Source organism: Antechinus flavipes, chromosome 3 (genome assembly GCF_016432865.1).
Source record: "Antechinus flavipes isolate AdamAnt ecotype Samford, QLD, Australia chromosome 3, AdamAnt_v2, whole genome shotgun sequence".
Taxonomy (NCBI): domain Eukaryota; kingdom Metazoa; phylum Chordata; class Mammalia; order Dasyuromorphia; family Dasyuridae; genus Antechinus; species Antechinus flavipes.
This window is the reverse complement of record NC_067400.1, coordinates 226,258,000-226,330,088: the sequence shown is the minus strand read 5'-3', so window position 1 is coordinate 226,330,088 and position 72,089 is coordinate 226,258,000. Positions and strand designations below refer to the sequence as shown.

General features: G+C 34.3%; 1 protein-coding gene across 1 annotated transcript; it reads left to right on the top strand.

Annotated features, from left to right (window-relative positions):
- Positions 1-39,663: 39,663 nt before the first annotated feature.
- Positions 39,664-67,029, top strand: LOC127553695 (granulocyte-macrophage colony-stimulating factor receptor subunit alpha-like). Its single transcript, XM_051984607.1, has 11 exons — positions 39,664-39,755; positions 42,729-42,865; positions 43,464-43,524; positions 43,716-43,842; positions 43,929-44,107; positions 46,102-46,235; positions 48,787-48,813; positions 50,173-50,305; positions 56,566-56,665; positions 59,554-59,635; positions 63,514-67,029. The coding sequence occupies exons 1-11, from the start codon at positions 39,668-39,670 to the stop codon at positions 63,583-63,585; spliced, it is 1,140 nt and encodes a 379-aa protein (XP_051840567.1). The 5' UTR covers positions 39,664-39,667; the 3' UTR covers positions 63,586-67,029.
- The last annotated feature ends 5,060 nt before the right edge of the window (positions 67,030-72,089 follow it).

Here is a 72,089-nt window from a genome sequence, read left to right as displayed (position 1 = left end):
TCTTTTTCTTCAAGCAATAAAAATGGTGTCAACAATTTCTACCCATTGCTTCTTATTCTGTCCTCTGGGGCAAATTCCCATTTTCCTTCCCTTAATCATCATAATGCATGGATTCTAACCCTCATTTCACCCTTTCTAGTCACTGTTCTTTTTTTTAATACCCTTTCTAAATTGTGGCACCCAGAAAAGAGCATAATTGCATCTCTTATTAGGACCACAAGTGTTTCTTATTTGTTTCTTCATTTATATACCCTAATACATATGTATTCCCTACTTCCATATATGTGCTCTGGATACATATGTTCTATATATATATACACACATATGCCTTCATCAGCACAGAGAAAAGCATTCTGAACACTATGCTTCTATTACTGGTATTTTAGATTATGCAATTATTTGTTAAAGCAAGTACAATCATTAAAATTGATCCCTAGTAAATTTAAAATTAATTTCATACAAAAAAACATTTTAAGCATCTAGTATACATTAGGCACTGAGCTAGAGTCTACTAAAAGAAAGGCTAAAAAGAAAACAGTCCTTACCCTCAAAAATTTTATATTCTGTTGTGTGAGAGACTATTTTTATCTTATTTGATTTTACCCATCCTTCTAACCTGTCAAGTTATTCAATGGGCTTTCATTTTGCAATCCAATATCTTAGCCAACCTACTCAGCTTTGAATCATATGCATCATATACATAGATCTCCCCATCTCATCCAAGCTGAAAGTATAAGAATTATTCATAGACTTGATCCCTTTGCTGACTTAGCACAGAAACTTTTGACTTCCTTTTGCCTGGATTAATTTATTCTTCCTTATAGACAACCTAGGAGTTCCCATTTTCAGGAGCTCACCCTATTAATGCTAAATGTGGTATGAACGCCTAATCATCGCAACCCAATGCAGGTCAGAACTCCCAAATTCAAGAGGACTACCAGCCTCAGCCTTTCTAATAAATGTGATTACAGGTCTAGAGCAACATGCCCAAGCATATCCGGATTTGATAAATATCTATACTTACATTTACATCAATAATAAAAATATCAAATACCAAAATACCAACAGTAGCACCATAGAGCACTTTATACAGAGTGCTCTCTAGTTTAAATTGATCTGTTATTATCTGTTATTAATCACTACTTTTTAGGTCCTTTTATGAAAATTATTATCATTTCATCTGATTCTAGCATCACTGGAGCTGTATCTCTGAATCAAAAACTTTAAAAAAAAAAAAAAGGACTTTGTGAAATCCAGACATTGTGGACATTTCTCTAATTTATCTGACTAGCAATCTATCAAAAATATAAATGATTTTTGTCTGACATGCCCATCCCCCTATCCTTTTTTTTTAATAAACCTACAGGAAAGAAGGAAGAAAGGAAATCAACAGTTACAAAGTACCTTATTATGTGTCAGGCACTGCATTAAAAGCTTTACTAATATTATCTGATTCAATCCTCACAAAGATCCTTGGAGGTAGGTGCTATTACCATCCTCAATTTAAAGTTGAGGAAACTAAAGGAGACAGAAGTGAAATCTTTTGCCCAAGGTGATATAATTAGAGTTAGGGTCAGTAGTGTTTAATGAACACCATTTCCCTTTCTAACCAGTCAGTTTAATAAAGCATTCTAGAATTTTGTCAGAAACTAAAGGCAAAATTAGTGGTCTTTGATTTGAAGAATCTGTAGTCTTCCTCTCTAAAAGTCTTGAAGCACTTCTGTTTTCTGTTATTTTTCAAAGAATAGTAAGAAAAGTCCTATAATCACATCTGTAAATTAACAGATTTTATTATTGTATTATATTGTATTATCTGTCTTATTGAGGTCTGCTAACGTGAATTTCTTAAAGGGGATGTATGTGTGTAAGTGTGTATGAGAGAAAGAAACAGAAACACAGAGAGACAAAGAGACAGAGAAATAGAATCAGAGACACAGAGACAGAAGTACAGAGAGAAACAGAGAAAGAGATTTTAGTGTAGAGGGCCAGAACTCTGGAAAAGTATACTTGAAACAAAGATACTTACAACAGGGTGTTTACTCAGTGTGATTGATGAGATAATGGTTCTCTAGTTTACATATACTTAGTACTTAGTATGGTGATGTAATGGTTCTACAGTTGATTCATGCTCAGTGTGCTGTAGTGATGTAATTGTAGTAAGGTATATCAGGGCTGAAAGGACTGGAAATGACCCATTCCATCTTTGACCATCATCCTGGTGACTCTCCTGCCTTCTTCACTCCTCCACCAAGATCCTCTAGAGAGCTACCTGGGACACACTACCTTTTAGGATTACAGAATTATAAAATGACAAATTTAGAGTTAAAAGGACTCTTAAAGATCATCAAGGGATTAACCCTTCATTTTACAGATGAAGAAACTGAGGAATATATTAATGATTTACCTAGGATCACATAGCTAGCAAGTATCCAAGATAGGCTTTGAGCCCACGTATTCCAGACTCCAAGTTCAGTGTCCTCTCTATTCTGACATGTGCATACGCACATGATTGTCTATGCAACAGTATACCTGGAGTCCTTTGTTCAAAATGACTTCCTGAATAGTTACAGGCTCTTCACCTACTTTAAACTTACTCCAACAAAAACTTAAAATTTGTATCGGAGCAAATCATGATCAAGAAATTCAATGAGAAACTACAGAATTACATCAAGTAGCTTTTTCCATCCCATAACTTCCCCAAATATCAATCTGAAGCCCCCAGCAATAAAAAAAAAAAAAAGAGTCCAAACAAAGGTTTAAAAAAAAAAAAAAGCCCTAATACTCCCAGTGCAACTAGAAAAGAACTAAAGACACATGTAGCCTGCAGGTCTCTTCTAAAATGCAATGAAACAGGAGGGCTTTCTGAGAAAGCTCCAGGATTACTCTAAACACAAAATTGTTCTCTTGAAAGTTCTAAGGAGCAACAACATCCAGTGAGAGCACAATAGCTTAATAGAACACCCCTGTGCTCCCTATTTCCTTATCCTGAGATGCAATAGAAAGCCCTAAAGTTTGAGTACTCTTCATTTCAAAGATCAAGAGGGCCAATTTCTATGAAAAGGTCATTGTGGGAATTTAGGAGATATAGTGTGAGATCAACATAATCAATGATTTACCTAAGCAACAGAGTGGAACCTGATCTTGGCAAAAATTCCCAATTAAGGAACTAAAACTGAAAACATAAATATTCCAATGAATACACTGATCAGTATTCAAATATTATATCTTTCATTTGAGGGGAGCCCCTTCTTTTAAAGACTTACAACATAACAAATATAAACACTCAAAGGAAAAAATGCACTTTCCACTAGGACTACTTGGATATATAGAAGACATGAAACAAACAAGGTTAAATGAAAACTATGGAGGAAAGAATTTGAAAAAGAATAAGCATATAAGAAAAGGTGATAGATTTTCCTCAAAGAATGGACTACCTGAAAAATAGAATAGACAAAATAAAAATCATTGGCTCCATCAGACTCCAGAAAATATAAGAAAATAATCAAAAAATTTTTGAAGAAAAATTAAGATAATTTGGTGTCAAAAGACAGTTGATCTGAAAAACAAGCCAAGAAGAAATAATTTAAGTATCAATAGACCACCTGAAAACCATGATTTTTTAAAAATCTGTATACAGTATTTCAAGAAATTGTAAATGAAAACTGCCCAGATTTATTAGAACCAAAGGGAAATGTGAAAATATAAAGAATCTACTGATCACTTCTGAAAAAACCCCAAAAGGAAAAGTCCCAGAAATATCATAAGCAAAATCTAAAGCTCCCACATCAAAGAAAAAAGTTGTGTAAGAATCCAGTATCAAGGACCAAAGGACTACAAACAGAATTATAAATGCTTCTACTCAAAACTAAAATACATCTTGAAATACAAAATTTCAATAAACAAAAACAAACAAAAAAATAAAAAGACCTACTCTAATAATAATTTAACCTGAAAAACATAATGTAACTTTGTTTACATTATAATCTTAAGGAATAGGGAGTAGGGAGAGTAATATACCTTAAACTGAATAGAAACCTTTCAAGCATTTCTACTAAAAAGACCAGATATATGTAAAAATTGTGAAATGTAAATACAAGAATCAAAAGAAATATAAAAAAGTAAATTCATTTGATCAACTTGAAAAGGATATATGATGTTGCATACAATAACTCTACCTTTTATTCAATTAAAATAACTATTTAGGATAGGAGAGAACATATAGGACTGGAGAACAAATATCTAGATTTTCATAAAAAACAAAAGAATGATGCCTACACCTATAGGTCAATGGCTTTTATTTCAATTCCTAATAAAATTCTAGAACATTTTCTCAAAGGCATGGTTATAGAAATATAGAAATTTTAGCTTTCAGAGCTATACTATTGCTTCAACAAATATAGATCACACTATGCTAACCTATTTTTTAAAACAGTTATCAAAATGGTAGAACAGGGAAATGTGACTAGTTTACCTAAATTTACCAAAATATTTCATAAAGTTATTCTCACTGGTTTTATAAAAAAAAAGATATAAACTAGACAGTAATACTAAAAAAAAAAAAAATGCTTTTAAACATTTTTCATCAGTGATTGGAATAAAGTTTTAACAAGCATGAGTTTCCAATTTGCATGAAACAAAAGGTAAGAGGAATAGCTAACAGGCTGATTGAGTGAGATTTTGACAGATTAAAATGCTGATGAAATTTGAATAAGATGAAATTTAAGGGTTTTTATTTATAATTTATATACTTATAAATATACTTATTATAATAAATATATTTTAAAGAATTATAGCATGGTGGGAAGAAATAAGACTAATTTAAGAATCTGAAAGATCAAGGTTAAAAGCTTATTTCTTGCACACAGTAGCAGTGTGATTATGGGATAGTCATTTAAATTCCGAATGCCCCTAATACAACTAAGACAATAAGTTACAGAAGTCTAGTACTAGTGAAGAGAATTTCACACAAGTTTCCTACACTAATGAAATTACAATATTGGGAAGAAAAACAGAATAAAATCAAAATCTGAGTTTTTAAAAAATAAATTTCATGAGTGCACAATAAAGTACACATAGCTAGTTAAATATTTGCCTGAAAAAGTAGCTAGAGGGTTTTGTGAATTACAAGCTCAATATGATTCAATAGTTCATAAGGTAGTCATATGTGTGTGTGCATGTAAGTATACATTTACATAAACACATGTATATGTACATAGAGATACATACTTACCCATAAACATGTGTGTGTGCACATAATTATATAATATATATGTATATAAAATAGAATACCACCTAGACCAAGGGAGGTTAAGTACATTCTACCCTGATTAAACTATAGCTCAGATATTATGTTCAGTTCTCAATTTCATATCTTAGGAAGGACTTTGAAAAGCTAAAGACTGTCCAGAGGAGGGTAACCAGAATGAAGAAGGATCTCAAATTTGTTGACTAGCTAAAAGAACCAGAGGTGCTTATCCTAGAGAAAAAGCTTAGAGTACATCATAGCTATTTTCAAATATTTAAAGAGTTATAAAATAAGAGAATAATTAAGTATCTTCTGCTTGGCCCCAGAGGGTTAAAATGGAAACAGTAAGTAGAACATGTAAATCAGCAAGTTGAGGTTTAATATGAGGAAAAACTTTCCAACAATATCAATCACCTAAGAATGGAATTATTGGTGTTGCCAGTCCTCCCTCATTGAAGATTTATGAGCAAAGACTTCACGAGCATTGGTCAAGAATGCCAAAAAGGGGATTCTTGTTCAAGTGCAGTTTGGATCAGATGATCTTGGAAGACCTTCTAACTTTGAGATGCTGTGTGCAGATTCTGGGTAAAAGGCTTATCTAATGAACATTTAACCAACATTAATAAATGAAGCCAGCTTTTGAAGTCTGAATTTTACCATCCTTACATTTCATTTACACTAAAGAATCAAGTCAATTTCTAAGTCAGGAAAGGGGGTGGTGGGGAGAAAGGGGAAAAAAGGAAAAAAAATTACATGAGAACATTATGATGTATTTAAAAGGACTAGCAAGTGGTACATAATAGATTTGCAGTTTTCATATTTTTTATTCTACTGTTATGAAAATGCTTGTTTTATTTCACATTAAAAATAAATAAAAATTATAATTATATTTAAATACCATAATTATATTTATATTTATTTAATTATATTGATAAATATATTTAATTATATTTTAAACGAATCAAGTCAGTCAATACTTTCATAAGGCAACACCTCCAAGATGCATAAGGGATCTGCATGTAAATGCATATAAAAGCCAGACCTTAACTAATTAATCATTGAAATTGAAGGATAAACAGAAGAATCATTTATGAGTTTGCTCATCGTTTTCCACTGATATTGATCATAATAACAAAGGCTGCCATCTAGTTTGTAATGTGTGTGTGTACAGAGAGAGAAAGAGAGAGAGAGAGAGAGAGAGAGAGAGAGAGAGAGAGAGAGAGAGAGAGAGAGAGAGAGAGAATTTGAGCAGAAAATAAATATATTGTCCCCATCTTACAGATGAGGAAACTAGGAAATTGAGGCTTAGAGAATTGAAGAGACAATCAAGATCAGATTACCAGTAAGGACAGAAAGGGGATTTAAATCCAAGTCTGCTATGTTCATTTCTCTGTTTCTTATCTTTGGCACCATTTGTAATGCTGTTGTCAACTGATAGCTGGATTTGACATAGCACCTTAATTTATTGATATAATATAGTGACTTACCTAGATTATTTCACCATCTTTCTTATCTTTAAGAATCATAAGTAGTACTATTTCCTTTTCCATGAAAAGAGATTCTTGGAAGAAATATAACCGTCATTAAAAGTCACTCATTTCCTTCAAGACTCTTTTGATTTCATTAACACTAAACAATAATAATTTCCTCAATCACAAAACCAAATGCACGCATATGTGCACTTTCTCTCTCTCTCTCTCTCTCTCTCTCACACACACACACACACACACACACACACAGAGGATATAGAGAGAGGAACTTTTTCGCCAAGAGAATTTTTGGGCCTTTCCTGACCCTATACTTTGTCAATGATTGCCTAAGGAATAGAGCCTCTTGGCATCAGTGATTACTGCCAGGAAAGAGAGAGCAACAGAGAATGAGAGGGATAAACAGAAATACAAAATAGGAACACGAAGAAACAAAAAGACAGAGAGAGGGGGAGGGAAGGGAAGAAGGAGGAGAGGAAAGAGAATGAGAGAAAGAGACAGAGACAAAGAGCCAGAAACCAAGAGAGAGAGAGAAAGAGAGAGGCAGAGACAAAGAGAGAGACAGAGAGAGACAAAGAGAGACAGAGAGGGAAGGAGGGAGGGAGAGAGGGAGGGAGAGAAGGAGGGAGGAGAGAGAGAGAGAGAGAGAGAGAGAGCCATCAATGTGGTGCAGGAGAGGAAAGAGGAAATTGAATCATTTTAACTCCTGCTATTTTGAAACTTTCTCTCTATGTGCTTCTGTTTTAGAAAAAAAACAGTTAAATACTCGCCTGAGATGCCTAGACCAACCCTACTCCCAAAAAAGATTTCACTTTCTTTCTTCTTGAACTACTGTTGTGGGACATCTTCCATCTCAGGAGAACTTTGAAAGAAAAAGACTTTCCATTCCTTTCTTTTCCTGGCAGAAAGATAATCTAAAGAAATGGGTAAGTGTAAATAATTACAAGGAAAAAGCATATTGTCGGCTTCTTGGGTTTGGCAAAAGGGGTAGTCAAAAGGCCATCTTATAAGTGCAGACTATTTCAATGAAACAACATGAAAAATTAAGCGATACAGGAGGAACATTGAGATTCTTAATTGGAAAAATCTAAATAACACCAAATGAAGCAGTTTAGTTCTATAGAAAGAAAATATTCCCAACAACAAAAGCATCATTATTTGGAATCTGATACTGATTTTTCCACTTCTTGGCTGTGTGACTGTAGACAAAATGTTTCCCTTTCCTATGCCTTAATTTCCAAATTTGTAAAATGAGACATTAAAACTCTATAACTCTAAGATCCTTTTCACATCCAAATCCATAGTTATGATAAGGCAAAGTAGCCTCAAAGATAGTACAATAGAATAAGCACTGGGACTTGGAGTCAGAGGACTTGGATTCAAATCCAGAACTTGGATTTATTTTTTCACTCAGTCCTGTGACTCCTTGTGACCCCCTGAATTACATTGTCCTTAAGATTTTCTTAACAAGAATGTTAGAATGGTTTGCCTTCCTTCTCCCATGGATTAAGGGCAAAAGAGATAAGTCCCTTGCTACTGGTCACACAGCTAGTGAGGCTGTATTTGAACTCAGTCCTTCCTGATTCTGGTCTAGCACTCTATCTACTGAATCACCTAGTTGCATTCAATATGTGATTCTATGAATATTATTATGTATTATTTTTTTTTACTACTGATGACAACATTGCTAAATGTGTTAATAGGTGGGATTATGCCTTTTTTATTTACAAATCCATTGGAAGAGCTTGGCTATTCCTAGAGAAGGCTGGGAATATCACCGATGGATTATTATTATTATTTGTATTGTATTGTACTATTTGTATTTGTATAGTATTTTATTATATTATGTATTGTATTGTATTAACTGGATAACTGCATTAACTGGAAGGAAGCTCAGAGACTTCTGCACAGCAGTGTAGTATTTCAAAATGCAGCTTCACCCACTGTCTAGAAGGACCTGGCAGAATTTTGGATGGTGCCTTGGCAATCTCTATAAAGACTGATAACTTTCACTTGAGTTCCTGAAAGAAGCCCTCCAAAACTGTCTAAGACATGTTTATTCTCTGTGAGATAGTATTTTAGAGCCAGCAGCTGGCTTCAGTATCATTATAAGTGGCTAAGATCTGATGACCCTAGCCCTGGAGGTGTATGAATACTAGATAGTATCAGGAACTGAGATCCTCTGACAGGTGAAATAACCTAGATGAGTCACTATATTATATCAATAAACTAAGGTGCTAACTATGTCAAACCAGCGCTAGCTGACCACAGCATTACAAATGGTGCAAAATCTCCTTAAAGTTCTATTGCAATTGTTGTGATGTTGAGGTCTCTGGAACGCAGGCTGTGGAGTTTGTAAGACAGCAAGTGACCTGATAGTTTGCCATCTGAGCTTTGGACATAGGGAAAAGAAATTGAAGAAAGAAAAGAAAAGGAGAAAGGGGGAAGAAAGGAAGGAAGAAAAGAAGTAAAGAAAGGAAAGAAAGGGGGGAAAAGGAAAAAGAAAAAAGAAAAAAAGGCTATATTTGGAATAAAAACTGAAAGTATAAAGTATAAACCACAGACCAGATCAAGACCCAGAGTTTCTCAGAAGGAACAAATTCTAAAAAGCTTCAACAGAGGAAGAAGCCATGAGCAAAACAGAGATTCAAACTGGGGAGTCTTAAAGAAAATGATATATTCAAGCAATGATGGAAATCACCAAAATTATAATTGTGTATGTTCAATCTTTTTCTTGAATAGAGATGATTTTTTCCCAGCCTTCTTTTATGCATTGATGTAATAAAATAGTCATCCAGTGATATCACAGGATCAGTGAGTAGGTGGAAGTCTCAAGAAGAGGAAATCCGGGGCAGTGAGGTTTGTGGGTTTGCAGTAGGAAACCAGTACAGGACATTTGACTAGGACTGTGACAGGCATTCTAAAGAAATGAAAGCAAGGCTAGGAAGGAGGCAGAGAGAAAACTGATTTCATAATTTTGTATAGATTGACTAAATTCTACATATCTGGGATTACCAAAGGATTAGCTCTCAAAGCATTGAATGGGGATATCAGCTCCCTAAAGAATAATGAATGTAACAGTGATTACCTTGGTCCCCATAACGTATGCTACATTTTATCCCTTCCCTCCTATGCTTAAAGAAGTTTGGGGGTGTCTATTCTCTCTGTCATCAGCTCCAGTTTCAACCAATGTTCTCCAAATTGTAGGGGTCTCTGTACCTAGTTTCATTTAACTGTTTAACATATTAGCTTTTTCAAAGACTATTTATTTCAAAGTATCGCAAGAAGAAACATACTGCCCAACTCCTGGAAAGAATGGGAGGGATGCATAATTGCCTCCCTATAACACTTTAGTCTCTAGAAAGGGATCCAAAGCTTAGTTCATTTCCTATATAGCACATTCCCACCAAATTCTAAGTTCAAATCCTTTTTGGACTCAATCTCAGATATCTTAGCTTCTTTTGGGCTAATTTACTAACCTACAGCAACATGCCTCTTAGAATCCAGCTTCCAAGGTCATCACATCTTGGTCCTAAGTTTAAGGATTCTACTGCCTATGCCTAAAACTGAAAATCAGAAACAAAATAAAAGGGAAAAAACCTTCCAAGCCTGTTTCTCATGGCCTAAAAAGAAGAGAATAGACAACCCACCCTTTTGCAACCAGGTTGTGCATGGAATCTGTGATGCAGATGAATTGTGCTCTTCAGGCTTTCTAGATGCCAAAGGACAAAGAGAGCTATTGTCCCAAAATCATCATTTTTAAAATGCAATCTGTTCCAGCTATGCAGTCAATAAAAAGAGGCTACTCCCACCTAGATGGTAGGAGGATATAAAATGTATTCCAAAAGCAGGTCTTGGTTTCTCCTGTGTTACTGCCTCCATGTCAGGTGGTGTGGGCATTCTCCAAAAACATGTTACACTAATGTTAGATATACAATTCCTAATTTTGTGGGGGGCACCACCTTAACAACTACCACTTCTGCACCAATTTTTGTTGCAAAGAATAAAGAAATAAGGGCAGCTAAAGGGCAAAGTAGATAGAGCACTGGCCCCTCGGGAGGATCTGAGTTCCATTCTGGTCACAGAAATTTAATACTTACTCGCTGTATGATCTTGGGCAAGTCACTTAACCCTAATTACATCCCTCTCTCCCCTCCCCCAAGAGTGTTATTAAAAAGAATAAAAAAATAGAAAATTTCTGCTATGACAGTTGAATGTAGGTCACTGTCTAGGAGCTACAGGAACAATAGTTCCCTAGTCTGACTGGTATCCTCTTTTTAGCAATTTTTTTTTCAGAAAAAAGGTTTATCTCTTCATTCATTCATTTGATAATCAACAGGGGATGTAATATGAACTTTATCCATCAGGTGACACTATTCTCAATCCACCAACAATTATTTTTTTGTAGATTATCAAGTAGACATTTGAGTGCTTTCTCACAGGATCTCTACTGTGATCTATAATCCAATCTACAAACACTTAAACTACTCCTACTATTACTATGGACAAGACTGAGCTACTTTAATTACTTTCATTGATTGTTTTTGAAACTTCGCCTAGGAGATATGAAATGGAATAATATTCAAATATAGAATTATGGTAAAATCTCAATGGCTTTTCACTCTACATTTGGGAAATCTACTACTATCAGTTACTTATATGATTTAGATGTCTGAGTTTTCAGTGGCCACATATGGAGACATATAGGAAATGTGAAGAAATTGCTCCTCTATCCTTTCCCCCTCAATCACATCATCTCCATTTCACCACTACCACCCACTCTTATCCTAAATCTATAGATTAGCTCTGAAAACAGGAAACAGGGGACAGAATGTTAAGATCTGTCTCTCTTTTAACACATATGCTCCCTGGATCTGATTGCCACTGAAACATCTTAAAATTTCTGAGTCCATTACTCAGTTGTTTCCTGTATCTAAGGGGAATGTATTTAAATACCAAATAGCATTTAAAGATTCCTGTCCAGAAAATGATTCCAAATCCAAGAATGAATATTCAAGCTCTTGCTTTCAGAAAGCAGATAACCTTCTATCCCTTAATTCTCCCTTTCCAGGAAAGGCAGTACCAATTCTTAGTGAAAGAATTATGTGAACTCGTGGAAATAGTCAGAAACAAGCAGTTTTAAGCTCAAGCCCATTGGAAAACTCCCTCCTGTTATGGTTCATTGGTCCATAGATGTATGATCTTTACATAATAAAATAAAATTTCTATTTGTTGTTGTTGTTCTGTCATTCAGTGATGTCCAACTCTTTGTAACTTCATGGACCATAGCATTCCAATGCTGCCCATGGGGTTTTCTTGGAAAAGATGCTGGAGTGGTTTGGCATTTTTTTCTTGAATGAAATTCAGTGAATCTTCATAGAAGAAGCTAAATATGCTTAGATACTACATACAGTTGTCTTTATCCAGAGCAAGACTGATAATCAAATATGCAATATTTACTGAGTTTAAAACATGCTGATCTCCTCAATTTCATAAGTTTCTAATTCCAAATGCAATTTCTGGTCATAACATATTAGCTTTGCAGGTTTCCTTCCTTCCTTCCTTCCTTTCTTTCTTTCTTTTTTTTAGTGAAGGTGGGGGTGTTAAGTAGGAAATAGAAAATAATTGATAATGATTTTAAAAATTTTAAACAAATTCCTAGAATATAAAAACAAAAGAAATCAATAAAGATAAAATTTCAATTAAAAAAAAAAAACTCTGTGCGTGATGATCAAATATGAAAGCCTTGGTCCTTCTCAGAGGTTCAGGGATGCAAAGCAATCCCAATAGACTTTGCACAAAAAATGCCATCTGCATCCACACAAAGAACCTAAGGAGACTGAATGTAAATCAACACATGTTATAGTCTCTACTTTTTTCTTTTTTTTTTTTTTTAATCTTTTCAATGGTTTTGCATTTTAGCTCTGATTTTTCACTCCCTAGAACATTCATAAAGCAATGTGTATTAAGAATTAATAAATTTGTTAGTGAAATAAAGAGAAAAAAATTTTTTAAAAATTCTAGAAGTATCCAAAGGTTCAAGATGAACTAGATGTTCTAAGAAATAAGCCTTTTAAGTTCTCTTTTGAGTGTGTAAAAGAATATGAACAATACAGTTTTCACAGAATTGACTTGTACTTCCAACAATGCTAATCCTCAGATGCCCAGTGCAGGAACTGGATCTGGAATTCATAGAACAGGAAATGAACTTGAGATCTCCATGGATTTAAGAGAAGACAAAAGCTTTTCTCAATCTGGACTATCCTCTGGCTGTCAGCCTTGATCTTTTCAAGTTGCTCATTGTTCATTGCTCATGCAGAAGGATGGGAAAACCTAATTTGACATGATGTACCATGTGACCATTTTTTCTTTCTCCCATTCCTATGGAATCAAAGTGAAAGGTACCACTCCCACTCCCCTAATTAATCACTATTAGAATGTAAACTAGTTATAAGGGGGGAAAAAATGTCCATTTATACATGAATTAATCAGTTCCTATTTTTAAAAAACTGAATAAAGAAAAAAATATTGATTCTAGCTTCCTGTTCAATTGTCACTATATTATTTAAAGTTTCCCCTCACATGAAGCTTATTGGGCTCTCCACCAATAAGCATAACACATAGCACTATAAATTTATAAACCAATATAGAGATCAGTAGTTAGAAGCAGCACATGGCTACCAAGTTTTGTCCTAAGATGTTGACATGAGGGAGGGGGCAAAAGAGCAGAAAGGAGCATAATTGCTCCCATGGCAGTTGGATAGAATGGCCTCAGACCAAGGAAGAACATTTTCCTCCACCATGATTTTCCTCTATCTGCAATTCAATCACCACTGTTCCAGTACAATGACACCCTATCAGGGAAGTCTGCTTCTCTCCCTCTTGGACTAAAAACCTATATCACACTGAATCTCTGAATCAGCAGCAGGATCATCAAGGAAGGATGCATATGCTGGCTTCTTGGTGCCTGGATCTCTCCTCATCTGATCCTTTCAAGTCAGTTTGTCCCTGAACTGGGGAGAATAAAGAGTTGAGGTCAAGGTGGCATAAATATACTATTAGAAACAGTTTGGTTTGTTTTTTCTCTGTAAGGAATGGAAGTAGGGAGTTCATATCTTTGATTTCACTGGTATAGGGAGTACCCAGAAAGGGGAATGAAACTAATTCCCATCTATACCTGTTCTGCAACTTATTGACTGAGATTAGAGAGCTGCACAGGAGGTATTGAAGTGTTAAGTAACTGCTCAGTGATCAAATAAGCAATTTGAATCCAAGGTGAGACTGGAAGCCAGGTTTTATTGTCTTGCCAGGCTGAACCTCTATCTGCCAAACTAAAACTGAGCAATTAATCATCAATAATGTTTCACATGTATAAATGTGGTAGAACTCTAATATTTCCAAAGTCTGTAGATATATAAGTTATTGTGGATAGGGATACTTTTGCTATTTCTTTGTCTTCTCGGCACACTGCATACAGTCTAGTACACAATAAAGACAGAGATGGGGCTTGTGACTTCATTGGTGTATATGGAATTGCCAAGTGAAGAGAGGTCCTTCACCAATGCAAGTCAGTACTTTCTCTGTTCATCAATCAATTTTTGATTAATTGATTAAGTGTTGAACAAATATCCTCACTTTACAGATGAGGATACAAAAATTTAAATGTCAAATTACTTCTCCAGTATTTATATAATTACTAATTACATAATTAGTAAATATAGAGCTAGCATATTAATTATTCTATTCTTCCATAATATATTATGCTGCCTCTATGGGTTAAGGGAAAGGAAGATACATAAATACATATGCTATATATATATATATATATATATATATATATATATATATATATATATAAACATACACATATACATATATATGCATACATATATATACATACTTATACACATCTATATATCTACTTACATATATACATATATGCATGTAAATAATATATAACATATGTTATATGTTGTGTTCTACATGTATATACATGTGTGTATATTGTATGTATAACATAGTAACCTGATTCTCTTTACATAGTTGTTTGCATGTTGTTTTCCCCATTTCATTTTGAGATCCTTGAGGGACAGGTTTTGTTTTGTTTTTGCCTTTCTTTGTATTCCAAATGCTCAGCATAGTGCCTGAAACATAGGAAGCAATAAATGCTCATTGACTTGATTTGAATATAATGCTTTTTTATTTGACTCATAAGATAATTTCTACTCAAAATAAAAACATCGCAAAAACTGATTTATCCCATTTGTTTTCAGAGTGGACCTATGGAATCATCGATATTTTCATTCTTTTTCAGTGTGATTAGACATTTTCATGAAGCAGCAAGGTAGTGCAATGGATAAAATGCTAGACTTGGAGTCAGGAGAACCAGAGTTCAAATCTGGTCTCAGACACTTATTAGCTATATGGCTTGGACAGGTCATTTAATCCATCTACCTCCATTTTTTCACCCTACTCCCACCCCCCAAGGATATTGTGAGAATTTGTTAAAACACTTTGCAAATCTTAAAGTGCTGTATAATGCTACCTAGTAAACTAACAGGGATCAAAATATTCATCTCGTGTCAGGGGATGAGTCTCTCTGAGCTTACTTAGGCTGGCCTTCCAGGAACAATTTGTTCTCCTTATTTGATGCCTTTTCCAATTTGGAAGAACTTGTTACTAGAATAACAATTCAGAACCAGTCACCTTTATACCATGATGTATAAAAATTTATTCAATTACAATCACATATACAAATATATATATATATATATATATACACATATACATATATACGTAGTGTGTTTATATATACATACATATACCTATATACAATTTTGTTTTATTTTTGTTTTGTAGTACTACTTTTGCAAATGTGCTATACTAAGTCTGAGGACAAGACAGAGAGAACAATTTGCAATAAAGGTAACAAGTTAACTAACAGAAGATTCTAAATCCTAGTGTGTCTTATACTTGCTTGCCACTAATATATGGACTGCGGCAGAAGGGAAGCAGAAGTTTCTGCTAATACAAAAGAAAGGGTGTGAACCCTAATGAAAAAATGCAATTACTTTTCTCTATTAGTAATCTATATATAATGCATTCACCTTTTTCTCCCTTCTCACAAGGTGTTTGGAAAACAGTGCTAGGATTAGGAGGTGACCACTAGAGGGCGGGATGACTTCATCTGGAAGTAGGAACATGAAGGCTTAAATTAAGGAGATAAAGAGATTAGCATTTTCTATCGCAATCCGAAACACTAAAAGATGCATTTGTTATGGAAAGACAGACTTGGCATGAGTTCCATAAATTAGCAACATAATCTAAAACATCTCAGTTTACTTTAATAGCAGAGTATGGTTCGGTCATCCATATATTTGTCTAAGGATTTTAAATTTCTTTATTTTCATTATATAGCTTTTTTGTGAAGTAATCTAATTCAAGAAATAGCAAATAATTAGCTACTATCAGGTGATAAAGTGCTTTTAAAGTCTATATTAATAAAATATTATTAGTATTTTGTAAGTTATAGCATTATGCAAATATATTGTATTACATATTTTATATTTAAATGATATAACATTTTATATTGTATAATATTAATATTATCATGCAGTGCATTTAAATATTTTAGATGTTTGCATAAAATATTATATTGTATTAAAACATCTAATTATAATACACATATATTCTATTACTTTTTTTTTTTTTGCTAATTGTAATACCATGGGCCCTATTTTGCCAATACATTTCTCTTTTTTTTTTTCCTTCAAACTTTTTATCACTTTATTTATTTATTTATTTTGCATGAATTTGTTATCTCTCCCTTTCACTTCCTCTCCCCAACTGGGCAATGGAGGAAAAATTAAATAAAATCCTCATGACTCATATAATAATCCAGCAAAACAAATTTCCACAATATCCATGGCCAAAACCATGTCCAAAATTCTGCATTTTAACTCCATCACCTCCTTAGCAGGAGATATGTAATGTGTGTTTTATCTTCAGTACTTTGTTATCATTTGCCGGTGACCAAAAGTTGAAATAGAAGTTCCTTGAAGATACTGATATTTCTCATTTGTTGAATGGGGATAATACTATACCATATACCTAAAAAGGTTGTTATGAAGAAAGTGCTTCACCAACCATAAAGAACTTCTATCTTGTAAAATATTTACAGTAACTCTCTTTGTAGCAGCAAAGAACTAGAAATTGTGTCAATTGGGGAATGACTAAACAAATTGTGGTATATGATTCTGGTGGAATATTACTGTGGTTTAAGAAATGATGAGCTTGATGACCTTAGAAAAAGATGAAGGCACTTATACAATGAAATGAGCATTACAAAGAGAACATTGCATATAGCATCAACAATACTGTTTTAAGAACAACTTTGAGTGAATTTTAACTATTATAATATCCAAGCTAACTACAAAGGACACATCCAGTGAAAAAAAGACAAATAGAAATATGTATAGAATGATTTTATATATATCCGTGTATATGTATATATATATATATATATATATATGTATGTATGTATACACATAAATATAAACATACATAAACTATGTCTCTAGGATGAGAGGGAAGAAAAAGAAGGGAAAAAAAGAAATTTGCATGATAACATTATTACATATTTAAAAGGAATAGCAAGTTGTATATAATAGATTTACAGTTTCATATGTAATCATTTTGTTATTATTATTATACTATATTATGAGGGGGAGAATCGCATAGGTAGAAAGTATAAAAAGCAGGATTTGAGCTCAAACTCTCTTATTTTTTCCATTATACCAGGATGCATCACTATGTATGATATAGACTAAAAACAGATATGATGGTATAAATATTCCATACAGGCCAGGTCCCCCTCAACTTTAAAACTACTTCCTGACTAAGGTTCAGAGTAGAATACTTGGAGCTATCGTGATTACCCATAATTAAACAGGGAATTTGGACTGTTTTCTGAGGCAGCAAAATCCTCTTTCATGAAAAGAGCATCTGACTAACCATTGGAGTATTTTGTAAAGGATTTTGGATTGGAGAGGAAGGTTAGTCTAGATGTCTTTTGAGGTGCCTTAAAGGCATATAAGTGGAGGGAGAATAGCCAGTGCAGAATTATGAAATGGGATATATACAGGAGTATGCTGTTTAACAATGGATTCTTCAGAAGAAAAAATGTATGTGTGACACACTTTTAAGTTCAATGTGTCAATCTTCATCACTTTAACCAAACAATAAATCAAACCCTGGTACAATGAATTGTACCAATGAACCCTGGTACAATAAGGTCCAGAAGACCTTAAGTTCAAATCCAGTCTCAGTCACTTATAATCTGTAAATGACTATCTCTGCCTCAGTTTCCCAGATTGTAAAATGAGGATAATAATAGCACCTACTTCCCAGGTTGTTATGAAGATCAAATGAGATATTTGTAAAGTGCTTAGCATAGTGCTTGACACATAGTTGATGCTTAATAAATGCTTGTTTCCTTTCTTCTTTCCTCTTGACTTTCTCTATAGTCTTATGACTATCTATATGGCATCTTTCTAGGTGCCTTGCAAATCTAAACAGGGAATCATCTCTACTTTCAAAAATTTTCCAGAAGTGGGGTATCTAAGGTAGGATATTAGACCAGGTGAGAGCCACAAAGAGAATGTCAAGGGAGTAACAATTTTTTCTTACTTTATTTCAGAAACTTTTTTTTTTAACTTGTCTTAGCAAAACTCCTCTGGGCTGAGTACGAGATTAACTACTCAGGCTCCTTTGTGGTCAATTTCTGTGAAAACAGTCTTCCTTTCCTTTGCACGTAAATACCTTGACTTGAGAAGGCATTCCCATAAACTTCAGTCCAGTCCATCCATAACATCCAAACCATTCTCAACTAAAGCCAAAAGTAGACTCCACATCAAGGCCCTTTTTGATCCTTCTACTAAGTTTCTAATCCTGTCTCTAAACTTCAGCTCTTCTTTAGAACTGACATGAGACCTCCCAACCCAATTAATATGTCCTTGGCAAAAGCGCAAAAATCAGGAGCTCAAGTTATTGCCCTTTGGTTTAATAATGTGGTCTTAGGCAAATTGTTTAATGTCTCTGAACTTCCTTTTTTATTTTTCTGAAAACTGAGGAGGGAAAAAGGTGAATTTTGATTCTATCTCACTTTATCTTAGATGATTAGTTCTATTCACTTCCTTAGGGTGTGAGCTCTCCCTAAAGGTTTTTTCATCTTATCAGCTCCTATTCTTACCAGATCCAGGCTATCTCAAAATTCATCTTGACACCTTTAGGACATCCTAGAACCACTCCCCAGAATATCACTAGAATATCCCAGGTCCCTTCTTCCAGCAAGTCCATTTTCTTTGATGATTGGAGGACCATAAGGCATTACCAACTATCTTAGCTACTCTGACACTGCCATATAAATATTTATATAATCTAAGGATCTTTGGACCTCCACATCTACCCCATTATTACACCCTTAGGATTTGAAGGTTTCATCTTCCCTGAACCTGAATTCTCTTCACTTTTCTGTATCCCAAATTAAAGCATAAGTAACTTCCCTTTTCTATTTTTCTCTCAAGTGCTTAGCATAGTGTCACATAGTACTTCATAAATGTTTTTTCATCCATACACATACACACATACACATATACACACAACACACTCACATACAATTTCTCATCCAGAGATAGGTTTTCCCTAATCCTATGATCAAAATTTTATAAAATCAAGAAAATATACAAAATAGAGAGCAACGGTCTTTATTAATAGTAAGTGAAAGATAATTTGAGGGAAAATGTCTATATTGAACATTATGATTAAAATGTGATTAGGATATCTTTTCTCAGAAGAGAAGAAACAATAAATGGTTTACCTATAGGATCTATTCAGTAAGAGGAAGCAACTCGTGGAATCCCATGGGTAAATGCTAGGGTGATGAGACCCTAAAAAATAATATACCCTGGGTTTTCACAAGAGGTTGATGAGAGCTGATGAAAGTTAGAAGAACTCTAATTTGCCTTCCCAAACCTACTTTGCTATACCAGAAAAAAAACAGGCATCCTAAATCCGTTTAGTTTTTAAGAAGTTTTAGGTTTTAAGAAGTCATTAGAATGTCTCATTTAGTGCTTCCCAAGTAAAACTATCCTAAGAATCAATTAATTGTCTAAATCTTGTATAAAGAGAAAAGTTCTGATCCTCCACAGTTTCAATAGAAGGGTTGACACTTCTCTGTGGCTCTGAAGGAAAAGCTAGGGAGCCAGAGACAAGTAATTATCAGAGGAAGAGGACAGAAAAGGTGAGCTAATCAGAGGAAGAAGGAGTCAAGCAACCTTTCCAACTACTGAATCCAACTTGCTCCCAAGAAACTTATATAGTGCTTGAGAATTGTAATATATTCTCCTGTTGAACTTTACCTCCCCATCTCCACCTTGAGAAAGCACTTGGGATACTAGACCAATCTACATAACTCAAAGTAGCAGCAAAGGCAAAGTCTAAATTTCCTCCTTCCTATCCTGGATCAATCCTTTGTTACATACTCCTCTGTTCCAGCTCCTTAATCTAGATATTTCTCCACCTTGTATAAAAACTCAGGCACTTTAATATTACCACTATATTTATAGCAGTAATATTCTTGCAGCTTTTAGTTTGGTCCAGAAAGTCCATGTTGCTCAATTACTTTTCCATGTGGTACCATGCTTGAGATGATATAGTCCCCTGAAGCACATAGATGCCTAGGGAAGTCAAATGACTGAACAGATTTCCTTCCAAGGAACTAAATCAATGTGTGTCTGAAAAATTCTTCCCTGTCTGACCATCCTCCAAACTCCTTTTTAAAGAGTATAACCAAAGTTCCTGGGTGTAAATCAATCAATCATCCTCAAAGTGGTATGAATAGTATAGCAGCTCAAGGCAAGAAATTCTTATTTTGCTGAGAAGAAATCATCAATGTCAAGATAAAAGTCTTTGTCAGTGGATAATAAGGACTTTTATACCTTATTTATTATATTTCCTATATTCTTTGTATACAAAGATTATCAGTAATACAAATAAAATATTTAGTACAGGCAATGAGTATGGTAAATCAATCAAAGAACTTACCTAGTACAATTAAGTTAGTGGTACATTGTGAATATTTGAAATGATAACAATTATCCACCCCATCACCAAAGAGAATTTGATATATAATAAATTAATGATATTTAATTGAGAAATATAATCTAACAGTAGATGTTATAATAACTTGCTAACAATCATGGTCCCAGGTTCCATTGATTTTTCTCCCACCTGGAAAGAAAGTTATGTTGCCAAAGAATGTTTTGAGAGGATTTGTTAAAACCAAGGAAACCACACATTGTTACTATGGACAGTGCACAGGGATTTAACAAATAAGTTTGCTATATAGAACTGTAATTTCAGAAGTTCAAGGGATTTTAGGGATAGAAAAGATCTTGGCAATTATCCAATCCAAATATTTTCATATTATAAAGGAAGACCCATAAAGGTGAAATGATACCAACTGTCACAGAGCCAGGCTTCTAGTACATAGTCCTTGCCTCTAAGTTCAAGACTTTTTGTGCTCTTATCATAAATTTGCCATTTTATTTGTTATGATGGAATTGTGCTCATTATTCCTTGATAGCATGCATCTAGGTGCAGTGGACAAAGCTCTGGACTTAAAATTAAGAAGATCTGAGTTCAGATCCTACCTCAGATACATACACTTTATGTGACTCTGAGAAAGTCATTTAATTTCTGCTTACTTCCACCTTTTCACCTATAAAATGGAGGTAACAATAGCATCTACCTCCCAGGTTATTGTGAGGATAAAATGAGATAGAATTTTTAAAGTGTTTTGTACACCTTCAAGTAGTATACAAATACTTGCTATTATTCCTTTATGACAATAATATAAAATACATGAAATATAATTTTTTAAATTCTAAATTAGGGAGTCACCTTATAAGTCATTCACTTTATAAAATTCTTCACATTAAAAAACTTTTTAACCCCAGGATTCCTTTAAAATAATGGACTTCCAAAAATATACAATCAAATTAATCTATTATCCCATCAATTTGACTGGTTTCTTCAGATGTCTTTCCAGGGGTGTTACAGACCTTCCTTTCTTTGTCTAGACATCATGAAATTATATGTAGACATTATGATAATCTACCAGTCATCTCTTACTGTCACCCACTACCAGATCATCTCTTCCTGTCATGGAATCCCTTGATGACATTCTTTAGTTCTTGTCTTGGGAGTTCCTCATGGATCATAAATCACAGACCACTCCCACCTACCACACACTTTTGCATTGCCCTTTCTGTGATACATAGTTCATAGTTCTTTAGTAATTCAGAAGAAATAATGTTCCAGGTCACGCTGCCATATAGCAACATTAATAAAAATTTTATATTGAAAAATAGTTTATGGCTATTATGGAAAGATTGTGGTTTAAAAAGGGGGAAGGGTAGGCTTGCATCTGCCAATGCAATTTACCCTCTTCTCTTTTTTCCAACTCTGGATCCAGCTTACTGTTCATCTGTATTGTCTATCTAAGATTTATTTAGATAGATTAAAAAAAAATAGACACATTCACACACACATGCATATACATACATTTATACATATACATATATGTATATATTCATGTAAGTATGTCCAAGTATATGAATTGTGCAATCTCTAAAGATGTCCATTTAAATACACATTAAAATCTGGGCAATAGACAACCTGCATCATCAGATATTTCCTGGGTAAACAGGGCAAACTCATCTAAGTGATTACTAATCACTTCAAGGAGATTCTTCAGTAATCTGGAGCTTGATGCTATCTGCATCTGCAAATGTATTTTGTATCTGCACCTGCAAATAACATCTGAAGAACTTCATTATCATAGAGAAGGAAAGAGAGAATTCATTTTTGTTAATTACCTTTTATTGCATTTCACTTGAAATTCTAATTATAAAAACAATTTACATGCTTTTCAATGTTTATTGAGAAAAGCAAACCATACTTGTGCTTCTCCTTTTTTGTCATCAATACTAAAAAAGCATAAACTATACTTCATCTCCTTTTAAGAAGTCATAATAGATATTGTAACCATGAAGTGGATTGTGATCCCAATGTATTTCAACTTAACAGATATTCATGAACACTTAACCATGAAAAGAACTGGATAGTAAACCAACAAGATATAAAGGTTGGGAGACATTTTTTTCAACTTCTAGACAACAACAAAAAATTATTTATTTCTTTTTCTCACTGGATCCATGCATTTTCCATAATTTTTTTTTTCATATTTAAATGTTTCCCTTGGTTTCTGTGGAAAAGGGACTGCATTGGATAATAGGAACACAAAGATAAAAACAAAGCATTCCTTGATCTCAAGTAGTTCACATTATATTGGAAGAATACAATATGTACTCAGAAAAATTATAGTAGAAGAAAGCTAAGGAGGAGGATTACATTAGAAGTTGAAGTGAGCAAAGAAGGCTAACTATAAGACATGGTATCTAAGCTGAATCTTGAAAAGAGCTTTCCAAAATGAAATTCTGCATTTAATTTGGAAACCTAGACGAATAAACTGTGAAGGAATCATCCTACTGTCTTTCACAATTCTACATTAATTTAAGTTATCTTGACCCAACACACCAAATTTAGACTTTTTCTCTATCTCTGTTCTCCAAAAAAAAGAGAACAAACAAGAAGACAGGGGACTGTGTAGGAGTAGAGCAACCATGGTTTTAGTCACCAAAGTTAGTTCTGCCCAGAAAGGAAAATTTCTGTCCTTTGGGGCCTGTCAAACATACTTTTCCCTTCTAGAGAAGACAGAATTGGATCCTCTTTAAAGAGCTTCTTAGAGTGAGTTCTGATAAACATAGCAATACAAAAGGTTATATAACCAAGCCCAGCTTCCCTAAGAAATTCCCCAGCAAATATTTAAAAGGGCACCATTCGAAACAATTATCAGTAAAACAAAAGGGAAACACCAGTAAGCTTCTCCCTTCAGCCCACAACTACACAAAAACTCACCAAAAGCCAGAAGGCTCTAATCTTGGAAGGTCTAAAACTAGTGCAGTCTCTATTAAAAGAAAACCAAATAAGCAATACTATTTGGTATGCTCTAGACTGTAAAAGACATATTAGGGGGAAAAAATCAATTCCTAACAGGTTTCTGCCAAAACAGACCCATGAGTCTGCCCCAAGTAGTGCATGAAGGGGCAGAGAAGGAAGAGAAGGAGAAAGGTCTCCAAGAGTATACAATACTATTTCTGATATCCTATGAAAGTCAAAATGGAATAAAAGCATTCCCTGCCCAAGGAGCCACATAGATAGGATAACCCCCAGGCAACCCATACCTAGGATCCTTCCAGGAAGCCTGAAGCTAGTGGGATCTCCAAAATTAGAATAGCAGGGGACAGAGCCAAATCCTAGTGGACCAGTTGAAAGAGATGAAACCAAACCAAGGTCAGCATATCAGACACCTAGGAAACAAAAGCAAATGAAGTTGGGTTCTTCATCTTTTTATTGGTGACTGATTCCCAGCATCACTATTTGGAGAGAGACCCTAGCCATGCTTCTGTATCAACTCTCCAAATTCCACTCTTTCTTTTCCCCTACATTGTCTTAGGATATTTCCTTGTTTTCTAACATCCTTGTCTGTATTAAAACCCTCCATTAGAAAAAGTACTCCTAGAAGTCAGACTTATATTTGTATGCTTAGAACTTAGCACAGAAACTGATATGTAATGTTTAATAAATGTATTACTTATCTATCTTTTTTTCTCTCTATCTAGAGCAGAGCTTAGTCCCTTAGTCCAGACCCAGTTCCTTATCTAAGACAAGACTATGGATGAGGACCAAGGCAAGTGAGGAGATCCGAGAACTAGCCATTTAATCTAAAACTATAGTGTGGGGAGCAGAGTAATGACAAACAGAATAAATCAGGCATTTCCCATTGTATCGAAGTGGAGTAGCACAAAGTTCCAAGTCATTAACTTGAAGGTAGAGAAAGAAGTAAAAAAAAAAAATGGAGCCTAAATACAATGAAAAACAATTATGGGGTTGAATGAAGCCTCTTAGATTAATCTAAAATAAGACAGTATCACCACAAATAAATCAAAGTAGAACCCTAGGTGGGGAGGTGGGAGGAAGGAAATGAACTACTTGACCACAAGGACACCAAAAGTGTATGGAAGAGATGAAGAGGAAAAAATAAAATTAGAGATCTTAAATGATTCAGGTATTTTTCTTTTGATAGGTTTTTGTTTCTTTGTTTGTTTTTACTATTCTCCTTTCTTCAGGCTAGATGATTTAGAGATTAAAATCAATGTTATATTAAGTTCACCCCAATGAGAATTTTAGATTTGAAAGCTTTAATGCCACCTTTTTATTTTTTTTTAATTTTTATTTAATAATTACTTTATATTGACACTCGTTTCTGTTCCGATTTTTTTTTCCCTCCCTCCCTCCCCCCCCTCCCCTAGATGGCAAGCAGTCCTTTATATGTTGGATATGTTGCAGTATATCCTAGATACAATATATGTTTGCAGAACCGAACAGTTCTCTTGTTGCATAGGAAGAATTGGATTCAGAAGGTATAAATAACCCGGGAAGAAAAACAAAAATGCAGATAGTTCACATTCGTTTCCCAGTGTTCTTTCTTTGGGTGTAGCTGCTTTTGTCTGTCATTTATCAATTGAAACTCAGGTCTCTTTGTCAAAGAAATCCACTTCCATCAAAATATGTCCTCATACAATGTCGTTGTCGAAGTGTATAATGATCTCCTGGTTCTGCTCATCTCACTTAGCATCAGTTCATGTAAGTCTCGCCAGTCCTCTCTGTATTCATCCTGCTGGTCATTTCTTACAGAACAATAATATTCCATAACATTCATATACCACAATTTACCCAGCCATTCTCCAATTGATGGGCATCCATTCATTTTCCAGTTTCTAGCCACTACAAACAGGGCTGCTACAAACATTTTGTAATGCCACCTTTTTAAAAAATAATGTCAATCTTGAATTTAGCAATGATCAACCAGGACTTGATAGAATTCAATCTCCATTCCTTCATTGTTGTTATAGCTTACTTACTATATATGTTTAAAGAAAGAATGTCTATCATATGACTATCATATAGTCAAATGTGACTATAAAAGAATCTCATTAGTTCTATAAGAAAATTAGTCAATTTACTCAGACTTGCCCTATTAAAACAGTCACAATCAACTGAACAAGATTACTCTTCAAATTCTCTAGTAAGTTTTATAAGTTAAATCATTGACATTGATAAAATTGATGATGCACCTTAAAAATATGCCTTTCTCCTTATGTAGGGGCATCTAGGTGGCACAATGGATAGAGCACCAGCCCTGAAGTCAGGATGACCTGAGTTCAAATCTGGCCTCTGGCACTTAACACTTCCTAGCTGTGTGACCCTGGGCAAGTCACTTAATCCCAATTGCCTCAGCAAAAAAAAAAAAAAAAAAAGTTGTTTTGCATCAAACGCACAAGATTTAAATGTATGCAACTGGAGGGAAATATGAATTCCATTTTGCTAAATATTTTTATGATAAAAATGAACTTGGATTATATGTCTCTCCAAAATTCTTATGTTTGAGGTCCATGGACATAGAACAATTTCTGAGACTATAAACCAAGAAGTTAAAGGAATGATTGAGATTGACATGCCACCAGCTACTGAATGTAAACACACACACATGCATATACATATATATATATAAAATCTTCAGCACACACAAAAAAAGGAAAAGTGTATATTTATCTTTAAATCTTTCTATACATGTAAAAGTTGAGTAACTCTATGTCATTTTACAATTTGTGTCAGTTTCCAATCTGTCAGTTTTCATTGTAATCCTTAGTTTTATTAAAGTCATGGCCATATACATAATATATTGTAGTACCACTCCCTTATCTTGTGCTATCACAGCATTAACAGAGAAAGTCTCTATCTCCAACTTCTTCACTTTACTTCCTTTTCTTGTAACTTGGTTATAAAGACTAGCTCCTTCTTAAGGCTAGAAAAAAGAGATTATATTTTGATATATTCCCATACTATTTTTAAAATCGATTTTGTGTGGAACAAAGCTAGCTGAGATCAAAAAAAAGTCTTCTCCAGAATCCTCAAAAAGCAATCTCATCAATCTAATTTTTCTGTTGGTCTAAGAATCTCTTTCCCTGAAACATCTACTTATCCAGATACCTTACCTTTATTTTTCATATTATGTGATCAACAAATGAGTTGAATACAAGAAGGGAAGGCTTGAGGGGAAAGGTAATGAGTTCAATTTCAATTATGTTTTATTTGATGAATTTGATTTGATTTATGGCTACAGAATATCCAGATTGAGATATCTAATAGTTATTGGAGGACACTAGAGTTTAGAAGAGAGGTTAAGGCAGAATAAATAGATATTAAAATCACTGGCAAAGAGATTTTAATTAAATCCATCAGAGTCAATGAGATCACCAATTGAAATAATATATGGAAGGAAAAAAGAAGACGGCTCATGAAAAGAATTTTGGAGGACACTTACATTTAGTGAGAATGGCCTAGATGAAATGAAGTGAAGGAGAGTATGGATAGAATTGTCAACAGATATGAGAAGAACCAGGAGAGAACAGCCTCATGAAAGTGAAGAGAGAAAATAATATCAAAGAGACAGGAATTAAAGGTTGTAAAGAAGGTTGTAAAGAGGTTGTAAAGAAAGATGAGAATTGAGAAAAGACCAATAAGTTTGTAGATTAAGAGATTATTCATAATTTAGAATAAAAGTTAAAATTGAATGGAGAATTTGTAAACCAGATTGTACAGAGTTTAAGAGAATGAGAATAAAGGAAGTACAAGCACTAATCCTAGATGGCCAGAAGGCTTTGGAGTTTAACCATGAAAGGTAGAAAAGATATGAGATTTTAGAAAAGGGGGATTGATGGATTAAGTGAGGCTTTAGGGGAATGGAAATATTTGTAGGCTATATATAAATAGCCAGGAAACAGAGAAATAGAAAATTAACTGGAAAGTAAGGCTTATGGGGATGGTGAGGAATCTGCTAAATGAAAAGACAATGAAATGAGATTCTACTATATGGATAGAAGTTTTCCTTGGCCAAGAAAAGGGCATTCTCTTCAGGAGAAACAGGAATAAAAGAGGAGATAGTGGTCAATAGACAGAGAAAAGATTAGATAACCCCTGCTTCCAGAACTCCAATTAAGGGAAGATACCACATACAAAGTTCAGCTGTAGGGCAAATAGAAATGTCCAGAATTCTTTAGATAACTAAATAACTAAGATAACACAATTGGAGGATTGAAAGGAAGGACACAGAGGCAAGAAAGATGATTAGGTCTGGAGAAAATAGAAGGGAGGGGCAGGGCATACCATAAGGCTTGGGGATGCTCCATCTCATTAGAAGGAATGGAATTCTAGACTTCCATTTCATTCAAACCATCATGAGCAAACAGACCAGACAAGATTGGAACTGTATTCTTCTTGTACAAGTGTCCCAGTTCTTAGCAGACCAGGTCAGGAGAGGGGCAGAAATAAGAAAATAGTATTACCTACTTGAAGCTATTTTACCTTCTCCCAAATATTTCCCATGCATTCTGAAAATGCCTGGGAAAGAGAGAGAGAGGGAAAGTGGGGAACAAAAGTGGGATTAGGACTATCCCTGATGGTGGCACTTGTATAGACTTCATGACCATTCCAAATGGCTTCAAAACACTTTTTTTGTGTCTTTACTAAAATATAACATTCAGAACTAAACATAACTCACCAAATGTGGTCTAACAGGCTAGGGACACTATAACTAGTATCTAGTTCCTGAAAATCATGCCAGAGGAGGGCAATCTGCTAGACCTGAAGACAAATTCAATCAGTTAGAACATCAATTAGTCTTCTTAACAGTGAGATCATAATAGTGACTTGTATTGCATTTATAATTCACTAAATCCCAAGGAACTTTGATAAATTAGTTGCTAGATAGCCACACATTTCTGATTTTTTATTTGTGAAGTTGTTTTGTTTGTTTGTTTGTTTTTGTTTTTGTTTTTTTTTTTTTGAAACCTAGTGGCAAGATCTTTAAAAGCAACAGAACTAGAGGAAATAAACTTTCTGAAATGAACTGGGTTAATTGCAAAGTTGTCTTGTATACCTCTATCCTACACACACACACACAACACATACACACACACACACACACACACACACACACGATACAGAAAGACACAGAGACAGAGACATTCTCCTCCAGAAATAGAACAGGAAATAAACTCAAGTTCAGCTGACATGGATTCAGATAAGGAACATGAGACCAGTTTAAATATCATTACTACCATCATTACTTGCTTCCATATTAGAAAAACTGCATGAAAGAATTGAGTAAGAAATTTACAAAGCCTGACTGGGACAAAACCAAGAAAACCCCATACATCAGTATGACATCACAGGGGAAGGAGACCCATGGGAAATGAAGGTCCTCACACTATTGTACTTCCTAAAATTCACTTAACCTTCTCTTAACAGGTTTTTGCTACATAGTCAAGTCAGGTTAGAGGAAAGAATTAAATGCAGGAATTTAACTCAACAAAAATAAGAAAGGGATAATAATAAATAACAAGAAGGTAAAAAATGTGGAACACAAAGCCTTACAAAAATGAATGTTGAAAACTATATTTACATGTATTTAGAAAAATAAAATACTATTGAGAGGAAAAAAGTTCTTTCTAAAAACTCTGCTTTGAGTGAAACAGAGGTCGATGGAATATTTGTACAAAGAGTGAAAGATTTGTTATTCTATTTTGTTTTGAAACTATCTGGGGCAGGGAGTTGGGGAAAGGGGATCAAAACAGGTAATATCACTGTTTAAGAATCATAGAATGATGATGTAGGGAGGGGAGAGCAATGGAGGAGAAGTGATCAAAAGGGAGGGGAGGAGAAGAAAGAAGAGAGAAGAGGAGAAGAGAAGGAAGGGAAGGGGAGGAGAGAAGAAAGAAAAAAGGCAAATAGTAGAGAAAAGAAAGAGAGACAGACAGACAGAGACAGAGGCAGAGACATAGAGAGGTAGAGGGGAGAGAGATAAGAAAAGGAGGAGAGGAAGAAGAGGTAAAGAGAGAAGAAAAAAAGGAGAGGGAGAGAGCGTTAGCTTCTTTTTCTATTGGGTTATTAGACTATATCAGAGAAATATTATAAATGATTTAATGAATGGGGGGAAGAATTTATTAAGCTCTTACTTTGTGAAAAGCAAAAGTCCTCAGTACAAATAGAAAAGTAAGACAGACCCAGCTCTCAAAAAATATGCATTTCAATAAAAGATGACTCAGAAAAATTTAGCTACAAGTCAGATGATAAAGTCCTTGTATTCCTTAGAGTACATGACAATGCAGATGACAATGTTTATGATTTGACAATGCCAAAGTCTTTAGTGACTAGAACATTTCTTCCTAGGTTTCAGTAGTTATGATTGGTGCATCGGTAGGAGCAATTGCCAGGCTGTGTCTTCACAGGGACTGCTTTACAGGATGATAGTTGCTGGTGATGGCATGAAAGCATTGCTTTCTTGAGTTCAGGATCCTGGGTTGTCTCCACTGAGCTCTGAGAAGAGATGATGGTCAATGTCATGGTGGTGTCTGATTTGCCTGGTACATGCTACTTTCCAGCCCTCTCTCAGAGTACCTCGTTGCTTCACTGAAGTTCATTTGCCTACTTATAGATATAAGTTACATAGATTTTAAAAACATGTTTTTACAAATATTGCATGCTATTCTTGTGAAAAGAAGGGACAGATGTGGGTTAAGTAAATTTATAAGAAGTTTAATAATCAGATCCAAAAGGCAGTTACTGATGGTTGGCTGTTAGATGTTATTCTTTGGTTAACATTTTTATCAGGGATTTGAGCAAAACTGCTTATCAGTTGTGCAAACCAGCCAAAGCTAGAAAATATAGTTAACATTAGATAACATAATCAGTATAATAAAATTTCTTCATGGGCTAGTACACTTTGCAAATCTAGTAAGATGAAATGTAATAAGGATAAAGTTTGACCTTTAAGCCCACCAAAAAACAACTTCATTAAAAAAAAAAAAAGGATGGAGGAAGCAGTAATAATCATCAGTTAATCTGAGAAAAAGCAAGGGATTTTAATGAACAGTTAGCTTAATCTGAGTCGATAGTGTGATGTGGTAGGCCAACAAAACGGTTAAAGTAATCTAGGATACATTGATGGACATAGTACTCATAAGTAAGGAGACATTACTCTACAGTATTCTGCCATTATCAGAAGTCTTGGTACATAGTAGGTGTTAATTGCTGTCAGTCCAAATTCTTGACAGCTGATCAGTCAGGTGATCAGACACCATATTTTCAGGGAGTTCATATAAAGTAACAGCTATTTATCCTGAACGCCTTCCCCACAACTTCGCATACAATTTCCAAATAAGCAGCAAATTGTCCCCTTTTGAGCCAACACTGATGTCCACCACCTTCATGCATATTCACATTCATACACAATAATGCACAACTGTATAATGTTTTTTAGGCTCTAAGTCCCCACCAGCCTTGGTGTTTGCAAGAGCGCTATCCCTATTTGGCTACTTCTAGTGAAGAAAGTCTACATTCAAAAAATAAATTAAAATAAAAAACAAATCACCAAAAAAAAAAAAAAATCCAACAAATATAAAACAAGCCCTCAATATATAACCCTTATGACAGAGTTCCTTTCTTAATAGGAAGGCTATACATACTCTTCAGAGACCTCTGACGTCCCAGGTTTATTGTTTTCACAAAGTGGAAGCTGGCAATATTAGTATTTGGCACCAACTCTCCTTATAACATTTATAATTTGAACATTCAGATTCACAAGGTTGGGCACTGAAAATAAGTAAATTAGCTGTTTACAGATAGTGCTGGGCTTGGAGTTAGGAGGACTTCAATTTGAGAATGACCTCAGATTTTTACTAGAATGACCTTGGGAAAGTCGCCTAATCCTTTTTGCTTTGTTTGCCTTACCTGTAAAATGAGTATAATAATAGCACCTATCTTGCAGGAGTTCTGTGCAGAGAAACGAGATAATTAATTGTAAATTACTTATTTTATTTTATAAAATTTGAGGGATAGTTCACCACAAAAAAAAAAAAAAAAAAAAAAAAAAAGCAAACTAATGGAGGGGTTATTCCACTGTATCCTTCATTCACCTTTGCAGCACATATATCATGCTCTGCCAAAGTCCTTACATGGGCAAAGAGTTTAATATTTTTCAAACTACTTTCATGACTGTTATTTCACTTGACTTGTGACATGTTTCTTCTTTGTTAAAATTATGGAAATAGATTCTGTCTGTATAAATGTGTGTGTGTGTGTGTGTGTGTGTGTGTGTGTGTGTGTGTGTGTGTGTTTGGAAGGGTCAGCAGCACAAGGAATTATTCAAATTCACTGAATAAAAAGAAATAACCTGCTTCTTTGGGGGGCTGTCACTATAATCAATGAGTAGGAGAAATCATGTAGGTTTCTTAAACTCAGATGAGGAAGCTAAGTAATCTTTTAGGGGTGGGGAGACAAAAAAGAAGAACAGTGAGTCACTGAGGGATTAAAACACTTTAAAAGAAAGCTTTTACACAGAAACAACCAGGAGGGAAGAAACCTGAAGCAAAAGGAAAGACAGTGCTAATGGTAAGAAACTTCCTATACAATCTGATTTCATACTATATGAACATGTTGCAGCTGATATGGATATGAGTTTATTCATCTGAAAAATGAAGGGGTTGTATTAAATTGCTTCTAAGATCCCTTCCAACTCTCTTAAAGCTATAATGAAAAATTCTTTGAAAAAAACTGACTATAAACTTGGTGTTGTGAGGGCCTGAGGATGCAGAAATCAGTGACTTGATGCAAATAGACCATAGAAAGGAGGAAAAACATGAGATGAAAAATTAAATCTGGATTTGAGTGAGTATTAGTAGGAAATAATTACTCTGAAACTCTTCTCTAAGAAAGAGAATCTATTTCTGAGTTAGTTTGCTGTATAGCCAGGAAACTTTCTTCTATATTTAAAGATATTTCTTATTGAAATTGAAATGTAATCACCATGCCCTTTGATTTGTGTTTCTAATTATGGTGATAGAATAGGCCTAGTAGATTCACACTCTTATCTGTCTCTCTTGAAACCAGTAGTAAATATTTGGAAATTGGTTAACTATAAAGACAAGTGGTCTAAAAAAACAAGACTTGAACTTATGAATACAGGTCCACAAGCTGTTCTGACAACCTGAGATCTCCAACTGTGAGAGAATTTGTGGTAACTTTACTCCACAGTGGCATATTTACATTGACTGATTCATGTCAGACAAAACCACTGTACCCAGAGTAGTAATATTTCTGTCGTCACTTAATAGATCCTGAAACATCCTCAGTCATCCTCAGTAAACTCACTGCTTTTGACAAGATTTCCTCAATTGAAATGTCATTGGGAAGTTGTTGTAAATGGAGAACAGTAAAGAGAACTGGAAGTGGAGAACAGAAAGTCATAGAAAGGGGAAAGAAAACTATGAGAAACATAAAAAGTGAAAGAAGAAGAGAAAAAAAAGGTGGTTAATGAAGATGTGGGAGTTTAGGGAAAAAAAGAATCATAAAAATATCTTAGAAGGGAAGAGGAGGCAGAGACTAAAAATTATTTTTAAAATTATATGTGTGTATTGTGGAAAATGTTAGAACAATGGTTAAATAATAATTTGTGCAAAAAATATTAGAAGATTTTAGTGAACTAAAAGACCAGTAAGTATCATAACAAACAGAAGAAACAAGCAAAAAGCTAGAAGCAATGAGTAGAAGTTTCAGAGACAAATTTAGACTCAATGATGAGAAAACTACCTGTGAGCATAATGTGCAATACTTGGCTACAGAAGTTTACAGATTTTTCACTGGTGTTCTTCAAATGAAATTTGAATGACTATTTTAGGGAACATTGTAGTAAAGATTCACATTCAGATATGGGATTGGTCTAGATGATCCCTGGGTCCCTTCCAACTCCAAATATGCAACAATTATGTGAAAAGCAGAGCAGAGGGATGGATATTCATTTAAATTCTAACATACAGAAGATAATAAATAATTAAGTCTACTTAAAAAGGTTTTTTTCATACCAAATAAATGGCTCAAATTTTCTATGGAACAGAAGTGTAGGACACAGATTATCATCTTGAGACTTTACACACATATATTACATTTATTCTCTATGACCCCGGCAGTTCTAAGACAGAGAATTCATTGCCTTTTTGTTGTTGTACTCATTAAAGCTTGTGTTCATGTAGTTATTATAATTTCCATTTTAAAGGAGATATGATTTCAATTGTGTAGGTACTTTCCAAAGTCAACAAATCAACCTTCCACAAGCTACCACAATAGGCAGCTAAAAGGGATTGTGATTGGGGAAGAAGGCATATTGGGGAAAAGATATCCAGAGATTTGAATCTTCCACTCCCAACCAAGTAGACTATAGCCAAGATACCCCCTCTAAAAGTTTTTCTACAAGTTAATCAAGGCCAATCTCATAAATAACAAATATCCAATGTCAATAAATCTCTTATCAAAGTTTTTATAGCTTGGCAAAAATCTTTGTGAAAGGATATAAAGCAAAAAACAAACAAACAAAAAAAAAAAACATTTTTCAGACTTTGATGAAGACATCTGTCTGTCAGAACTTTCTTTTTTCTTCCTTCGTTCCTTTCTTTCTCTTTTCCTTCCTGCTTTCCTTCCTTCCTTCTTCCTTTCTTTCCTTCTTCCTTCCTTCCTTCCTTCCTTCCTTCCTTCTTCCTTCCTTCTTTCCTTCATTTCTTTCTCTTCCTATGGATGCTCTGCCCAACAAAATTAAATTTTAAAGTTGATCACTGAAATCTCACATGTCTTGGGGTTCATGAACCACAATTATTTCTTAAGGAAAGATGATGCTTTAAACACAAATCATTCTGGCTTTCATTGATTGGCTAACAAAAGGTCCCAGGCCAAGCCCTTCTTGGTTTTTTGGGGGCCCTGATTGGTTCAGATTGAATGCAAATAGCAATTATTGGCTTTGAGGCCAAAAACCCTGAGAGTCTTCTCCCAGGTTGTAGATTTTGTTGTTGTTGTTTTTAACTAGTAGAAACAAAGGTTATTCTTTGCCTCCTTTCTTTCTTCCCTGAATGGGTGGTTGTCTCAATTAAATTGAGACTTGTTAAAGACCTTAGCTTAAAAAGGCCAAAATATCTCACTGTATTTCCAGGGAGATCTCCAGTCATCCTGATCTATATCCTGCTACTAGACATAGGTGCTCTGGAGGAGAAAGTAAGGGTGGTGACTTTACATAGTCCTCCCACATTTTAAATCTAATCCACTTGTATGTCATGGTATCACCTCCCTGATGTCATAGTCTCTTTGAGAACAAAGACAAACAACATTGGCTCTGCTACAAGTTCAGTCTCATTTTAGTCCCTTCACATGCAAAGGCAGCCCATCAAAGTATACCAAAGCTTCCATTCTTCCAGTTTAGTTTTTGGGATCCCAGGATCACCTCTAGATCACAATAATCCATTTGAGCAGGACATGAATAGATATTATTGTAACATATATTCAAAAAGCAGAAGATTCCCCTGAAAGTTGCCTAAAGTAATCATATGATGCTCACAGACAGACCTGCAATTCTAATAGGCTTGAACAGATAATTTCAACCTTATACTTCTATTTTCAGTTGTCTTATATTATTTCTCAAGAGGACCCAATCTTCACAATGGGATCTTGACAAGAAACATTCAGTGTATATCTAGTACACTGATGATGCAAGATAACAGTCTTTTTCCAAGTAGAATAGATTACCAAAATTTCTCCCATAGTGTCCTGTCCAGCAGGACATCAACAGTGGGTCAGCGAGGGGAACCTGGGCCGAGGGGGAGCAAAGGCTCAGGAAGACAACAGTCTGGGAAGGCACATGTGCCTGGGAACAGGATTGGAGAGACAGAGAGGCAACTCAAGGTTTAGGTTGGTGAATGTCTCTGTTTAATGAATGAAGAGGGTTTAATTAAATATGATTTCTGAGTGGGGGGTTGCAATGAGAAGAATGTCGGACCATAGGTGTGGCAGAAATCCTGGGGTACACTGTTATCTAGATCCTGGGAGGAGATGACCGATTTCTTGGGACACACATTATCTAATCTCAGGAATTTAGGGTGTTTGCTACTCTTCTTAGCTCTTTGTCTCCTGTCTCCAAGGACATGGTCTCCGACATATCCTCAAGAACATGGTCTCTGACATGTCCTCAAGAACATGGTCTCTGGCACCACAGACCACTTCAAACCTTACCATTTCAATGAAAAGAATGCTGAAAATTTGAGCCAAAGGACCTGGATTTGAATCTCAGACCTTTCACTTATTAACTGTGAGACTTTAGCCCTAGTGTTCCTTAACTTTTATAAAATGAGAACGTTGGACCAAATGACTTTTGAGGTTTCTTCTACCTCTAAATGGAGCAGTTTAATTGGAGCAATTTCTCACATCTCATCCTCTATAACTTGTCCACATCTTTCCATAAATCATCATTATAACAGTCAATCAACATGATAGAAGACTTCTCCTCAAACTTGAGACTATGTTTGGGCACTAATACAGAATTCATCTGTATGTTATTCCTCCCCACACTTGGCCAACCTCCTTTACCAATCATACATTTCCTGGTTTCTGCCTTTTATATTGTTTTTTGGACATTGTTGCTATTGTTTATTTTATATTATGTTATGTTATGTTATATTATGTTGATATATTATATTATACCACATACTATCATTTATACTCTAATATTGTGTATATATATATGTATATTATATATATATATATATACATATATATATATATATATATATATGTATGTTCCCCCAATTACTCTTTGAGCTTCCTATGATTGTGATCTTTTTGGAGGCTATAGTATTTCATAAAAACACCATATCATTTGGAATAGGGTGGTATGAAAGGGGAAAGATAATATTGCTATCAGGAAGATATATAGCTCTTTCAGGGTGCATCTTAGGATCAAAAAAAGTTCCATGCAATCTATGAAATACAATTCATCCTGCTTACTTCCTATTATCAATTCTTAGGAACTGTCGTTATGAATTATATTATCTATCTAGGAAAATATGTACTACTGCACTGGCTTATTAAAGTATGTGCCATACCTGCTATAATTTAGACAAATAGCATAAATATGTTTCTTGATAGCACCTAGATATCATCAGCGCTTTCTGAGGGTACCCTTTTGCTAAAAGACATTCTATAGAATTTTAGAGTTAGAAGTCCATCTAATTCAATCTCTATCTGAAAAAGAATTCTCTCTATAATATAGTTAATGAATGATCATCTAATCTTTGGTTAAAGCCTTATAGTAAAGAACAGCTCCCTCCTTTCCAAAGCAGCCCAATTCACTTTTGATAAATTCTAATTGTTTATAAAGTTTTTTCTAACATCAACACCAAAAGTACCTCTTTCCACTCTCATTTAGTCAATTTAATAAATACTAAATTTATATTTAGTAAGTACTTGCTATGTCCCAGGCCTCTGTGCCAAGCAGAATTTAATCTCTTAGCCATTGGAAAGCATTTTGCAGAAAAACCTAAAAGCATTAAATAGATGCTAACTATTTGGAGGGGAAACATGTTAGAAGTCTACAAAGACAAAAAACTAGAAAATAGAGCCACAAGTGACAATAAAGTTTTTATTTGATATTAGTCACAATAGGGGGCCATTATATTTTATTTAATAAGGCAGTGAGTGACATGGTCAGATTCATATTTTAGGAAAATCACTTTGACAACTGTGGAAAATGAAGAGGAATGGGAAGAAACTGGACACAGGAGACCAATTAGAAAACTACTACAATGCTCCATAATAAGGATTTTTACTAAGTCTATGAGTGGGAAAAAGAAGATATCTCCAATAGATGTTGCAGAAAGAGAATTGACATGATTTGGTAACTAATTGGATATGTAGGATGAGGAAGAGTGAGAAGCTGAGGCTGAAAAAGGTTGACAGATTGAGAGCCTGCAGGATTGGGAGGATGGTTGTACTCTTGGAAAAGAGGAAAAAAATTAAAAGGAAGAGTTGAAGATAAAATAAATAATGAGTTCTGTTTGGGGCAGGTTGAGTTTGAGATGTTTACAGGGCAACCATTTAAAAAAAAAGTCTAATTGGCAGGTACAATTAAAATTACAAAGCCAATTGCATCAAAATCTCTTCTTAAAAACTTTTCAGAGTGACCTTGATTAATCATCTCAGTTTTATTGGCATAATGGGATATGAACCACGGCAGGTCAAATAAGCTAGGGAAGAGTAGAGAACAGAGAAGAAAACAGAAAATCAAGGAAGCACTGGGTCATGCTCAAATCAAAATGCCTACACAATAAGAAAGTCTTGAAGATTATATGCATTGTATTGTACTACCATTGAAAGTTTTATTGTAATGCTAATCTTGCATTTATATATACCCCAAAGTGTATGAGATATTTCCTAATAATGATCCTATTAGTTAATAACTATATTTTAGGAACAAGGAAACTAAGATTCAGAGAGAGTGACTTTTATCTAAAGTCATGAATCTAGTAAATTGTAAAATAGAAAACCGAAATACAAAATCTTCTAACTAAACACGTGCTTTTTCCATTACACCAGGGGACAGCAAACTATTACTCATGGACTAACTGACCACTTTTTTTGTTAAACCAGAAGGTGAAGAATACTGCCTTATTCAATAAAATATAATGGCCTCCTATTATGAGTAGTATCAAATAAAACCTTTTTTTGTCACTTGTGGCTCTATTTTCTAGTCTTTTTTTTTTTTTTTTTTTTATCTTTGTAGTCTTCTAACATGTTTCCCCTCCAAATAGTTAGCATCTATTTAATGCTTTTAGGTTTTTCTGCAGAATGCTTTCCAATGGCTAAGACATTAAATTCTGCTTGGCACAGAAGCCTGGGACTAAATATAAATTTAGTATTTACTAAATATTTTCTTTTAATATTTTAAAAAATAATATTATAATATAATATTTACATAATGTTTTAATTCTAAAAAAAAAAACTTTTTTTTTTTTTTTTAGCATTCTGGACATATAAAATATATGTTGGATAGGATTTGGTCCTCTACCTGCACTATAAATCAATCAAGAAACATTTATTAAGTACCTACAATATACAAGACTGTCCTGAGATGGGGATAGAGCTAGGTGATGCGGTGGGTAGAATACCAAGCCTGAAATCAGGAAAATTCAGATTCTTTATCCTATTTGTCAGAGTTGGATCATGGACCAGACAAGTATTCAATGTTTTCCTCCATCATCATACCTGGTTAGTGAGTCTGACACTTTTAAGCTATTCAAAATGAATAAAGAGAACACCTCTGTTGTTTAGTTATTTCAGTTGTGTCTGACTATTCAGTCGGACTATTCGTGACTATTGGGTTGTTTTCTTGGCTGAGATACTGGAGTGCTTTACCATTTCCTTTTCTAGCTCATGAGGAAACTGCAGTAAAAAGGGTTAAGTGACTTTCCCAAAGTCATACAGCTAGTAAGTATCTGAGGGCAGATTTGATGACTTTTGAAGATGAGTTTTCCTGACTTCAGGCCCAGCATTCTATCCATTGTGCCACCTGTCCATGAAGAAAAGACTACTTCACCACAAAATAAATGGAGTCATTTTCCACTATGAAGACCAACACTGGGTTTGAGGCATGTGATCTTTAACATTTTTGTAGGGTCTAATTCAAAGTTACCTTAAATTGCCTCTCTGGAGAATGTTACCAGTATTTCTCACTGTTAGAAGCATAAGGGAGCAGATTTTCTAAAATCTCAAATATGCTGAAAACTGTTTCTTTTCTTCCAGTTCATCAGTTCCACTTCTAATGACCTACTTCATGGATGATCTAATGGCCTTTATTTGGATATCAATATTACTGACCTCAGTATATTGCCTGACAGAGGAACAAGAAGGTGAGCACAAGATTATAATTAATAACTTTAGTTGAGTGTCCCCAGGGACATTAACAAAGATCTTGGCAATTTCCTTTATTTTATTTAATTGGGGGGAAGGGGATTCCCTTATCTATCTCATTCAGGCTAGAACTGGATGCCACTCATGAAACCAATTCCAATAATGATTTTTGTATATAAGGAATAATCTACTGTTTTTCTAAACTGAAACCATTTTTCTTTTCTTAAGGCATCATTGTGACCCTCTCCTGTGTCATGCTCACCATTTTGGTTCTAGACTTAGTGAGGACCTGAGCAACTTAGCCTACTGCAGCCCACAATTACCAAACTCAAATAATCCATCAACCTTCCCAGTAGCAAGGACCACAAATGTATATTAACATGCTTAACTAAGCACAGTTTCATTTTATCAAATTTTCTTCAACTGGATTCATTTCTTTGATACATATATTTCAGCAAAAATATCTAGCACTAATACTGGCATCACTGGCATTCTTACAAGTGAGCTATACTTAGAATCATTGTGTGGATACTCTACCTCATACTGTAGACAGTAAATTAAATTAATATCCTGTCTTTTAGACCTTCTAACCTAAGAGAAATCACACAATGCAATCATGAATGCAATTAATAATTATATGAGCACTGCACAAATGCCTACTTTTAATAAGTAGATATCACTTTTGTATTATGTGGAAATAATACTTCAAGTATTTTTAGTATGGTAGAAAAGAAGATAAATTTGGGGAGTTAGAAAAGAACATCTTCTATATTTATAACAATTTGTACTTAATAAAATACCTTCTCTAATTTTGACTTTTAAGGTAGACCGATAAATAAGTAGACCAGATGTTAGCTTATCTATTTGAAAACTTATGGAATTTAAATACATTTTCTCAAGAATACACAGTAAGTGATAGCCTTAGGAGAAAAGTATTTACTCTTGTAAATTCCAGTGATTTTTCTATAATAGTACATTTATAAATCAAGGAAGAGGGGAAAATCTCACAGCCTCCCTTTTATATTAGTTATGAAAGGTGGGATTTCAAGAATTCCCTAGAGAAAAAAGATCAGTTTGCGATAGGAGGAGGAAGTTGTTTAGAGCAGAGGACCTAGTTTGAGCAAAGATTCAGGGGCAGAACTGACACAATCAGTTGAAGGTAGGGGCCAATAGTTCATTAAGAAGTAACTAATGATAATTAAAGACAAAAATTAAGAATAGCTAGCTTTATATAACTACATATAATATAGATATGTGTGTGTGTGTGTGTGTGTGTGTGTGTGTGTATAGAGAGAAAGACAGAGAGAGAGAGAGAGAGAGAGAGAGAGAGAGAGAGAAGAGAGAAGAAAGAGAGAGGAGAGAGAGAGAGAGAGAAGAGAGAGAAGAGAGAGGAAAGAGAAAAAGAGAGAGAGAGAGAAAGAGAAAGAGAGAGAGAGAGAGAGAGAGAGAGAGAGAGAGAGAGAGAGAGAGAGAGAGGGAGAGAGTGCATGTGAGCGTTTAAGCTCCTGTCTTCCTGACTTGAATCCCAGGGCTTTATTCTCTGGGGTATCTAATTGCCCAGCTAATAGGGGATAAGTCAAATAATACTGTCTAATTTTAGCCTAGTAAAATAATTTAATGAAAGTTTTGGAAGATGGTGATTTGTTGACTTATTGTAAACCACCATAAAAAGCTATTAATCAGAGGGGTGACCACTTAAAAAGATGCTACAAGTTAAGAAGTTATTTTTAAAGTAAATATTCAGAATAAGTGAGAAACTAGTGTATGTGTAGCTGATAGAACTGGATTCAAATCCTTGCCCTTTCACTTCTTTCTGCCAATATAGGCAAGTCATTTTAATTTTAGTTTTCTCATCTATAACATGAAAAGGTCGGATTAGCTAACTTCTAAGGTGCCTCTAAATTCATGATTTTATGATGTTTGGTAGGAACATAATATAATCTATAGTTAAAGAAGAATCAGTTGTGAAAGTTGTGAAAAGAATTGTCTGTGAGGGTTAAAGGGGAATCGTGTTTTATAGAAGATAGTGGCAAATATTAACATGAAAAAATAAGAGGGCAAGGAAAAGTTGATTTGGACCACAAAGATTTTTTTCTTGTTTGGGGGTGCTGGTAAAATAAATGATGTTGCCAACTCAAATGGGAACATTGAATAATGGAAGAAGGGCACAGATGAAAGATAAACAACTTTTCTTTTGCTACAAGAGATTTGAAATGCTTTCCAGTTAGAGAAATCATTTAACTATAACCATTAAATGAATTGGACTGAGCATAGTATCTGGGTGTACATAGTGTGTGGAAAGGAAATGCTTCAGTTTTGAGCATACCTAAACTATAGCAGAAGCATTAGCACAACAGGTTTGTACCCCAGAGACTGAGAATTGTCCATAGTTACCCTGAAAGATTATCCAATTGGAGATCACTTAATGAGGAGCTTCTGAAGGATATGGTCAACATATATGATCAAAAGAGGGAATTAAAATATGGAACATCACTCTGGAAGACAAAGTTCGAGAGAACTTTGAGATCTAATTGGTGAATAATATTAAAAGTCAGCAAAGTAGAACAGATTTGGAATTACCAAGGACTTCTTTTAATTTTAGCCATGGGGAAGTCACCGAAGACTTTGAAAAGTGTTTACAATGGAAACAATGGAAGCTAGAGTGGAGGAGATTTAAGGAAGTGAGGAATCTGAGTACTAAGAGAATGAGAGATGCTTCCTACACTTATAGTTGCAGAGGTGCCCATGAAATGTTATATTGGAATTTACGAAATGAGTGAAATTGGGATATATTTCAAGTTGAGTTAAAAAGTAAGAACTATAAGATGAAGGAGAAAGGGATGCTAGAGAAGAAGTCAGAACTTTTGGAGAAGGAGGAAAGATTGAGATCTTAAGGCAAAGGTTAAAAAAAATGATCAGGGAGAAGAGGGGCAAATTTGTGACCTCAAATCTCAATGAATGATCCTTTGAAGATCTTGCAGCCAAAGTATCAGGACTATCAGTCACAATCTCAAAAAAAGATCCAAAGAGAGTGGAGTTAACCTGGGACAACAGTGACAATATCACAACACCCACAAGTGTAATGCAAACACTCTATTCACCAGTGATGGTAAGTATGACCATGTCTTATTTCCTTTTTTATTAGTCTCATCAGATGGAAAATGGGAGCTTTTGATACCTGTCGTTCATTATTGTTTAGTCATGTTCAATTCCCCGTGAACCCATGGACATAGTTTTCTTGGCAAAGATACCAGAGTGCTTTGTCGTTTCTTGCTCCAGTGTGTCCTTATTTTACAGAGGAAGGCAAATTAGGGTCACACCACTTAGTAAGTACATGAATCTGTATTTGAATTTATATATTCCTGACTTCCAGCCCCTGTGTTCTCCATATCGCACCAGCTGCTCTTTTGATACATGATATTAGAACAAATCTATTTAAAATGAACTTCTATAATTAACAGGATCTTTTAAGATACATATAACTTATTCTCCTTGATTTCATCATCAGCCATTCAGATATGTGACATATCTTCGAGAAAATATATCTTTAGCCAAGGCTCATAGCAAGATTTATTCATAGCAAGACATAGCTTTAAACAAGATAAAACAATATTTGGAGTAGGTTAAAGCTCTATTCTTTGATTTAACAAATGCTTACTGTAAATATGCTGTTTTCTTTTTTGATTTGTTTTGTTATGTTTTTTCAGGACATGGACTATATTAAGAAAGTCTGCTGTCACTTTTCTAATTGTAATTTAAATCATGGAGGTAAGCTTATAGATTATCTGACTATTTATCAGAACATATCCAAAGAAGAACTCATTTTTAATAGCACTGGTAAGAAATCTTGAATTTTAAGTCCTCGCTTTTGTTTCTTATTAAAAAAAAAAATCACTATCAGATCTTATTTTAACTTTTAAGTTTAAAATATATTTTATGTTCCTTCTGTATCTACCCAGGAGAAGATACAGCTGCAAAAAACTTCTCCTGTATTGTTTACAATATTTATTTCATGAATTGCACTTGGACAGTAGGCAAAGCAGCTCCAAATGATGTCCAATATTACCTTTATTCACAGAATGCTGAGTAAGTTTTAACTATAGATGAAAATCATTAGAATTATGATACAAGGTTTTACATCCTGCTAATCTGAGGCATTTGGTCTATTGCAGGAAAAAACAAGAAAGAGAATGTACAAATTACATAAAGGATTCCCATAAGAGGCATGTGGGATGCCACTTTGATGAACTTGATGGATTTAGAGGCAAGGCTTATTTCCTTGTAACTGGTAGTAGCAAAAGAATAAAAATCAAAAATTTTTGTTCTGAGAAAATTTCACTATTTTCAATAGGTAAGAAGCAAATGACCTTTATTATATTTATTATATACCTTAACAGTAAAGATATATTCATATTGATAATATATTGAATGACTAAAACTTACAGGATTCCTCAAGTAAATTAACAACTTATTTTTTGGTTAATGAAATACAGGACTTCATTTCAGCTTGGCAAAAATGCAATTATCACATCTTACTGTGCAATTCATACCCTCTCATCCTATAGATCCAGAATTGCTAAGCCTTACCAATTCTAACTCCACGACTCCAAGACAGATCTGTCTCTGTCTTTTATTCACACAACTCCTGCTTTAATTCAGAGTCCTATTACCTCTTACATGAACCATATATGACAACAGAGTCCTAATTGGGCTTTCTGCCTTAGGTTTATCCTTTCTCCAATACAGACTCCACACATTTACCATGTATTTTTCTTAAAGCATGGGTATAACCATTTAATGTCCTAAGCAATGAACTTCAATGGCTCCCCAATGACTGATTGACTTGGGTATTGAACCCCAAAGAAAATTAGGAGGTATTCTAGTGCCAATTCCTCTTATGGGCCTTGTCATAGTTGGCATTGTTGACAAAGAGCATAATCTGTAGTCCATCTATAATCTCTTGATGCTATCACCATTTTCTAGCATTAATGAAGGTTGAAATAGTTGGACAAGCAATCAAACCATCAAGAAGTGTTTCTTTAGAATTTTTTTTATATGCCAGGAATATGTTAACTGTTGAACATATAAAAACAAAAATAAAATGGCCCTGATCTCAAGGAGCTTATGTTCTATTTGGAGAAACAACATATATACATATAAGTGTGTACAACAATGTGAAAAGAAAATATGAGATAATTTTGAGATGATGGCACTAGTATCTGGGAGAGAGATAGTTCAAAAAAGATTTCATGTAGGAGGTGGCACTTGAACTAAACTTTGAAGGAAGCTAGTAATTCTAAGAGCTATAGGTAAGAAGAGTATATTCTTGGGCTTGAAGAAAACCTATATACAAAGATAAGAGATGGAATCTGTTCATGAGAAAGCAGCAAGAAAACCAGTCTGACTGAACCATTGAGCATAAGAAAAAATTTAAGTGTCATCTAGGATGCCACTAGAATTTATTAAGCTGGAGAATGACATTATCATGACCACATTTTAAGAAAATCACATCATAAATGCATGGTGGATAGATTGAAGAGGGGAAAGACTTAAGGCAGAAAGTCCAAATAGAATATTGGTTATAATAGTTCAGATAAAAGTATTGAGACTCTGAATCAGAATAGTGACCATATGAGGGACAGAGACAGATTTGAGAGCTATTGTGGAGTTAAAATTGACAAGTATGACAAAAGATTAGATATATGGGATAAGAATGAATGTGTTGCACAAGAAGATGCCATAGTTGCAAACATATGAAACTTGAGTGTTGGTGGTGTCCATGAAAAAAATAATGAAGTTTTAATAAACATTTTGAAGGAAAGATGAGTTCTATTTGATTTTGAGAACTTGGAATGCCTAAAAATAGTTTTTGATGTATGAATAAAGAAGGGGAGGGAGCACAGAAAGAAGGAAGAAAGGAAGACAAGAAAGGAAGAAAGGAAGGAAGGAAGAGAGAGGGAGGGAGGGAGGAAAGAAAGAAGGGAGGAAGAGAGGGAAGTAAGAAGAAGAAAAGAGGAAGTAAGGGAGGGACAGAGGGATGGAAGGAGATAAGGAGGCAAAGAGGGAGAGAGGGAGGAAAACAAAGAAAGAGGGAGAGAAGAGGGAAGAATTATTGTTAGATTTTAGAAGGTAGTTGGACTTAGTAAGGCACACATTCATTCACCAAATATTTACTGAGAACTTGTTATGGGTAAGGCATAGTATAAGTGCTAAGGAAAGTACAAGGATAAATCCCATCTACAAGCTTCTTAAAATCAGACTTACCAGGTGGTAAAAAGGACCAAGAAAAAGATTTTTAAGGGAACTTCTCTAACTTGCATTTTATCTTGGAATTTTGGATTGCAGAAAAATATAATGCACCATCTAACATCACTGTGAACTGCTCAAAGTCAAATTGTCTTATACAGTGGCAGAAACCAAAAACAAGAATTGATATTGGTGACTCTGAATTTAAATACATGCTTTGCATACAAAAACTAGTAAGTATGAAATGGTTGAAATGTTTCTTTATACCACTTTTTTGTTTGTGAATGCTCTGTGTAAATGAGCAACAATGGTCTTAAGAAACTCCACACTGTTTTCACTGGACTGCTTTTGCAACAACCTTGAATATGAGACAACCTGTCTAGTTACAAAAAAAGGCCGGCAGGCCTGTTGGCCAACATAATAAACTGACTTAGAGGTAATGTTAATTGTGGATGCAATGAAGTGAACAATGTGTCATCCATCTTTGCAGAATTTCTGTGAAGGAGAGAAAGAAAGGTTTTTTTTGTTGTTGTTGTTGTTATTGTTTTGTCTCATGTGCCCAGGAGACATTAGAATTAAAAATGAGCAAGTCATTTTGATTGTCATTAAATACCTAATGAACTATGGAAGGAAGGAAGGAAAGGTACCAAATGCCATTGATCTGCCTTCATACCCTTCTGTCCTGCTTACTCTGTAGGAGCTCTCTTGTCAGCCAAGTGGATGAAGTCTGCACCTTGTAAACCCCTTGTTTCTTATTCTTTCTGCTTTTCCTATGGGCTATAACTTTGCTATATTTAAAGGTAACCCACATATTTCTTTTTAAAATGGAAACCAGAGAACAAGTTAGGTCATAGGAAATATTGTCTAGCTTCAATTACTTCATAAGTAAAGATTAAATATCATTCAATAAGATTCAAAGATACAAAGTGACCCAGTGAATAGAGTACTAAGATTTGGTGTCAGCTCTAATCCTGTCTTAGATACTTATTAACTGTGTGACCTGGGCAAGTCCCTTAAACTTTCTGATCTTCAGTTTCTTCATTTGTAAAAATAAAAATGATGTTTTTTTTAAAAAGGAAAGTAGTAAAATCCTGTGGTAAGGATAAAATGGGATTGGAGACTCCATTAAGACTGGAAAGAGGCAGTCATCAAGAATTTATTAAGTTCTTACTTTATGTTAAGCCACTGCACTAAGCATAGGTCCAGACCCCAAAGCACAACTCCAATATGATTCTGTAAAGCTGTTTCAGTTTTTTTGTAGTATGACTTTATAGGTCAGAAGAAATTTTTCCTCTGATATTTGATATTGCTGATATTTGTATAGAGTTTTGAGGTTTGCAAATCAATTCACATACATTAATCTGATAGAATTTTTACGGTATATATCTAAGGTAATACCCAAGTATTATTTCCCTTATTTCACAAATAAACAAATCTGGACTCAGAGAGGAGAGATGATTTGCCTTTGGTCCCACACAGATTATTAAGTGTCACAAGAAGAATTTGGCTCACTCCAAAGTCAGTCTTCCATTCACTTTGTTGTGCTGCTGTTATTTCTTCCAGACACCGATATGATAGAATTATATAGCCCCCACACATGCCAGAATTGTAACCACCAAAAGAAGACACAAGTTTAGCAGACTGGTGTAGACAAGGTGATCATATCAGTGTAAACTTGCCAATAATACAGCTGGCTTAGCTTTTGGGTTTTTCCTACAATGACTCAGATTTGGTTATATATGCAAATGGATCTTACCACAGAGTACTACTAGGCAGGCTGCCAGATACAACAGCCATACACTATCATTATGTGCATTGAGTAATGCACTCATACAGCTAAGTGGTTTAGATCTCTGGCCTTAGATTCAGAAAGGCCTAAATTGAAATCCTACTTCAGATCCTTAAAGGTGACTTCAGGCAAATAACTTAGTCTCTTTCACTTTTTAGTTTCCATATCTGTAATGTAGGGCTGATGATAAAAGTACTTTTTTCAGAGTTATTATAAGATTGAACGAAATCATATGCATAAAATTATTTAAAAGTATTAAAGTACTGTGTGATTAAATCATTGTACTTATACCTTCTTTTGATACAATGTTCAACAAAGAAAGGAAAACATGGGTTTTGTGAAATTGAAGAGGAGATATACCTTCATTTTCATTATGGTAAAACTATGGAGGGATGTCCTTCAGGTCTTCTGGGAATTTGACATAATGAAAAAAAATAGTATTCAAACAATTCTCCTGAACAGCAGTTCAGATATATTCAGATAATTTGGCCTGATGCTAAGGCCCAGAGATAAGATTGAGTTTATATAAAAAGTCATAGAAAAGAAGTAGTCAAGAAAGGAGGCAGTGGTCTTCCTAGAGTTGTATTAGAGCCAACTAAAGCAATTTGGCAGAGCTTATTGTTAAATTTTCAGTGTGAGCATCTATACTTCAAAAATCAAATCAGCTTGATTTATTGTTTTGTCGATTTCTAGATTTAAGAAAGTGATAGATGATAACAATACAGATTAAATTTAAATGTGTGTCTTAAGTTTTTAGAAAGCCAGTTGTTAAACATTTAGCAGCAAACCATTACCCACAATTGCAATGCAGGCATATTCTTGAGCTTTGGGTTGAAGGGGAAGCAATTAGCTCTCCTAATCAAGAAGGTCTGCTGGAAGTACCATTTAGGACACAAAATGGGAGACTCAAACCATATACTTTCTTAATGATTTTTCAAAGTAAAAGTACTTACCATGTTTTTTTCTTGCTGTTTTTTTTTTTTTTTTAATTACAGGGCTCTCAGTATACTAATGACACTGAGGTAAGTTTGGTCTTTTGTTGTGACTTGATGCCAAAATGCACCTAAAATTAAAAATTAATAACTCAAATTTGTTACCATCCTGTCTATAAACTTTTGAGGTAGAATAGAACTGAAAAGAGATTTGCTGCCCTAATAGAGGATATGATACAATTTTATGTGATTCTTAAACTTTCCCAAGATCACATACATATTAATCAATAAACCAATCATTAAGCTTGATCACCAGGCATTGTGCTAGACATTGAATATACAAAGGCAATAAATGAAAACAGTCCTTGCCTTTAAAAAGCTTACATTCTAAGAGGAATAAAAAAAAAATATGGTGATTGGAGGGGCAGATACTAAGAATTAGGCTTTCTGGAGGATGTGGTATTATCATTGATTCTTATTGGAATCCAGTGGTTCTGAGAGTTAGAGGTAAAAAGGAAAACCATTCTATTTATGGAGATTCACCTATATAAAAACATGGAAGTAGAAGATGGAAAGTTTAGTAGGAGGAATAGTAAGGGAAGGGGAGGACAAGAGGAATATGCATTTATTGAACTCCACCTATGTGCCAGGCACTGTGCTAAGCCATTTACAAATATTATCTCATTTGATTAAAGTAAGTTTAAGCATAGAGTACATAAGGGAAGAGCAATATGTAATTAATGCAGAAAGCTGTGCTAGGGAAGAAGTTAAGATTTAAATGTCAAAAAGATGAGTTCATATTTTAACCTGAAGATAATTTCAGGGAAGACCTGAAATAACTTGGACAGAGGAGTGACATACCTGCTCAAAAGAGTACTTTGTATCTATTTGGCAGCTATGTGGGAAATTAGGAAAAGAGGAAAGATACCAAATCCTAGTCATTTATGAGACTATTGCAATTGTCCAAGCATAATCAGGAAGAAATAGAGGAGGTGCATATTATTATGCACAATATCTGGCACAAAGCAAGTGCATAATAAATTCCTACTGGTTGATTGATTGTTTGGTTGGTTGACTGATTTCTAAAACTTGTGTTAAATAACTTTCCTAACAATTGACAGAAAAAGATGGTAGATCATTTTCCCAAAAATCAAGTTCTCATTTCTGTATCTAAAAGAGATACTGTGGGTATTTTCCATACTCCCTATCTCTATCATGCTCCATTAGCTTTTATTATATACATTTATTTTATTTGCAACATAGTATCCTTTATATAAACATATCAGCACAAAAGTGAGGAAAATTTAACACTAAACACTAAAACATTTTAGAGATTTCAAGTTTTCCATGAAAAAAATAAAACAACTTTCATTTCTGTGGCAATTCTCATGACATGGAATCAATAACAAATGTTGTTTTTCTTCCTTATTTTCTTTTTTCTGGTCCAAGATTAAGCTACCAGGATCTACAAAAAATGAATATGTCTTCACAAATTTTGACACAGAAAAAAGGTATATCTTGAAAATAAGAGCAAGACATCGAAGAGCAAGTTGGGGTTATTGGAGTAAACCTATAGAATTTGGTAAGCATATTTCTGTTTTATTGAATAGATGTATAGATACCAGATGATTCATTTGACCTCAATCATTTTGGAAATACAAAAGCAACTTTACAGACATAGATTTGCTCCCATCTGTTCCTACAATTCAGGAAGCTCCCATAATAAGCATATGTGTACCTTTCATTAAGGAATCATCCAGTGAATAAACATTTTCAAGTATCTATACTATGTGTCAGACACTATGATAATTTCTGTGGATAGAAAGTTAAGCAAGATGATAGAGTAAAGGCAGGGACTCACCCAACTACCTCCAAGGTCCTCTAAATTCCTTTTAAATAATGACTCTAAACAAATTTTAGAACATTAATACATACAAAAAGATGGAGTGGAAAAATTTTCCATCTGAAGACAACTTAAAAGTTCAGCAGGAAAGGTCTGTGGCAGTGCAGTATAGCCCTAGCCCCAGTCCCCATGCCAGCAAAGCAGGAATGATCCTAGGAGTCTCTGAATCAACAGCAGTAGTGGCATTTTCCAGATTTCTCAGCTCAGAGACACCAAGGACAACTTGGAACGTCAGCTGGAAAATTTGTCAATAAGGTGAGATGGCCTTAGGAATTTAGGAGTGGGCATGAATGGTCATAGCTGTCACAGCTTTCAGAAACCTCAGCTCACAGGGAAATTTCTTAACTAGCATTGAGGAAGGACTTTATTGCTTTAGTACACTAGAACTTACAGTCACAGTAGAGTGGGACACTTTTCACAGTTCCAGGGCAGAAAAGGATGTTTGTGGTCAGAAGAATCTCTGAAAATAGCTTCACAAAACCCTTGAAGCTTGGGACAATGCACCCAACACTCTGAAAATGGAGCACTACCTTAACAAAGGCTTAAAAGTCAGATAATAGTCAGGAAATGAGCAGACAACAGAAAAAGATTCTGACCATAAAAAGGGACTATGGTGATAAGGAAAATCAAAACATACACTCAGAAGAAGATAACAAAGTCAAAGTTCCTACATCTAAAGCCTCCAAGAAATGAGCTATGAAAGAGTTCAAAAGGGATTTTGAAAATCAAATAAGAGAAATAGGGAGAAAACTGGAAAGAGAACTGAAAGTGGTGCAAATGAATATACAAAAATCTAATAAGGAGAAAAAAGCAAAATTGGCTAAATAGAAAAGGAGATACAAAAGGAAAAAAAAATCCTTGAAAATTAGAGTTGAGCAAATGGAAGCTAATGACTTTGTAAGAAATCAAGAAACAATAAAACAAAATCAAAGAATGAAAAAAAATAGAAAATGATGTTAAATATCTTATTGGAAAAACAACTGATCTGGAAAATAGATCAAGGAGAAATGATTTAAAATTCATTGGTTTACCTGACAGCCAGGATCAAATAAAGAATCTAGGTACCATATTTCAAAAAATTATGAAGGAAAATTGTCCTGATATTCTAGAACAAGAGAGTAAAATAAAAATTTGAAAGAATCCACCTATCACCTCCTGAAAGAAATTCCAAAATGAAAATTTCCAGGAATATTGTAGCTAAATTCCAGAACTCTCCAGTCAAAAAGAAAATGCTACAAGTATCCAGAAGAAATAAGTCAAGTGCAGTGGAATCACAGAAAGGATAACACCAGATTTAGCTGCTTCTACATTAAAGGTTCAGAGGAATTGCGATTTGATATTCCAGAGAACAATACAACCAAGAACCACCTACCCAGCAAAACTGGGCTTTCAAGCATTCTTGATGAAAAGAACAAAGCTGAATAGAAAATTTTATTTTCAGATATAGGACTCAGGAAAAGCATAAGAAGATAATCAGGAAAGGAATACCATAAGGGACTTAGTAAGGTTTATCTGTTTACATTTCTACATGAGAAGATGATACCTGTAAGTCCTTAGAACTTTTTCATTACTATGGCAGTTAGCAGGAGTATATACAGACAAAGGGTGCAGATGTGAGTTAAATATGAAGGGATAATATATGAAAATTTAAATTAAGGAATGAGAGAGGAATTCACCAGGAAAATGGGAAAGAGAGAGATGGAATAATGTAAATTATCTTCCATAAAAGCTTTTATATTGGAGGGGAAGAAGGAAAGGAGAGAGGGAATGAGTGAACCTTACTTTCATCAGAATGAAATCAAAAGGGAAATAACATACACACTTAATTGGGTAAAGAAATCTATATTAAACTTAGGAAAAGTAGAAGGGGAGAAAGAAGGGGAGGATGACAAAAGAGAGAATATATTGGGGGAAAGGGTAATCACTACTGAAACACTTTTGAGGAGGGTTAGAGTAAAAGGAGAAAGAAAATAGAATAAATGGGGCAGGGTGGGGTGGGAGGAATAAAGTTAAAGTTAATAATTGGGAAAAGAATTTTGATGCAAGTTTCTCTGCTGAAGGTCTTATTTCTCAAATGTATAAGAAACTGAGTTAAATTTACATATATGTCATTCCCCAATTAATAAATGATCAAAAGATATGAACTGTTGAACTATGCCCAAAGGCTTATAAAGTCATGCATATCCTTTGACTTAACAATACCACTAATAGGCATGGATCACAAAAGATTTTTTTTTAAAAAAGGAAATTGACTTATATGTACAAAAATATTTACAACAGCTCTCTTCTTAGAGAAAATTGAAAATTCAGAGGATGCCTATAAATTGGGGAATGGTTAAATAAATTGTTATATGTGATTATGATGGAATCTCATGTTTTAAGGGAAATGATGAGCAAGGTAATTTCAGAAAAGCCTGGAAAGTCCTCCATGAACTCAAGCAAAGATAAAGGTACTTTGTACATAGTGATAGCAGAGTTGTGGCATAATCAGCAGGGAATGACTTTGTTATTCTCAGCAATACAATGATCCACCACTACTTTGAAGGATTTAGGATAAAAAATGCTATCCATACATAGAGAATGAACTGACTGTGTCTGAATACAAATTGAAGCATACTCTTTTTTTTTTAACTTTATTTTTCTTGAGGGTTTTTTTGGGGGGAGGGGAAATCTATGTTTTCCTTCACAACATGACTTTTATGGAAATATTCTATATAACTTCACATGTCCCTTCACAATGGTGGGGAGAGAGAGAATTTAAAAATCGAAATTTTAAAAACAAATGGAAAATTATTTTACATGTAACTGGGAAAATTAAAATATTAAGAAGGAAGGAAAGAAGGAAGGAAGGAAGGAAGGAAGGAAGGAAGGAAGGAAGGAAGGAAGGAAGGAAGGAAGGAAGGAAGGAAGGAAGGAAGGAAGGAAGGAAGGAAAAGAGGAAGAAAGAAAAATAGGAAGGAAGGAAGGAAGAAAGGAAGAGAAGAAAAAGATAGCCTCTGACTTCAAGTGATCTCCCAATCTAATGGGGAGACAACATGAAAATAATTATGTACAGAAAAGCTAGACACAAGATAAATAATTGAAAATAATTAATAGAAGAAAGGCTTCCTACAATTGGAATTTAAATGAGATTCGAAAAAAAAAATCAAAAACCAGGAGTAGGAAGCAAGGAGTGAGAGTATTCTATACATGGTGGACCGCCAATGAAAATGCTCACAGCAGAAAGATAGAGTATCTTATTCAAAAAGCAAGGAGGTCAGTGCTACTGTATCACAAAGTATGTAATGAGCTGCAAGACCTAAGAAGTTTGGAAAGGTAGCATGTACATCCAGGGAATTTTACTCTTTTATTTAAAAGAGTACATGGGCCATCTAGGTTGATACAATGAATAAAATATAGATGAAAAACCTGAGCCTAAATCTGACCTCATACAATTACTACTTGTGCAAGTCACTAAAGCTGAATTGCCTTTAAAAAAAAAATGAATTATGAAATAAAATTAAAATGCAGAGGAGATACTTTTGGAGGAGATACTAAATTCTTCAAGAATCTAACCCACATACCTTGTATGCTCATTTATAGCTGCTACCAGATGAATAGTGAGGCTTTCCATTTTTAGAGTTACCACTAGATGAAAAACTGGGAGAAATCAATTCAAACATAATTCAAATCCTTGACCTTTTGATAAATGAAATAAATCCCTCTTCCATTAAATACCAACTGTTAATGATTATCCTTCAATAAAGTATGATAAGATATAGAGTAGAAATTACAGAAATATACACCCACCTCAAAAGTATAGGCCTTTGTCATTAACAAAGCTGTTAGTGCAGCTAGGTGAAATGATAGAGCACTGAGCTGGAATTAAGAAGATCTAGATCAAATCTGACCTCAGACACTTACTGGCTATGTAACACTGGGCAGGCCATTTAACCTTATTTGCCTCAGTTTTCATCATCTATGAAATGAGCTGGAAAAGGAAATGGCAAACAACTCCTGTATCTTAACTAAGAAAATTCCAAAAGGTATCATGAAGAGTCAGAAATGAGTGAACAGCAACAACAAAAGCTCTTATCAGTTATTATTGAACTAGCTTCAACTTTCCAATTCTAGAATTGTAAAACTTCAGAAACACAAAGTTGAAAAGGACCTCACAGACCAAGTCTTTCAACCCCTAACTCAACAAGAATTCATTTTACAACAAAGAATCACCTCCCTTGGTGAGGTGTTTTCACCTCCCTTCCTGAGAAGTTAGGGAAGCGTAACCCCCTGTGTTCTAATTGGCTTTATCCAAAAACAAAAGAAAGCGGGAGATGTAGCGGGCAGGAATTCTGGAAAAGTATACTTGAAACAAGGATACTTACAACAGGGTATTTACTCAGTGTGATTGATGAGTTAATGGTTCTCTAGTTTACATATACTTAGTACTTAGTATGGTGATGTAATGGTTCTACAGTTGACACATGCTCAGTGTGCTGTAGTGATATAATTGCACTATGGTATATAAGGGCTGAGAGAACTTGAAATAAGTACATTCCAATATGTATGTGTTTGAGCTCGAACTCAGACTCCAGACTCCAGAGAGATCCTTAAGAAAGCTAGCCTGGACATTACACCATGCTCACAAATAGTCATATAATTTCCATTTAAAAACTTCCAGAGATGGGCAATGTGTCCCTCCCAAAGGAACCTACCACCTGTGCATACCCTTTGATTCAGCAATACCACTACTAAGTCTCTATTTGAAAGAGATTGTAAAAAGGGAGAAATAATCTGCATGTATGAAAATATTTATAGCAGTTCTTTTTGTGATGGCAAAAAATTGGAAATTGAGGTTATGCCCATCAACCAGGGAATGACTGAACAAAATGCAATATATCAATGGAATGGAATGTTACTATTGTTTTAGAAGACATAATGAGCAGGCAGATTAAAAAAAAAAAAAAAAAACCTGGAAAGATTTACTGGAAAGATGAACTAATGCTAAGTAAAAGAAGCAGAACTAGGAGAACATGGTAATAGCAATATTATGGAATGATCAAATATAATAGACTTAGCTCTTCTTAGCAATGCAATTCCAAGACAATTCCAAAGGACTCATGATGAAAAATGCTACCCCATGTCCAGAGAAACAATTAATGGGATTCAAATACAGATTGAAGCATACTATTTTCCAGTTGCTTTATTTTTTTCATGCTTTTTTTTTTCCTTTTGGTCTATTTCTTCTTTCATGTCATAATTAATATAGGAGGAGAGGAAATAGTCTTCCTTGCTTCTGAAAAAAGTTGAAAAACTATTTGGTGTAGTAGATAGAGTATCATCACTGAAGTCAGGAGGTTCAAATCTGACTTCAGACACTTAATATTTCTTTGCTGTGTGAATTTGGGCAAGTCACTTAACCTCAATTGCCTCAGGGGAAAAATACATATTACAATTCCTTTTTTAAAAATATGGCTATTGCTCTTACTTACAGATCTGCTCTCTGAGGCTAAGAAAATCAAATATAATATCTCTTTCACTTCAAGTTCCTTCCATATGTGGAAGCAATAATTAGAGCATCCTAAGTCTCTTCTCCAAGCTAAATAAATCTCACAAATTCCTTCAATCAAACATTGTCTAACATGGTTTTGAATCTCCCTCTTTACTTCTATTAGTTATATTTTGATTACCAGATAACATTTTGATATAAACTTAAAGAAGTAAACTAACTTATTTGATAAAATTATGTCATGGAAGATGTTTGGTTATTTGTTTTTTGGTTTTTCACTTTATCAGTAACATTAGGCTAATGAATATTTTTAATAGTTATGGGATTATATTTTTATTGAGGACAGTTTCTCAGTGATTTATCATAATGCTTACTAAAAGCTGAAATAGTTAATGTTAAATTCCATTAAATTGAAGATGTGGAGGATTTTCTTCTTTTTTATCTTTTCTAGGAAGTTCTGAAGAACAAAAAAGAAGTCCTATATATATTTATATATTGATGGTATTTGGGACAATTGTCTTTGTATTAATTATCATATTTCTCTTTAAAAGGTAATAATATTTGTAATTAAGCTTTGTTAACAAATAAGAAAAACAGAGGTTTATCTACATAGATACTTTGTGAATTTTGTTGTTGTTCAGTCACTTCAGATTCTTTATGATTCTGTTTGGGGTTTTCTTGGCAAAGATACTGGAATGGTTTGTCATTTCTTTCTCCAGTTCATTTTATCTCATTATACATAGGGAACTAAAGTAAACAGGGCTAAGTGACTTGGCTAGGGTCACACAGCTTGTAAATGTCTAAGTCCAAATTTGAGCTCAGATCTTTCTGACCCCAAACTTAGTGTTCTATTCTCTGGACCACTTAGATGCCCCTTTGTGAATTTACAATGAGAAATAAAATTACCAATAGCAGCAGATATTTAAAGCAGCTAATCAGTGTCTTTACTTCCTAATAAGAAAAGACTTCCAAGAAACCAAATTTAAGATTAGAAAGTAACTTGGGAGATACGAAGTCAGAAATAGGAGAATCAGGGCAGCCAGATAACATAGTGTTTAGAGCACTGGCTCTGAAGTCAGGAGAACCCGAGTTCAAAGCCAACTTCAGACATTAGACACTTCTGTCTGTATGATTCTGGCCAAGTCATTTAACCCCAATTGCCTCACAAAATAAATAAATAAGTAAACAAACAGAAATAGAGGAGTTAAATAGTCTTTAAGAAGGAATATAATCTTTGATGTTCCTTGTTGACTACTAAAATGACTTATCTACCAAGAGAGGTGGAATATTCATATCAACTGATCATGGCAACTGTGTTATACTGTTTCAACAATTTAAAGAGAACTTTGCAAAAGAATTAGACTATCAATGCAAAGCAATTAGTGTTTCTCAAAAATGCATTTTAATTCATAAGAGAAGGCATATAATTTAAAATATTCAAGGTCATCCCCAAGGTGGGTCAGCAGGAGAGATGACAAAGATAAAGATAAATTTAGATAATCCTCACTGTTGAAACAGGAATATAACTGGAATTAAGCGATTTTCATTTGATTCTTACAACAACCCTGGCTTATGGATATTATTATTGAACCTATGCTTTGTTTATAGACAACTAGATTGCAAAGTGAGAACCTCAAGTCAGAAAGATTTGAATCCAAATATGGTCTCAGTCACTTTGGAGAAGTCACTTAATTTCTGTCTGCTTCAGTGTCCTCATCTGTAAAAGAGATTCAATGATAATATCCATAAGCCAGGGTTGTTGTAAGGGTGAAATACAATAATATTTGTAAATAATGTAAAGCATTATAAATGCTATATATAATTATTATTATGTATGTATTATATAATAACAATTATTACATATAATATTATTATATCTTTAATGCTCCATGCTGTCACCCAATACAAAAAAAAAAAAATAGATCTTTCTTATTTCTTAAGAAGATTTCTATAGCTGCAAATCTTAGAATAACATAAAATCCAAAGAATCAAAATTGCAGTTTTCCCAAAATGCAAAAGAAATAGAGAGAGATAGTAGGTGAAAGTAGTCTAAAGCACATTACTTATGATAATTCACCAAATGGGACATAAGAGATCTCCTTGAGAACATGTATGATTAAAAAAGGAGATAGGTTAGTCACATATAAAGAACAAGGAATGACAGACACATTGATTAAGTGTTTTTGCCAGGATCTATGGATCCTGTAACATTGTAATAGTATTATGTAGTAACAATAATAATGTAATATAGTCTGATATAATAAAGACCTCTAATATATCAGCTAGATTCCTCTTAAAAGTATTAGTAAAGAATACAAATATGAATTACAGAGTAGGAATCTCTTTGTTCACTATTGAAGGAATTCGTTTAAGCTGGTTAATATATTCTCTTCCTAATAAGAAATTAGAAGACAAATTCATTGAAAAATTGAAGCATTTCCCATTGAGTACATTTTTAAAAATGGATCTTCTGACTTATCCAATTTGCCTAAATCAGGCAAATATAATTTGTATTGTATGTATTAGGCTTAGAGAAAATGTTCCATCCAGCTAGTTATCCCTTTCATGAATTTTGTCTTTTTTGCACATATTAGGGATATTAATAATACCCATAATTTTGAATTTCTGTCCTATTATCCACAATAAGAACAGAATGATGGATCATGTATGAGAATAGTTGAAAAAGATGCAGAAATGAAACTGGACCAAATTCTACATATGTTTAACAATATAGCACTATTCAAAAGCTAGCATGCCATTTGGAAAAATCTACTACCTACATTGCTTCACCTCATAAAGGTTTTGAGCACTTTTTGAACCCTGAATTATTTCTATTAATTGAATGATTCAATTTTGACATGTTACAAATGTGAGGATGGTTGAACTCACAGACAGAATTTGTCCCTAAAAAAGAAAAACAAACAAACAAAAAAAAAAAACAAAACAAATACACATATTAGAATGCAGATCAAAATGCAAATAATCTTATCTTGATCACAAAGGGAGATTTTGTTTTTTTGGTTTTTTGAAAACTCACAATATTTAAAGTCACAAAATGTGAATAGTATACTGGATCTGAAAATGGTACATCATTAATATTGTTTTCTAAGACTAGATTAAAGCAAGAAAGAGGTTTGGGCTATCTAACTCTTTCAATATAGAAGGTCATTTCTCAAATACAGTTTGTTTCATCTTACCTCTAAATGATTTCCTTCTAGAATACTAATTTAAATCCAAATGATTTGTTAAGTATCTAGAATGTCCAGAGCACTAGGTAGAAAACTGGGCAAGTATTTAATTGCTCAGTTGAATCTTTTCTGGATAAAGACCAGGATCACCATGGGTCAAGTGCTTCCTTGTCAGAGCAATATTGACTTTGGCACATCAGAACAGTCTTACTGCATGGTTTTCATTTATTTTCTCCTCTTTTTCTTCCAAGATGCCATATAATGCAAAAATTATTTCCCCCAATTCCTCAGATTAAAGACAAAGTGAACATCTGTGATCACCTGGATAGACAGGTAGGATATCCTTGCCATATCATTTACTGTCCTCATTTCAAAAACTGTGACAAAGATGTAGATATTTGGGTTAGGGAAGATAGGAGAAGGGGTTATCTTCCTATCTACAATAGCAATCTTGGGAAAGGAGGCCCTTGTTTATTATCCGACCACAAAAGGACAAGAGTAACTTGTGTAACTAAATGCCAGGGGTACCAATGAGCAGAAATCTCACTGTATTTTGTCACTACAAGTATCATAGAATTAGAGCTAGAAGGACTTACAAGTCATATAATCCACCACTCTCACTTTAGAGCTAAGAAAACTGAGGCCTAGGAGGTGTTCAAATGTAATCAGGTTCATACAGATTTAAAGGGTCAAGGGAAAAGGTTTAAGTTATAACCCAGATCCTTAACCATTATTCTCTCTACTCTACCATCAGGAAGGGGTGAATTCAGGTTTCCACATTCTCAAGTAAAAAAGGCTCCAAAGAATCCCTGTTGCAAACCACCACATATCCTCCCTCTCCCCCCGCCCCCCCCCCCACTTGCACATTATTCAGGAAAAGGAATAGTTACTACCTGCTTAAGGAGGTGTATATGCTAGACTGATGGTTTCCTCTTTATTTTAATTATAGTCCCTCCAGAGAGGGATTAATTTCTCTCTAAAACACCCCTCTCAATTTTTCAATCTCGTTCTTTTCCCTCATCAGTGTCCCCTTGAAAATCCACATCTCTCACACATCCACCTGTGAATCCCTGCAATATTTATTTGCCTATATATTTTTGCAACTCTGTGTTTCTGAAATCTGTGCATATATAACCAAAAGATACACAAAAAGGACAGATGGAGATTGATGGACAGATGGAAAGAGAAAAGTGACAGAATGCCAGGGAAAGAGATGAGAGACAAAGAAAGAGAGAGAAGAGAGAAGAAGCAAAGGAAAAGTGAAGAGGAATGAAAAGTAAGGCAAGGTCAAGGGACAAGATAAATAAAAAATCTAGCCCCTCCCAAAGTGCACAACTTCCAAAGGTATTCACTCTCTTAATTATTCATTAATCGAGGCACTTTAAAGATCTGGACTTTTTAGTGCCCTGTAAGCTCAGCATACTTTAACAATCAAGAAAGTGTCATCTCAGTGTTCTGTTCAGACCAAAATAAGAGTATTGAATTCATTCTGGAACACCCTATTTTATGAAAGGCATTATAAACTGAAAAGAATCTAGGAAAATCCAACCATAATAGGGAAAATAATGTCTTCTGAGGATCATTTGAAGACTGTATTTCTTAAGCACCTATTTTGTGTTAGATATTTTGTAACTATTATCTTATATTTCTTAAGTACCTACTTTGTGTTAGATATTTTGTAACTATTATCCTATTTGATCTTCACAACAATTCTGAGAAGTAGGTGCCACTATTATTATCCTCATTTTACAATTAAGGAAACTGAGGCAAACAAGGTTTGCCCTGGTCACACAGCTAATAAGTTCCTGAGGCCAGATTTTTAACTAAAGTCTTCCAGATTGCAAGATCAAAGCTCTGTCCAGTGTGCTGCAAGGCAACTTCTAGAAATTGTGAATGTTTAACCTAGATAAGAAAAGACTTGTCAGATATTTGAAGGGATGTCAGGTGAAAACAAGATTTGACTTGTTCAGTCTTGTTCCAAAGGGCATTACTAAGAAATACATGGGAAAATTCACAGGGAGACAAATCTATATGAAAGATTCATCAGAAGTCAACAAAGTTCAACCTCATTTCACAAAAAAAGTTGTAAAGCTTGATATAACTTGGGATTGATGTCAGAATAAATTTCCTAATAATTAAAAGTAGAATTCAAAAGTAGAATAGACTCCCTAAAAAAGTTGAAGACACTCCTTCATTGGAGGGAGATCATGTAAGCTCTGCCCTCATTCTCTCAGAGCTGTGTCTATATCTCCTCCTTAGGGTTCCTAAGTAACTCAGAGAAAATTTGTGGATTTTCCCTTCCCCTGCTATCAGGTAGACTTCCCATCAGTTGTGTTCTTCTCATTTTAGGCAGACAATGACTACCACCCCCAATACCATTATAACCACTTCATATCAGATATCTTATATAAAGAAATATGTTGCTATAGTAGATAGAGTGGAAAGCCTGGAATCAGTAAGATCCAAGTTCAAATCTGGCCTCAGACACCTGCTAGCTATGTGACTCTAAGCAAGACTCTGTTTGCCTCAGTTCCTTGTCTGTAAAATAAATTGGAGAAGGAAATGGAAAACCACTGCAGTATCTTTGTCAAGAAAACCCCAAAATGATATTACAAAGAGTCAGGCATGACTGGGGAAAAAAATGACTGAACAACATTTACTTCAAATGGGGTAACAAAAATCAATACATAAATATTTTCCCCCCAACACCTGTGGGGCCTACTCTCCCCTATACTACTTTGATTTCCAATAGAATAGGCTCAAAACTTAGCTCAATTTCCACATAGAATTTTTCCTACTCTCTTCAGAAAAATCCAAGTGCACCATGTCAGAATCTGAAAAGATTGCTCCCAAAGATGGCTCTTTGCTGCCTGAGTCACCAATGCTGCAAAGACTATAAAACCCAACCTAAGTCCTTGATCTCATATTCCTGCAATTTGGTTTCCCAAGATCAGAACCTCCACTGTCTTAAAGGACAATCATCAGCTAACTAGTCACAACAATTTTCTAGAAGCAAACGAAGTCAAGACCTAACTGAAGCACATAAGGCTTTTTAACGATCCTCCTTCTCAACTTGTGGTTAACTCAGAACAATCAGTTAAAATGTCCACTCATGCTCCAGTCTGTTTCTACAAGGTGTTTCTCTTAAACTTAATCACAATTCTCTTGGAAGAAGCTCCCTAGCATCTTCCACAAGAAAACTCCAACTAAGGCTCTCTACCATGAATCATACTTCTATTACGGAGAGCTTTAAGCAAAATCCTAATGTTTTAGAATGATCATTGTTAAGAAGAACAACAACTAGAATTTATACAGAACTTCAAAGTTTACAAAACATCTTATAAATTTTACTTCATTTTATCCTCAAAACAAATCTGGAATATTATTTTTATCCCCATTTTACAGATAGAACCTTTGCCTTGAAAAAGCTAACAATCTAGTTGTTCAAATTACTACAAGTTAAATAATAGCACAAGGCTGTTCATCTCATTAGGAACCAAATGAGTGGTTTCTGTTTGAGATGAAAGGGCTGGTCTTATGATTTCATCAGAATAAGGAACTCCTGGTGTGAAAACTCCTTCCACTAATCAGAAATGGTTTTAAAAAGACAATGAGAAATGAAGACTTGCCCATTGTCACATATCAGAAGGAAATATTCAAAGACTGGAGACATACTTTCTTCTCATATTTAAACACCAAACCTGCATCACAGAATCATAGATTTAGAATAGGACAGGACTTTCAAGTCACCTAGTCCAACTCTCATTCTAAACTTGAGGAAACTGAGGTCCATAAATGTCTTAATCAGAATCACAAAGATAGTAAATAGCAGAGCCAGAATTAGGAACTTAGGTCCTCTCATAACAAATTGAACCCTTTCCAAGATACCACACTGGGGGATATTATCAGTTGTATGTCTGTATCGTTTTGCAGATATGGATGAGAAAGTTCAGAGAGGTTATGTTTAAGGCATACAGCTAATACATAGCAGAGACAGAACTCAAATCCGAGGTCTTCCGATCCCTAATTCAGGGATCACATAGAGTTACTTACAGGGGCTTATATACTTTTATCTAATTTCTGATCTCTTCTCTTGATCACTAGTATTATTAACCCTTTCTAATATTTCTACAGAGAAAAAAATGACTGTCAGGTGACATTTATAAGTAAATCTTCTAAAACATAATTCTTGCTTTTCTTGCTTTCCTTAGATCATCTGGGAAGAATTTAAATATTATCCAGAAAAATGTGAAGAAATAATGACTATAGATGTAATGGGATGATGTCAAATGGTCAGAGAAATATGTGAATTTTTCCAGTATTATTGCCTATTGGAGTTTAAAGAAATTTTTATTTTTTTACATTTTATTCCTCTCAGATGAGAGGTGATTTAGCATATTGAAGAATAAGCTTCAAAACCAAGAACCTATCCCTCCTCCAAATAGTCTTATTTCTGTTAAGGGCTCCACTACCTTTCCCATCACCTGTGTTTGCATGCTTGCAATCATCACTGACTTTTTCCTTTTATACCACCACATACTCCACCCCATCTCCAATCAAATGCCAAATTTTGTCAATCTACTTCCACAACTTTTGATTCTGTCCCTTTCTCTCCTGATTTCTGTCTTTTCCCCAACCAATCCATCTTACATACAGTTTTAAAATTAATATGCCTCATCTGACAGTATAAATGCTACTAAGTCAAGGACTGCTGTATCCAATTCTCCTTCATTAATGAGATCCTGATTGAACCCATGAACACAGTTCTGAATCAGTTCAGTCCTAGAACATTCTAGCCTCTAGTGAGAGAGGATCAGACTCCTTTTTTCTCTTTTTAGCAGTTTATACTCCTACCCTGACCTAGGTGGTACGTAGATAGAGGGTCAGCCCTGGAGTCAGGAGGACCTGAGTTTAAACCCAGACTCAGAAATTTACTGGCTGTGTAATCCTGGTCAACTCATTTAACCCAATTAGCTTCAATTCCTCATTTGTAAAAATGAGTTAGAGAAGGAACTGGTAAACCACTCTAGAATCTCTGCCAAGAAAATCCCTAATATGAGCATTGAGTGGAACAAAACTGAACAGACTCAACAACAACACTCCTACTCTAACATCTGAGGGGAAAGTTTAAGTTTTGGTTGTCTCAGGACTTCTCAAAAGCAAAAATGGAAAGGTACCCAATATTAAATGTAATTCAGATATGAGAGGAAGCCTGGGATAGTTACTGGACCTGTGGTTTCTTTGGTATAGTAAATTCCCAGTATTGAAATTACCTCTATCAATGCAGGTCATCACTTTCTTGGCAATGTATAGGATTAGAGAATTACTTAGAACTTTGAGAAATTAAGCGACTAATCTGGGGTCATATAACCAGCATATGTCAAAGGCAGAACTTTAATTTAGGACTTCCTGCTCTATTTGCTATGTCAATATTCCTTTACTATACAAAAAGTAAATATTTAACACAAATATTAACATAAAAGCCTCATAAAAAGGGAGGGTTCATTTACAGAAAACTTAAATCCAACAATCAGTACTAGTCGTTACTGAAATACTCTACCCAGGAAATTGAGACAATTACAACCGTCAAAACATAAAACATTTGCTAGAACTGTTGAATACCCATTTTACATTTCACCTCATCTCTGCACCATCCTTCATCTTATGACCAGATGTTATTTTTCCTGTAAGAATATCGTAGTACTTAGTAGGAACTTTTCCCAAATCCATCTGGCACTCTCTAGAGACCCAGAACTTCCAGACCTCTGGAATTCATAAGGTAACCTGAAGGTGTATGCCTCATAGTCAATGTTTGATCACTTTGGATCAGCCAAATAAACCCAAAATTAAGGGAGCAGCCAAAAAATCTAGTCAAACTTGTCTAATTGACCCCATAACTCCTACTTGAATTGCCAAATGGGAGAAGTTAATATACACTTATCCCTCATGAAACAGACTAGAACAGTACAAATATGATATGCAGTCAGAAAATAAAAGAAAGAGAGCAACTGAAGGAGAGTCATTCCCTTTTACAGATGTACTGAGTCAGTGTTTCTTTCCAAATAAAACCATGTGTCCCAACATAATAATCTTGAATTTTCCCTGATATGTACTCTCCATTAAACTAAATTTATTTTTTAAATTTGACTTACAGACACTTTTCAGGCTCCTCATCCGCATCTTTTTCTTTTTTTAATGCTGCTTGATGTAGGCAATTACTATTTAGATCTCAACCTACTTTTTTAGATTTTTCAAATTATAACTCTAATGAACTTTGCATTTTAATTAAATTATTCAATTATCTCTTTAATATGCTTAACATGCCACCTCCCTTTTGTGCTTCCGAACAAGTTCAGCTCCATTCATGTAATTTATGCCTTCCTTATCTCTGCCTCTTAGAATCTGTAGATTCTTCAAGATTCAACTGAAGTAGCATTTTGGATACAAAATCTTTCCTGATACCCTTTGATTGTTAGTACCTTCTCCTTTATGTAAATTATTTGCCTGTGTGAAGGATAATATCCTTTCATGTTTCTGCAGCTACTCTAATGATAATTTCCAAGACAGTTGTTGGTTTTCAATATGATAAACTATAGTATACTTTGGAGCTTTGAATATCAAGACTATTCTGTGAACGTAGAACAAATGTAATTTATTCAATTATAAAGAGAGCTGATAATTTGCTTACCAACCCTAAGCTAAAGTCGGGGATGACATTCTCAGAACCAATAAAAATATGAGAGATCAGAAACCAATAAAAATATGAGAGAGCAGAACAGAAGATGAAAGAATGAATTTTCAAATTATATCAACTAACCTTGAAGCTGGAAGTAATTGTTGTGATTTTTTGTTTTATTTTGTTTGCTGAGGCAATTGGGGTTGTGGTCACATAGCTAAGAAATGTTGTGTCTGAGACCAGATTTGAATTCAGATGCTCCTGACTTCAAGGCTGCTATGCTATCCACTGTGCCACCTAGCTGCCCGATTGCTGTGATGTTTGAAAAATAAGTCCAACTGATCAGAGGAACAGTTTAGAAAAAAGAAAATCAATGATGTTGCCCAATAGACTGAATAGTTTGGCTTATGTATCTTGTTCTATGAAATGTTTATTAAGTATAACATGGATTAACTCATTGCAGAGAAAATGATGACCTTAATAGTAGACACATGTCCAACACAGAAGCTATATCCATGAAGGAATCTTAATGAACTTTTTCTGAGACATGAGGAAGACAAAGAAGTTTTTAATTCTGAAATTTTAAGTTACCCCCAAGCACAAAGGTTTTGTTTTTTCATTCATGGGCTTCATGGTAAGGAAAAGGCACTCTCCCTCATAGAAATAGAATATATTGTTGGGAAATTGTGACTCCAATATATGTATGGGTTGGGATGTACTTATTTTTCATGCATTTACTTCAACATATCATTACCTGTGAAGTAATTATTATTTCTCTTGAATCAACGTCAAGTAAAAAGTGTGTTTAATATATCAAATAAAATATCAAAGTGTTGTTATTATTATTAGTGACTGATGTATGCAAATGGATTCATATCAATGGGGACTTAAGAGCCAAAATTATAATTAGGGTGACTATATTCCTCCTACCATACTTAGCCTTTATGTCTCTAGACATTAAAATATTTTCTTCCAAAATCTTTACTGTATATCAGACTTTCTTCACCTTCCTTATTATGAATTCTAAATAAAGTTAGTGTTTTCTTCCTAAGGTCCCTGTAACTTTTACTTGTGCAATAAGTTCCTCCTTATGGGTCACAATCCAACCCAGAATAGAAGTTCCCTTTATTGTTTCCTCCACCTTTCAAAGAATTAAATTTCAATGAATTCAAGTCAACTTATCATCAGGGTTGCTTTTTTGCAGGGAGGGTTCTAACAGATATCCCACTGTTACATAATGCTTCATTCCCAGGTTTATAATATTTTCTAATTTTATCATCTAATTCTTCCTTCTTTACACTAAAGAAGGTTGTTGGCACAATACCCTCATGAGAATCCCATTTCTTTTTCTCCCTCTAATGTCTAATTGGAAAATACTATGATAGGTATTATCAGCTCTGTGACTAGTTCATCAATGTCTGCAGTTTAATGTAGGGTAAGATTCTGTTAAGTGCTTACCATATAAAAGCTATTATATTGGGAAATTTAGGGCCTGCAGTAAAGCCAGAAGGGGAGAAGGAATAATTGTTATCTTATTTGATCCCTTTAACTATGCTGAGAGAGGTGCTATTATCCCTAATTTAAAGTTGAGGAAAAGAGATGAACAAGGCTTAAGTGACTTGCCCAGAGACAGAAAGCTATAAAGCTATTGTTATAAAAGTGAATAATAAATTGAATTCAGGTTTTTATGACTGTGATCATTGCTCTAACCATAGAACTACCACTACCTTCTTCCCATTCTAATTCTTTCCAGCCTTCAACCAAGTGTAACACCAGAAGATCCCAAGGTATAGATCTTGCTAAAGGCAAAATCTAATAGATTTCCTCTTTTCCAGTGACACCCATCCCTACTTCTACCCAATGCAATCCAGAATCTTTACCTTCTCTAAGCTTTAGACCTTTTCCCAATAATGAGGGAATACTTCCCTCCATATTACCTTCCATGAAGGACTTATACCCCATGTGCTCTTAAGACCTCTGGGCCTGCTCTACAATTAGATTCTCCTATATATGTTATCTTCCTCAATATATATATATATCCACAAATAGGGATATATATCCCTAGGACTTAGCAGGACTTAGTTTTTGGAACAAATGAAGGTCTATTTTTTTTTTCAGTCCACTTATTCAATATAATTCTTTGGACTTGTAGAGAGGTAGATTGTGATACTTTCTTGCTTACTAGTTAAATGTTTAAATAGTATGTGCAAACATACACTTGTAACTATTTATATTACTATACCTAACACTTTTTTATAAGTAAGTAATAAGGTACTTAAAAGCAGAAATTGTTTCATTTTTTAATTTATTTCCCCAGCACTTAGCACAGTATCTACCATATAATAGTTGCTTAATAGAGGCTTATTAAATGATTTGTTGAATTGTCTGCATCCCTGAAATTTGCATGGAGGCCTACTGTGCTAGGCTTCCCAATGAGGCTGTGCATTTTGGGGGATAACCATCAATCTGGAAAAACTACTTAGAAATATGATAGTAGATTTATCATAAGCTAGCTAAACTCTCATTTCTAATCCTTCAGCAAATTTCAATACTCAAAGATCCCTAAATAGACCGGGAAAGATAGTAGTTTTTTTTTTCCTTGTCAGTCAAAATCCTAAAAAGCCCAAAGTCAAGAAAATGAGAAGCCAAGAAAAAGAAATGCCATTTCCCAAAGCAGTCCTATATCCCTAAGATATAAAGTCAGGAAAGCTGTTCACTATCTTTCCCCACAGACATCTGTGCTTTGTGTTGACATGAATTCACACAGATTTAGAAAAGGTAAGACAAAAAAATCAGGGTACTGAAGACATTCATGTTTTATTCTAATTTTTAATTTACTTTTATTATTTATTCATTTTATTTATTTATTCTAATTAAGGACCAGCTTCACTATGGACATGTGTCCATCTTTGGTATGTGGCTGAATTAAAGAACATATAACTTTGTGTGTTGCTTTATTCTTTTCCTTAAAGGGAATTAACTAAATGATTTTTAAATTTTGTTTTGTTTTTTACTGAGATGAAGAATTCAAAGAGATGAAAAGATTGATTACTCCTTGGCAAAAAGTTTGGAAATTGCCAGCCTACAGTGGAATAATAGCTTTACTGATAATTCAAGACATTGTCCTCATCCCTGATGGAACTCAAGAAAGTAGAAAGTTAATTTCTGATTGTTCTAAGTTCAGGAAATCAACATATGTCTGCTTTCAGACTGGTATCATCTTGTTCAATAATATTACAGATGAAGAAACATTCACTCACTTAGTAATTGACAGAAATGGAATTTAAAATGTCAGTTCTCTTTATTGTTCTTTTTTTTCCCCCATTGCTTTCAATTGAATATAAAGACATTGGGAGAGAAAGGTAGATTTTTAAAAGGGGAAAACTGCTGGAAAATCAGTATGATATGTAAATATGAGATTTGGATTTTTGGTCAACAATTTGAAATATAGCAATAATGAATTCTTAGCCAGCAATGAAGTTTACTTTATGAAAGCTGATTTTTTTTTTCTGGTGTCTTGTGAATCTCATTAGGAACACTTCTAACTAAAAATAAAGGGAAATCAATAGATAAGTGGTCAAAGGAAATGAATAAACAATTCTCCAAAGAGGAAATTGAAAACTATTTTCCAGTGACACCCATCCCTACTTCTTCCCAATGCAATCCAGAATCTTTACTCTCTCTAACCCTTAGACCTTTTCCCAATAATGATGGATTACTTCCCTCCATATTACCTTCCATGAAGGGCTTATACCCTATGCACTCTTAAGACCTCTGAGCCTGCTCTACAATTAGATTCTCCTATATATGGTATCTTCCTCAATTAGTGTGCTCCAAATTGTTAATACCTAAAGACTTGTGAATCAAAACAACTCTAAGGTTTCCCCTCACATCCAGAAAAGAAGGAAAAAGCCTTCATATAGATTCTATCATATGCCAGACACTGTTAAACATTTTTTAAAACAAATATTATATGTTTAAAATGATTGTACATGTGTAACCTATATCAGATTGTTTGCTGTTTTGTGGAGGGAGAAAATAAGAGAGGGAGGGAGAAAAAACTTGGAACTCAAAATCTTATCCAAATAAATGTTGAAAATTATCTTTCCATGTAATTGGATAAAGAAAATACTGTGAGTTTTTTGAAAAATAAATGAATGAGTATCATGTCAATTAAACTGCCAAGAAATTATAGAACTGGAAAAAAATAATAACAGAATTCATGTGGAAGAACAGAAGGTCAATAATTTCAAGGAAATTAATGAAAAAATGCAAACAAAGATGGCTTAACTGTGCTAGACCTAATATTATATTATAAAGCAGCTGTCATCAAAACCATTTGGTACTGACTGGCTAAGAAATAGAGTAGTGCATTAGTGAAATAGGTTAGATATCCAAAACACAGTAGTCAATGACTATAGTAATCTAGTGTTTGATAAACCCAAAGAGTTCAGCTTTGGGGATAAGAACTCACTATTTGATAAAAATTACTGGGGAAAATGAAAAATAGTATGACAGAAATTAGGTATTGACTAACATCTAAATCCTATAACAAGATAAGATCAAAATGGGTTTATGATTTAGGCATAAAAGGTGATACTATAAGCAAATTAGGAGAACAAGAGATAGTCTATCTCTCAGATCTGTGGGAAAAGAAGGAATTTGTAGTCAAAGAAGAACTAGAGAAAATTATAAAATGCAAAATGCAAAATATGATTATATTAAGCCCAAAAGTTTTTGTGGGAAACAAAATCACTGCAACCAAGATTAGAAGGGAAGCAGAAAACTGCAGAAAAATTTTATATCCAAGGATTTTGATAAAGACCTCATTTCTAAAATATGTAGAGAATTGACTCAAATTTATAAGAATACAAGCCATTCTCCAATTGATAAATGGTCAAAGGTTATGAACAGACAATTTTCAGATGAAAAAATTAAAACCATTTCTAGTCATATGAAAAAAATGCTCTGAATCACTGTTGATTAGAGAAATGCAAATTAAGACAATTCTGATGTATTACTTCACACCTCTCAAATTGGCTAAAATGACAGGAAAAGATAATAATGACTGTTGGAGGGAACGTAGGAAAACTGGAACACAAATACATTTTTGGTGGAGTTGTGAACTGATCCAACCATTCTGGAGGGCAATTTGGAACTATGCCCAAAGGGCTATTAAATTGTGCATACTCTTTGATCCAACAGTGTCTCCACTGGGTCTGTATCCCAAAAGAGGTTGAAAAAAAGGGAAAATAATACCCATAAGTTGGGAAATGGCTGAATAAGTTGTGGTATATGAATATAATGGAATATTATTGTTCTATAAGAAATGATCATTAGGCTGATTTCAAGACTTACATGAACTGATGCTAAGTGAAGTGAGTAAAACCAGGAAAATGTTGTACACAGTAACAACAAGATTATGTGATGATCAACTGTGATGGACTTGCTTTTTTCTTTGAGGTGATTCAGATCAATTCCAATAGATTTGTGATGGAGAGAGGTATCTGTATCCAGAGAAAGGACTAAGGGGACTGAATATGGATCACAACAGAGTATTTTCACCTTTTGCTGTTGTCATTTGCTTGCTTGTGTTTTTATTTCTAGTTTTTCCCTTTTTGATATGATTTTTTTTTTACAACATGATAAATGTGGAAATATATTTAGAAGAATTGCACATGTTCAACGAATATTGGATTATTTGCTACCTAGGGAAGGGGGTGGGAAATAGGGACCGAGAGAAATTTGAAACACAAGGTTTTGCAAAGTTGAATACTGAAAACTATTTTTGTGTGTATTTTAAAAATAAACAATATTATATCATTTTATCTTCACAACAACCTTGGGAGATAGGTGCTATTATTATCTCTATTTTACAGTTAAAGAAATTGAAATGGCAAAAGGTTAGATGATTTGCCTAGACTCACAGAGCTAATTAGTTTCTGAGGCTTAGTTTGAACTCAAGTCTTCCTAATTCCAGGAACTTACCCATTGTACCACTAGCTAGAAGAAAGGAAAGGAAGGTGGGAAATGAAACTGCTTGCATTTTTGTTTTTCTTCCCGGGTTATTTATACCTTCTGAATTCAATTCTCCCTGTGCAACAAGAAAAC

What these genes read in the sequence shown, in the direction of transcription:
- LOC127553695 (XM_051984607.1), top strand. Translation starts at nt 39,668, where the DNA reads ATGACCTACTTCATGGATGATCTAATGGCCTTTATTTGGATATCAATA. An exon ending in TTGTAATTTAAATCATGGAG is followed by an intron (nt 43,525 to 43,715) that starts GTAAGCTTATAG and finishes GTATCTACCCAG; the next exon opens with GAGAAGATACAGCTGCAAAA. An exon ending in TGCTTTGCATACAAAAACTA is followed by an intron (nt 46,236 to 48,786) that starts GTAAGTATGAAA and finishes TTTTAATTACAG; the next exon opens with GGCTCTCAGTATACTAATGA.